Raw genomic sequence first — 70,929 nt, forward strand, 5'->3', positions numbered from 1 at the left:
TTTTCAAATATTCCCTAAATATTTAGGTCCCTAAATCCTGGCCAGCTCCCATACCAAGAGATTAATCTTCTAAGAGTGTTATTCTGCTTCATGTCTTCGAGAACTTCTGCAATTAAACCTCAGGCTTTTCGTCCCAGACTGACAAATTACCTGCTAGCTTCAAAACTCAGTTTTCAATTCTTGTGAGCAACTTGTGACTGGAAACATTGACAGAGGCGGTACAAAGTCCCCCCTCTAATTAGCAGCCCGCCCTGCAGCAAGGATCAAATTCCACCGCTGCATGTGGTGCGTTTTGCCCTGACCTTGGGATCTTTCTGCTTCACGTGCCTGGAAGGCAGAGTCTATACTAATAATAATGATATTCCTGCCTTTACAGTCTGTCTTTCATCCAAGGACCTTAATGTGCTTTAGAAATACGGAAAAGCTCTGGCCAAGTTAAACATCACAACTCTCCCTGAATTGTTTTTATTCACTATTGTTTCAAGCACCACGTTTGCATTCCCTAAACATCGCTGATTGCTTAGAAAACTGGAAATGTTCCACACTGGTTGACTTTGCATCCTGCGTGTGACTCATCGTGCTTCCCCATGATTTTGGTGTGATTCCTTGCAGAGCTGCAGGAGGGCACAGGTTGGATGCTCGTGTAGGCAGGACTGAAAAGGCAATTTTGCCCCGACTCAGCTTTCAACTTGGGGTGAAGGACTCTTGGAAATGTGAGTCGAAGTCACATCCTTCAGAATCTCTTCTTACTTTTATGGTTCTTCCACACATCAACTCAGAAGTGATGGGGACCTGGGGAAAATAAATAAATAGATAGATAAATAAATAAGAGAGAATGAGAAAAAGAGGGGAAAAAATGGAAATTGCTAAAGCACAAATAACAGCACAGAATGAAAAACACGTGTAAGAGGTGAACCTGTGGTGGATGAGAATGGATTGCATGTGCTCCTTTGCCCCTTTTCTCCCACAAAGGGTATTTTATCTATTTTTAAATCATTGTTTGAAAATACTTATCTCCATGGGTCTGAACATAGCCACATCTCCGAGAAGGCAGTCAGATGCTGCAGTCTGACTAATTAAAAGTCTGAGAATAAAAGAGAAGCAACTTCGATGTGGAGAAACATCCTCAGGAAAGCACCCATGGGTAGAAACCACATGACAGGCACTCAGCTCAGACCTGCAGACCACATCAGCAGAACTTGATTTTTTGACTTTTCATGTAGAAAAACTCAGTTGTCAGTCAACTTAGAGTCTATGTGTAACTTTAAAAATCTCTTTTATTATGTGTTTGGAATAGGGCAGATTTGCCCCAGCATTTTCTACCAGAGGTGTGGATTCCTTTTGCTCATGTTGGTTGTTGCAAACCAAACAAAAACTTGATGCCACAGGCCCCTCCAGAGCTCTGTGTGGATGCCAAGACCACAAACTGAAGCCACGGGGAGGAAAATGATAAGCACTTTTGCATTCCCTGGCACTCAGGGCTTATCTAGTGAGGAATTCATCCTCTCTCCAGACAGCTCAGTAATGTTTGCATGTTTTACATGTGGGTAATGTGAGCCACTGAGATGCTCAAGTGTCCTGGCCAAGGTCTTGGAGATGTCATGGTCATGGATTCAAGAGCAGAGCTCGGGTGTCTCGTCTCTAAATCCTGCTGACTGAGCCCTATAAAAGTTTCTTGTCCCATCACCTCAGGTAGATTCCTTTGTGTTAAATCACTGGTAGTAAAAAGGCTACAACAATTAGAATAATTAACTCCCACATAACCAAGTCATGGTGCAGTTTGCAGAGATCTCCAAGAATTCCTTAGCATTGTTTTCATTGTTTTTTAATCTGGGTCCGCTGAAGCACTAGAAAGTGAAATCAGTCAACCCCAGACCTGTCCTTTTGAGGCACAGGTGTGTCTGAGGTCAGAGAACCCCCATCATAAACTCCCAAATCCCAGCTGTCTGCATCCTAGGGTGCAGGGCTGCCAAAAAGAGTTGCAATGTTTGGCAATCGCAGGAGACCAAAAAGGGGTGAGAAGATGTGTTAACCTTACTACATGCCTGCAAGCCATGCCAGGAGGGTTGGCTGCAACACATCTTCCCTCGAGTATGCAGCAGATTATCAAGGTCCTATTCTGCATGTTAAATTTTCCAGCTGGAGACCTGGGCGATCCCACTAGGAATTTGGGTGCGTTTGCGTGAATGTACTTTTCTCTTTGCATTCAGCAGAGACAACACAATAATAATAGCTAGAGAGGATGCTGAATGTGGCAAAATTCATGTGTGTTTCTTTTATTGTTGTTGTTTGTTTGTTTTTGTTTTTCAGGTGGCTCTCTTCGGGTGGAAGAAGTCCCCATTACTCATTACCCCTTTGCAGGAGTGGTCATTGGGACTGTTATTCAGCAGAGAAGGCCAGTGTTTCAACTGGAGTTTTGTTTCTGCAGAAACCACTCTGCATTTTTTTGTTGTTTATTTTTTTTGGAAGGGGAAAGCCTTCAGGTTGCTATACAGAGGACTCCAGATTAATCCAATCATCTGCAGCAAAAATCTGGTGACTAATCAGCACCAGTTAGAGCCTAGCAGAAGCATTTAGGTTGCAATTATGCTAGGCTATGTTCTGAACCTTCGTTAATAGAAACCTCTTAATTCTTTCTAATATCTGCTGCTTTCCTTACAGTGCTGAATCATGCTGACCATATCCTCACCAGAAGACCATGCAAGAAGTCCTGAGGTGGTATTTAACTCATAGCCTAGATGTGGTCCTAGATGCCTGATGGTAGCACAATGCAAACTTTTTAATGAGCTCAGTCTCCAATTTTCAATTTCTCTTCCAAAATCTCATTGCTTTGGGGTTACAAATTCCTCAAAAACTCATTTATTTTCCAGGTCATAGAGTGTCTGACAAAGTATCAGACCTTGGGGGAGGTAAAGTGGTATGGGAATGTGCTGAGATCTCTTCCCAAATCTCTCAATCAAGAAGTCCAGGCCACCTGTAGGATTCCCTGAACTGTTCAAGGATCACAGGAGAGGTAATTAAAGTTGAATGTACACAATATATGAAAATTGTGACTTGGAGCCATCCCACAGCCCTCTCATTAGCTCAAAATGATCTCAGTTCCTAACAATGATTTCACTAGCCAGTAAAATTAAATGCAAACAAATGTATCTTAGCTTCTTGGCCATCAGCTAACACGAGCAAAAAATGTGCTCCCTAAACAGAAGCATATTCTTCTAAAAGAAGGTTGAGGACAGGGATTTTTCTGGAGCCCCAGACACCTCCACTTGCATCAGTAGACCAGGAGATATCCAAGTCCTGCTCATTATGTTGAAAACCTTTCATTGCCCTGCGATAGATTTACAGATGGTGCAAAATGCTTCCACATCATGGTGCTCATTCCCCCTTGCCTACAGCATGGAGTACTGAGACTAGAAAATGCTGAAGCTTCTGCATGGCCCTTTGGGTTCATCTACAGAAGATTCAAAGCTGAATGGACTTGGTATTGGGTCTGTACTTTGGAAAGTTATTTACCAGGTTCTTGCAGGGAGAAAAGAGGAGCAAGTGCATCTCCTACCATTACTACCACTGGAGAATGAAGGGGAGGAGCTTGGCTCACAAAATGCTTTAACATGACACCAGCTCCCAAATGGCTAAAGAGATGGTTTCTGCACCTGGTCATCAAAGCTGTTATCATATCGATGAAATCCTGAGGCACATTACAGATGATTTACTATCCTGATCCACAGATTAGATCTTTCATAGTCCTGGCAGAGCTGTTGAACTTCTATGTTCTTCTCCCCAGAAAGAACGCGCTGAACCAAGTTCTGAGCTAATTACAAGTGCTGTAAATTCAACGTGACTTCACAGATTCCAGACAACTTGCTTCAAGGTGATTGAGATTAGAACATGACGTAGAGACGTATATTGCTTCAGCCACACCTATCCCATCACGTGTTCGTCTAACGCTACTTCGCTGCTTAATGCAAGGAATGTTTCAGACCTGATGTCAGACGAGCCAATAAACCTAAAGTGATAACCACTCTGCTTCCCTCTGACCTCCACCGAAAGGTCTACTCAACCTTCACTTTATAAGCTTATGCTGACAGCAGAGAACATGATAGTGGAGAACATCCTAGAGCCAGAAACAGACCAGAGGGAACAGCACCATAGCAGTTTTTTTCCCAGCTTTTGCTCAATGCCAGATGAAACTCCTCAAGTATTTGCTTTTTCTTGCCTTTTATATGAACCACGTTTTGTTTCCATACATCAATACATTTTAAAATTTGCACTCAGCCCATAGGATCTGCAGGGCAATGGTCGTTACTATCCCTATCCTGTGCGTCTAAAAGTCTCCCCTAAACCCGTTCCTGCAGGGATGACAAGGGAGCCAAGGCTTAGCGTGGCAGTAGATGGCGCTGAAGACCTTGGAGCAAACCAAGGACCCTCAGACGACCCACAGCCACCTTGCAGGGCTTCCCGAGAAGCTTTCTCCCCCTCCGTTCGTTTCCAACAGAGAAAGCACCACAGACTGACACGGGAAAACGCAGCCACTGCAACTTGGGTCACTTTGGGATCGTGCAGAGCAGGAGCTGGCTTATGCTGAGCTCAGAGAAACTCTTCTCAGAAGGGGGGTTGCACACTGCAGGTGACAGTTACTGGGTCTAGCAGGGAGTATAAAAACGGCAGCAAGCGACAGACCATAGAAGGACCCCATTTCTGGACATCAGCCATGTGCAATGCCTTCTCCATCACTTTGCCACCAGTCTATTCGGAGGGTTCTGCACGGTGGCGGAGCAGTGGATGTCTTTCTTTTCCCTGATGTCAGTAATCTCCTGAGATGCAATTAGGTTTATAGCTTCACAGGTGTGTCTCCAATTACCAAAGTGCTGCAAGTCAGCTCCAAGCCACTGTCTGCCACTGTTACCACGAGGCTGCTGGGAACTTGTGACAGCCTGTACCGTGAGATTTCAGGTCAGGAACCATCATACCTTCTCTTATCTGATAGAACATGTTGTATCTTCTATGGAACTCAATGTATCTGATTGAAATGAATAAAATAAAATAAAATAAAATTGACCTTGACCTCCCGGACTTCTCTGCCTGTTCTTCCTGGTTTCAGGGCAAAAGGAGAAGAAAGTACTCGCTTGGTGTGTTACACAGCAGGGGATGTACATGTGTTATGGCACAGTGCCATACCCTGTGTTGCCTTGGCTTTGGGATTACATGGGTTTCCTAGGTGGAAAGTGCAAATTTGTGTCATTCCAGTGCCAGCTAGGTGCATCTGTGGCAGAAAAGCACACTTAGAGGCGCCCACGTCTATGAGCGGTGGAGGGATGACTGCAGGTGCATCATGTGTCATAGTGAACCACTTTCTGGCATGACTAACACAGGTCTTGCCTTCTATCCATCCTAAAAACACAGAGGGCAGAGCAGATCTGATGCTCTCCAGAGCTGCCTGAGCTCCCCATCCAGTCAGTGGTATCGATGGTACAAGGACTTTTTTATTGCCTGTGCCTAAAGAGAGCATCACACCCACTGCTTGCACTGTGAGCCAGGCATCGCCCACCTTTGTCTCGAACTTAAACTGCAATGTGGGTGCTGAAACATGTTGCAGGTGCTGCAGCGGAGCATCTCCATGCAGGTTTGTGTCCTTTTAGAAAATTGCTGCCATAAAGACTATAAAAGCAGATTGTCACTGATAAGGATAAAACACCTCCTTAATTACCTGTGGGTTTAAGGGGCAGACAGAGCTGGGTCAGAACAAAATCTCCAAGCTGTCCTTAACACGTCTCTGAGTTCAAATTCACTCCCTGAGACTCACCAGGGCAACAGAGAATCACCCTAAGGATCACTTCTGAAAAAAAAAAAAAAAAATCCTGGCTCAATAAAACACTCAGGTTGGATGAGGGCTCCCCTCCCTTTAATATCCTCGAAGACATTCCAAAAAAACCTTTCCCTGGGGCCCATTCCCTGACCTCTTGCAGCCCATCAGCTATTCATCACATCGCAGGTCATCATGACCATTTTAGGCAGGAAATTAAGCTTCTCGCTAAACACCCTTATCTTATCACCACAGTCAACATTTCGAACTCACTTGCCCCACAGACATTTCCCTTAATATCCATAAAGCTGGGACAGATCAAAGGGTAGTTATTACATGTCATGTGTGCTCACCATTAAGGAAAGCTTTTCTCCCAGGTGCCACACCTTCACATTTTCCCCGTGGCTTAATTCAACCTACCAGTGGATGAAGTGCATTAGTGGCCATGGGAGTCAATCAGGAACTTTTCCTCTTGAGTCATACAAGGACATTTAATTCTTTTCTTGGTAGCTACATCAGAACGATCAGATCATTGAGGCACACTTAGATTCATATTGATTCAACCAAATAAAATTGGTATACAGTTTTAACTAAATGGTTCTACTGTTGTTTGCTCTGGTGGAGATATCAAGGATTTTATGTTTATTCAACCCCATTCTCATAAAAGAGCATACTGGTGTTAAGTGCATCTCTATATTGACATGTTTGTAACGAAGCAGACTGAGAAAAGATGTGCATGCAAAAATAAAAATGGCATCATGTGCCACGTATTCATTTCTGCAGACATCAGATGTATGCAATATTAATGCCAATGCATCCAGACTATCACTTCCAGCAACGGATTCATACCTGGGTGAATGTGGGTGGATATATTTATATATGTATATATGTATATATGTAAATGCATATGCACACATACACACAAATATATGTAAAAATTTGTGCATGCATGAGGATAAATGGATGGATGGATGAGTGATCCAGAAGAGCATTTGAGTGGAGGTCCAGATATCCAAAAAAAAACATTCTTGTGCATGTGGACATCAAATTGCTAGATATTCTAGCATATTTATAAAAACCTTGCAGGCAGGATATCCTTCCTGCCCTGCCTCTGCAGACAGAAGTGAGCCCAGGTTCTTTGGGAAGGAAGGTGTCTGGCATGCAGCGTCGATGTGAGTGTGTCCATGAGACAAAGAGAAACAAATATTTGTATGCTGAGTGGTGATGAACAAATACTTGCCAGTGTTTATCCCACACCCCAGGGTGGGGCTGGCACTCAGGCTGATCAAGTGAGCCTTTTTTGTATTTGTTCTGGCACTCTCTGGGGTTTTTCCCCAGACCTTTCCCAGCCCTCTGGAGGGGTTTGGTTTGGGAGGTAGGGGCGTGCTGGACAAAGCTGCTCTGTAACTATCAAGGGTGCAGGGATGGGATGGGGACTGGCTGATTGGGGAAGATTAATGAGCAGTGTGGGGAAAGGGGAGGCATCTCTCTAAATACAGAATGAGTCAAACTCACCTCTGGGGAAGGGAGAAGACAACCTGAAGCAGAGAAGAGGCGTTGACGAGGTACCATATGTGCACTCAGTCACATCCACTGCTGTTTACTCAAGCTGGAGGGATGTGAGCAGAAGCAGAACCTGATTTAGGTCACATAAGCCTTTCTCTTTGCTCAGTGCTGGAGTCAAAACATCCCTTGAGCAAGAGAAGGAGGAGACAACGAGCTGGTGCATTGTGTGGGTGATCAGATAGGACGTGATGCACAGTCCTGGATGATGCCATTTCTCCCAGCTGAGTGCTCCAAGCAGAAGGCGGTTTTGCAGATCTCTAAATCCTTTTTTTTTTTTTTTTTTTTGGTGTGGACCTTATAACAGGCTATTTTGGTTTTATCTGACACTTTATTTTCATAACCATGCGGCTTTGCATAAGTAATGAACACTGCTCTCAACACGTTCTGTAAAGCAAACACTAGCTGGCAAGGAGCTCGCCGTATTTATGCACCTAAAGGATGGGCATGGTTTGGTTCCCCATCTCCCTTCCCTCCCACGCTGCCTTCTCAGTGCACAGCCTCTGGGCTCTGCATGAAACCTTCTGGATTGTTAATTCTGGGCTCTGTACAAAACCTTCTGGATTGTTAATTCAGCACAGCGAGGACCTATGTACAGCTCCATGTCCATGCACGGCTCCGTGCCACAACAGTTGCATCTTGGTCAGCCTCTAGGCACTGCCCTCAGGACTTAATTGGACTCACCTGCAATTTTCTGACTTGAGGACCTGAGTTTCCAAAGTCCTTAGAGGTTTTGGTGAAGTCATGGTGTTCAGCATCTCTGAAACAAAGACAGAAGGTGCCATGCCAGGAGCACCATGGCAGCTAACCCAAAGCACCTGGACCACTTCTCTCAATTTTTTTTCAAGTGTAACAGTGGTAGAGCTAAACGTAGGTCCAGGGGCAAGACATCAATTCTGCCAGGCTGGCAATTCAAGGGAATTAACTGGCAGAAACCCTTTCACCAGGAGATTACATGTAGAGAAGCATCATAAAATCAGCGTTGATGGATGGTTGTCTCTGCCAGGGCAACAACAACAACAAAAAGGAAACAAATAAAAAAATAAAAAAAAAAAAGGAGACTTTAAGACCTGTGACCAAGCAATAGGAGAGCTACCCAAAATCTGCCTAGCCATAAATTAGACATGGGTTTTGCCTAAGCCATGCAGAGCACACCAATTACTGGAAATGAGTCTCTGCAACACATGGTCACGTCCTTCCCCTCCTCCCCTTCCTCCCCCCTGCTCGCGGCCGCAGCTCTGCCCTTTCGTTTTGAGCAGCTGTGCTGCTTCCAGCAACCAGGCGAAGATGTAAATCTCAGTCACTTCTTCCACTCACCGCATGTGAGAGGACTGCATTTACTGGTGGAGAGCCATCACTACCCACGGCTTTAAGTGCTGCTGTATGCAAAGCCTCCAGACTTTCTTATTCAGGGGAGACGTCAACCCCACATGTTTTCTACAGGCTTCATTATAAATGGATAGGCAAATCCCATTTGAAGTCAACCAGCCTTGTTGCTTAGCAGGGCTGCTGCAAACTTTTCTCCATCCGGGTGGAGAATTAGGCAGTGCAATAATTAAACAATGGTTGCCAGCTGCAAGAGAAGCTGCAAATTTTTGCCAGGGGCAGCATGTGCCAGGCAAGGCACAGGTTGTAAATCAAAGCATCAGCACTACTAAACACAACATCAAGAAGTTAAGGATGGAGTAAACATCCAATTTCCCTTGTGTTTTGTGGCTCCACCAGCCCACCATCTGCTAGATCTGTGACTCTTGCTAGAGGCTACACCAGGAATTTATATGCAAAGAAAGACCGATCCCTCCAGGGATCAGTGAAGCCTGCCTGGGAATCCTGGCAATAAGGAAGGTGACGATCTGCCACTCCTTCTCCCAGATGTTTCCTGGACAAAAAGAAACCACAAAAAGGCTTTGGGCTCCTGGAGAGCTATTACTGAATCCACTGTGCCACCTGCATCTCTCTCTGACCTCCTGAGGTCGTGAGCATGTGACACTCCCAGGCATAGTAATAGTGATAGTAGTAGTGATAGTAATAGTGATAGTAAGTCATAGTAATAGTAATAGCAATAGCAATATTAATAGTAGTAACACAATAATAGCAACTATAATAATAACTACAATAGTATCAGTAATAATAGCAATAGTAAAAATAATCATAATTATACAACTTTTCCATCGATCAGGAGACCAACCCATTTTGGGATGATTTGCACACATAGAGCCCAGCACAATGGGGGACCTTCAGCAGCCCAACACCTCCTGCCATGCCTTGCAGCTGCAAGGAGGTGGTCACAGAGGTAGGGACAGAAGAGATGTTTATCTGCACCCCACTGCACCATTTTGGACCTCAAGCAAGAGCAAGCTGCTGCTCAAGATGTGCTTTCTGGGGCACAAGGAGCAGCAGCTGCACATCTCACCTGGCTGTCCCCATAGAGGAGGAAGGAGGGCACTGTGGGTGAGGAGCAGGGTGGAACCCAGGTGGTGACCACATTGAGCATCTCGCTGAAATCCCTCCCAGGGCATGTCCCCGTCACTGCTTTGGGAGGAAACCTGAGCAGGATGCGACCATCTCCTTCCATATCTGCTCCATAGGGTGATGCCCTCCATCAGAGGGGTGCACCATGGAGATGTCCCAAAAGGCAAGTGAGGAGCAGTGCCACTCACCTGTCCTCCTGGCAAACCAGAGACAATGTGCTCCAAAACCATCTTCTGCCCCTCAAAAGCCCACTCCTCCTGCCTTCCACATGCAAACATTTGGGACGCATTGGGACTGAGTTTTGCTCTGAGCTCTGGGATTTGCCCACTTGTGGCATGACCACGGTGTGCATCACGCCCTGGTCTGCTCCTTGCCCAGCAGTGCCCAGGCTTCTCCAGTGCAGCTGTCACAGAGTTTGAGCAGCCCTTGCCCTGACCCTGATTGTTTTGCCAATATAAACACGGCCTGGCATGTTCCTGCAGAAAGCTTCAATTTTTGACTAACCAGCCTTTTCTGATGGAAAGAAGCTCGCCCAGAAGAATCCTGTCTGGCTTTGCCTGCACTCCCAGCCCTGTTTAAAAGGAGCTGACTTCTCCCACAGCCTCTGCTCTGCTCCATTCCTGCTCAGGCGAGCTCCTGCAGACAGCGCAGCTATAAATAATCCTAGCCAGCATAAGAAACAGGCTCCTTGACAGTTTTATTTTCTGCAGGCATGACCAATCTCAATGATTTCATTTGCTCTTTGTGCATATTTGCTTTGGTTCCTTGCTTAATTACTTGAAAGCAGATGCTACTGGATTTCCACCCTGGAATATATCTGTTTTGCAACGAAAGCCTCAGTACTGTGCATTGTCTCATCTGCTACAAGCAGAGGTGATGATAACCAAGAGCAGCTGGGGAGCAGTTAATGAGATGCAAAATGTATCCAATTCAATGGAGGAGACAAATCCTGATTCTGCAATATCTCTTAGGCCTATTTCTTTCGGCACATTTATTCCTAAGCCCTCGCAGCAAATGTTTATTCACACAGAGGTGTCTTGACCTCTGGCATTTGTGCACTATTTGCTTGAGACTTCCCACGCGGCCTGGCTTTGAGCACCCTCCCACAAAACTGGACTCAGAGCACTTGCAACAATGGGTCCCGCAGGTGTTTATCTCGAATCACCCATTCAAAACAATGGAGGGATGTAACAGCTGCTCGGTATTTCATCTGACATTTGCACCAGGGGCAAACACAACCCCTTTTGAAGTAGGTGGCCAATTTGCTTGTGCTCATTAGCACTTTAAATATCGACTTCCAGGGCAGAATGTCATTATTAGATATTGCTTGTGCTTCTTTTTACACTGATGTTGATCCATAACCTGCAAGGGATGCACAGACAAGAGAGCTCCTATTATCACGCAGTCAAGGAATGGCCTGGGCATTACGCCTGTGTGGGGTCCTGCCTGCTCCTAGCAAACATCACACTTTGCAAAAACCCCTGCAGTGCCACGGAGGACAAGCCAGGAAGCCCAATCCTCCTTCCCAGAACAGCAGATAAACCCACTGGCACAACCAGATAGGGAAACATTGTGCAACGCACTGCTTGCACTGCCACTGGGAAATACCGGAGAGTTGTATTCCCTTGTTGCATCTATGCAGAAAACAAAAATAAAGCCTCCCAAAGAAGCTGAAAAACTCACTTTGTGGGCTCAGACACATGCCAGTGGCAGCCCACCAGCTAAATCCCAGCGGCCGAGCACGCGTGTGCTCTCGCCCCGTGGCAGGCGTGCGATCACCTGCCTTCTCCTAACCCTCACGTCGCTGCTGAGTCAGCCTCCTCGTGGACAAATCAGCTTCGTAAAGAGCCTTCCCGGGCTGCCTGACATCCTCACAGCCCTTAATCGCCCTGTGCTGTCCTTGCTGGTCCTCAGAGCAGCCGTGCAGGCAGCGGCGGCTTTGCAAGGAGAAAGCGGCCGGCCGCAGACATGCTCAGATCAGCTTAGCAGATAGGAATGTAATTAATACCTGCACTAAGCCCACCGCAGACACACGGGTGGGCTTTCTGTTTGAGCTCACTCCTCCCAACCCTTTCAGCCTGTCTGGTGGCCATCCGTCTCACGTGGTTTCCAAGAGCATTTCAAGAGGAGATAGCAAGACGCTGGAGACACGGGGCTGAATCCTATCTGCATTCCTCAGCCCGGAGCTGCTTTCTGCTGGCTCTCCCAGGAGGGGCCTGCAGGTGACCTGTTGTGTGGGTAAGGCGTGTGACCAGCCCCACCTGAGATAAGAGCAATGAAACCCTCGTTTCCTCTTCCAGGAGCAACAAAGAGTGGTCCCCCACTCTATAACTATTGCTTCTTTATCCCCCAGCATTAACATAAATTTATCCAGCACGGTATTTCCAAACAAAGCAATGTTTTGACAAAAATAGGCCACTAGTTTGTTCCAAATGTCTTCAGCTCAATGGATGGAGGACCACAAGAAGAGTTTTGCCCATTTTCCAGATCGTCTCTGCAGAGCGAGGGTTGTTGGAGGCTGCTCCAATGCACAGGGATCCACTTGGGACCTCTCCCCTTGCCATTGCTGTCAGGGGACAAGGATATCTTTTTTTCAATAAGTGGAAAGGAGCTTTGGAAATTTTAAAACTATTGGTTTCCATCCCATTTGGACAGGCAGATATTTTTATTTTTATTTACATTTTTAAGACAAAATCTCAAACTGAAAGGTTGGTTTTCACCCAAGTTTAGGAGTCCTGAAGCCCTTTTATTGCAATCCTGCTGACTTAATTCAATCTTATTTCCAGTGTTTGCTGATTCTTACAAATGACTTTATGATATATGCAGACCTACATTTCTCACCTTTGTTCAACAGAGCTAGTCAGGGGAAAACATGCCAGAAGAAGAGGCTCAAAATTAGCTCCTGTACCATGTCTGAGCTCAGGAATACTCACTACAGGCCTGCGCTCTGGTTTAGCAAGCATGGAAAGGCATCCTAGTCATTCTTAAAAATTAATTATGGTGAATATTAGTGCATTATTACTTTATTATCCCTTATTTATAGAGCAGCTTGTCCCTGCTGGGTAATTTATAGACAAATAAGAAAACAACTTCCATCCTCCAAGTAGCTTGTAAATGGAGGGATGGAGTCCGACCAGCTCATTCACACGGATGGGGGCTGTGACAGTGCAAAAATTTCGATGAGAATGCACCCAAAGAGATGGTTCCCTCCCAGGAAAAGCTGTGAGAAAATATTAAAAACATAAATCCAGGTGCTGGCTGGAAATGGGTTGGGATTTTGTGGCGATGATTCTGATGGGTACATCAGCTGGGTGCATCTCAGATGGAAAAGGCAACCTCCTGCTCCTGGAACCTGCCCTGGGGACAGCCCCAAGGTTCCTTTTCTCTCCTTTTCTCCAGGAGGTTAAAGCCACCAGTGCAGCCACAAAAACCTGATGTCTCACCCTGGTACCCGCACGGCAGAAGCTGGGCAGGGGGAGCTGCTGCTGGTTGAGCAATTATGGGATGTGTTAATTAAAGAGATACCTGTAGTCTGTCAAAGGATAAAAGGGATGCTGTTCAAGGAAGACAAGCTCGGGGGATGCCTACACTGCACCAAAAATACAGAGTGAGAAGGGGCAAATGCCTGGCACATGGAGGGAGCAGGGCAGTCAGAAGGAGCAAGGTGGATGCATGGCAGGAGAGCACGTCTGCCACTTGTCACAGATGAATCAAGACTGGGCAGAAGGACGAGCGGGTGAGTCAGGGTGCCTGCGAGGGTGGCGGCACCCGTTGGAGTGAGTGACATTAATCCTGGCCGGAAGGTGAAGAAGCAGCCCTGGAACAGCCAGAGTAAGCCACAGTCCCTGCAGCATCACCAGTGGGAGAGACAGGAAGGAAATAAGCTATTAACACTTGTACCACCACCCCAAAAACTAGGTCAATGGTGTGATTTGCCTGTAGGGTCCCTCCAAGGATGGTGTGCTTGCAGTGCAGAGTGAACGGGGTGACCAGGGAGCTGTATGAGACATTTTTCCCCTCCCTTCTTCCCCTCCTAAACTGATGCCTGGAGTAACGGGTGGCTAGAGATGGACCAAGATCCAGAGAAATGCACAGTGACACTTGCTTCTCCATGCTGCCATATCATGGGACTCCTGCTTTCCTGGGAGGACATCAGTATTTTTAGGTACCCCTAGCTTTCCCTAAACCAACACATCCTCTGCTATCCAAAAAGCCTTCTCCTGCCTTCAAGAAAAGGCAGCTCTGCCCACAGGTTGGCATCCAGCTTTGGTGAAAGCATCCAATGCAGTGCAACGCTCTCCAGTCTGGTTTGGATGACATTTATCAAAATGCTGGGTTTTCTTTTTGTTGATGCTGAGTCAGTTGTTTTGGTGGATAAAGGCAGCAGAAGGCAAGAGCCAGCTCTGGAAATACCTCCTCATAATGACCAAAATCACGGCTTAATTGTGGGGTTTGAGCTGCAGCTAGAAATATCTGGATTTGGGGCTGTGCTCCTTCTCGAGCCGCCCTCCGCAATGGTAATTAGTTGTTAGGTCTTAATTACTGCTTCTCTTCATAGCTCCCATTCAGCCGTGCTTTTTGGTCACAGCCTCAGCTGCCATCCACTTCCACATCAGGCCACCCACCCGTTGGTACAAATCTTTGCCAGCGAGGATGTGAGTGCAAAGAGCACCGAGATACCTGTAGAGGCAATAAAAGCCAAGTAACGTCTGCCGTGTCTGACATGAGTTGACATGGGTGCAATCCAAGAGCCTGCACCTTGTACTGGAGAGAAGCATTTCACAAAGCCTGGGTGGTTTCAGACCTTGTCTCATCACAATCCCTTCAGATCATGCTCGCTCCGTAGCTGAGGAACACCTCCAAGTCTTCTTAGACCAGCAGGGAACGATCGTTCCTCTTTGCCAACTGGTTGGGTGACCAGATGCATCAGCTGGGTTTTTGTCAGCCTTGCCATGAGGCTCACCAGACTCAATCACCCTCTTGTCACGTTCTTATCATGCTGCTGATTAGTTTTTCCTTAGGATCATGGAAGATAACACTGGAGGAGACCTCTTGAGGCATTTAGCGCATCGTTGGTTGGCTTGGAGCTGCTGGCTCCTCAAGGGATTGTGTTGGATCATGAGGGGAGAGCCTGCCAGGAGATTTGAGGCTTGGCAGCACTCAGTATGACAGAAACTGTTTTTCTTTTGTGTTATGTGTGTAGACACCATTGGTTCTGGGTAGGAATAGGTTCCCCGTGCACCACTTGGGACCACCTAGCACGGAAAAGCCCTAAGTCCAACCCCCGGTGTTGAGGAGCAACCAGATATCAGCAGAAGTTTGTGTTGTGTTGACTCTTTCTAACAGGGAGTTCATCCACATTTGTAGTTAGTGAAATTCAGATGTAGCCAAAAAATGCCTCCTTCAATCCATCAGATGGGGTTTTAGGTCCACACAGGGCACCACTGTAGCCCCAAGACAAACCTATCCCGTTTTTGAATACAAAACACTCAAAACATTATTCCCTTTTTTGGTGGGGGCAGTTTTGGTTCCTGTTTCTCAGGAAAAAATAAAATGGAGAGCTGGTTCTGACCCCATCACAGTGATGTTTCACCAAAGTGGGTGTTCCTATGTCAGGAGAAGCCTAAGGTGTTGTTCTGCAGAGAGAGGTGGACTGAGCCCTAAAGAGTTTCAGGTTCCTTCCAATAAGGATGCTTGGGGCAGCTGCTCTGTAACTACTCGCCCATGAAAATAAATAAATAAATAAATAAAATAAATAAAAAAAAGGGTCAGTTTGGACAGAGACACAGCAGGGCACTTAATGGGTGGACACAAAACAGAAGCCAAATTTGTGAACACAGGCACTGAGCAAGAATTTCAGGGCAATGCCAACCATTTCAGCATTGCTCTCACTGCTGTTTCCCCATCCACGCGATGCAATTTCTTCTAGCATTGCTGACAATTAGATTTGGTTTCAATTCTCTTTTTCTACCCATCTCCTTCCCAGAAATACTCCCAGCAGGACCCAAGGGACCAAACCTTTAAGGTGTCCCCCGGGTCCTGCTGTGGCTGTGTAGAATGGAGGCTGGATCATCCATGGCCAACAGGTCAGACCCCAAGAGGAAGAGATTAGAAAGGAAAAGAACATGGCTAGGGAAATGACACAATCTGGTTTCTCCTTTTGACCCCATCACCTGAAAAAAAAAAAAAAAAAAAACTATGTATTTGTTCAGGAAGCTGCAAGGGGTTGTCACAAAGCATCTGTCACTGGAAGGCCAGAAAGGTTTCCGAGCACCTCTGATGGCTGCTCCCATGGGGTGAGACATGGACCAGGAGGGCACCATGCAATAGGAGTTTTTTTCTCTTTCACTTTTATCCTTTTTTATTTGACCTTTAAATTCAGAGAGGTTTTCAAAAAACACTCAGTGTCTGTAGGATTTGTGGATAGAGCAGGTAGGTTCTCCAATTTATTACCAGTAGGACAGTGGCTGGTGCAAAGCCAAGGCAAGGATAGTCTGGAGACCCCCTGATGGGCATGGGTGAGCATCACTACAGATAAACCCTTCTTCACTGCTGTGCCTCCATCCACCTGGCCTTCTCCTGCCCCAGCTGGGTTTACCACCAGGCATTGCCAATCCCATTCCTGCAGATACAGGAGGGGTTGGTTTTCTTCCAGGTTTTTGGGCTTCCAATTTATTTTCATGTCTTGGAAGGGAGAAGGAGGTGGGAGGAAAAGAGCTTGGGGTCACCAGTGGGAGCCATGAGCAAAGGGTTTTATTGGGGTGCCAGGAATGAGCTCGCACTCCCTGGACCCACACTGAGCCCAGTTGCACATGGGATGGGCTGCATCACACCCAAAGATTGGGGAGATTGAGAAGACAAGCCCAGAGCTGCCCCCATCCCATTCCACCCCATTGTATCCCATTGTATCCCATCCCATCCCATCATAGAAAACACGCACACCTGCAGTTAGCTCCCTGGAACTGTTGCAAAGCTAAACAATCCCTATTAAAACCCTCAATCAGCAAACAGCTTCCTTGCAAAGCAAGGAAAAAAATCCTTTTTATTTTTTTTTCTTGCAGTGGAAAATAAAAACGACCCCCCCCAGATCCCATGACGCGGCGGCAGGCACTCCCCAGCCGCAGGCAGGCGAGCGGGGTGCCGGCTGCGTTGCATACAGCATGCTGCATTGTGTAGGTTTGCCCACAGTTTATTTAATCCCTCGCACGTATCAGACGCATTCCTGAGCCATCAATCAGAGCTGAGTCAGCCAGCGTGACTGCTCTTCTTCTTCTTTTTTTTTTTTTTTTTTTAATGGCAATCACAAGTTCTCCAGGCTTGCTTGCTGGCAGCGAGCTTGGGGTTTATTTATTTAATTTAATGAAAACAGAACCCGGCGAAATGACAAGGACGCGGCTGCGAGCAGGGCAATGTTCCCGCTGTCAGGAGTGACCTTTAAATCCGCCCTGCCTCAAGGAACGTCTGCCATGGTGCAAAATGTGTCGTGCAAAAAAATAAATAAATAAAACAAAAGGATGCTGCGGGGATGGCTCTGAACGGTGTCCCCTTGCCCCGGCACAGATGGTGTGACACAATCCCCATCCTGCCCCTGCATGTTGAATAAGGAGCAAAGGTTTTTTGTGGGGCACGTTTTCTTGCAGGAGAGCCTTAGAAATGCTGCCCAGGAGGCAAAAGCTTTCTCTCCCTGCAAGGACAAGGTTATTGTGGCTTCCAAAAACCCCTGCCTGCCCAGGGATGCGGGGAGCAGCGCTGCTGTTGTGTCTACATGCAACCTCAGCCTGCTGCAGCCTTCGGTCTGTGCATATGGTGGGTGCAAGGCCACGCTCCCTGCCCTGAAATAAAGCACAAACATTTTGTCCTTGCTTGGCTGGGGAGGCCAGGAGGTTGCTGGAGATGCAAAATAAAAAGGGCTGTGTGGTTTCTGGCTTTCCTGGCGAGCACGGGTGCACCGCGCCACTTGGCTGTTTGCAAGGATGAGCATCAGCACTTCCCCTATCTGCACTTATACCTAGGAAAAAGTTTTGCAGCTGTCTTAATCAAGCTTAAAATCCTACAGAACAATGGGGCCAAGGGCAGAAGGCAGACAGTCCCTGCATGTCACAGCAAGGCTTGGTCCAAAAAGGCTCCTCCTACTCCAAAACCCCAGGGAAGATGAGATCAGGGGTTGCAGTTGGTTACCTATCACTAGCCAGCTACCCCGTGGCCTGCACATACAGGTGGTTTTTCTGCTCTTTCATCCCCAGACAGGCCATCAGAAGCACAGCTGCTTGAGGACATCGAGCTTTTGACCACACAGGAAAGATCAACCCAAATGCGCTCCAGAGCATCAGATCCAAATTACACCACTCCCTGAGACTCCTGTGCCACTTCTGCTTTGAAGCCAGGAAAAAAAATAAATAAAACATACACGCACACACAAAAATTCTCTTTACATGGAATTTGACAGGTTCACTGCCAGGTGACATCTAATGCTCTCCTGCCTTGGGGACAAAGGCAGCCATGACCTCACAGGGCAGCTCCAAATCATTTTGAGCAGGTATTTGGTTTCAAGAATCGCACCAGGTTTGAATAAATGGCTAAGCTAAGGCAAAGACTCAGGCAGAGTATAGCTCTGCACATAACCTTGGACTCCCTCTTATAGAAATGAGGGATGCAGTGGATAGGGCTTGAGGCACATGCACTTGCCCTAAATAGTGTTGGCACTTGGCTGGATGAAACATTATTACAGGTGGAATTTAGGGTCTCTTCATTAACCATAACAGGAGACACAAAATTGCGGGGATGGGGCTAGAATAAAAGGGCCAGGCCCTGGGATCCAAATGGTTTCTCTCCATTGACCCTTATAAAACCTGCTGAGGGGCTGAGAGGTTTATAGGACACAGGGCCAAAGCAGTCCCCATATGTGCAAGGCAGGATGGCAATGCACGTGGTCACCCTCAGGGCCCCCACGCTGCAGGGGAGGTGCCCGAGGGCATAATTCCAAAGCAAGGGAAGAGCCAGTCATCCATTTTTCAACAAGATATTTTATTGGTCCAGCAACTGCAAAATATACAAATTTCTGAAAGGCATACCCTGTTTTTAAGCTGGCACAGCTTTGTATCAGGCAATTATTCCAGATGTATATACAGAACAGTTAACATAGTACACACACAAAAAAAAAATCCCAAGTAACTACCCTTCTCTCCAAGCTCTGCAGTATACATTAAATAAATAAAATGCGTTTCGCTATCAAAAAAATAATAAAAAAAATAAATTCAAGTATCACAAAGGAAAACAAAACAAAAAAAAAAAGGGGCGGGGGGAAAACTATTGGTGTGGTTCGACAAGTCCCCTCTGGCCACCCTCCTTGGCTGCAGTATCCCTGCCTGGCCCTGGCTCTGTTAGCCAAAACTCAATGGGACAGGGGTGACACTGTCCTGCCACCTACCCCCAAGCAAGAGAGGACCACTCTGCTGCTCCCTCTTGATGGGGGTAAAAAAAAAAAAAAAAAAAAGACGTCAAAAAAAAAATAACCAGACCAGGTTTTATCTTTTTGTGGGACTAAGACTTTTAGTATTTCCAGAAGAAGAAATAGTTTAAGGGTGTTCTTTTTCTCCAGATTTTATATATAAATTTATATACGTACACGCACACAAATACATGCCAGAACATCTGCAGAATTACACGCTTACAGGATTGATCAGGGGCAGCCAGACGTCATGTTTGCGTTTGCCAGCTTATCTTTTGGTAGCAGGAGGAGAAAGATAACTCCCCAGGAAACAGGCTACAAGGGCCAGCGAGACACCCTCCTCAGGCACTCGTCTCTCAAAGTCAGGGAAACCAAAAGGGCAGGCGTCAACCCAACGTGCGTACAGGACTCTGCTTTAATGCAGTTTAAAAAAAAAAAAGGGGGGGGGGGAAGTGTTTTTGTTTCATCTGTACAGGAATATACATGTATGGACACACACACGCAGGCAGGGCACCGCCAGGACGGGCTCCTGGGGTCAGATAGGGACCGAGCACGGTCCCAGCCCCATCCCACTGTTGAGCCCATGCAACACGTTTTTTGCTGCATGAGACTGAAGTGCTAGGCACAGCGGTTTGCCTTTTCCCAAAGGGCAAACAGACCACCCCCCACCTCAAAAAAATATATATATTATCAAAAAGTAAAAAAGAAAATCACTTTCCCCTACACCTCTCAGCTCCTGTCTGCAGGGATGTTTTTTCCTACCCAGGGGAGAGGAGGAAGCCAAAGGAGCGGTAAAACCAAAGGGCTGCCCATCTCCAGTCCCCCCCAAAAAAGGGGATGAAGGACAACTTGACCACCTTCACCTCATGCCTCCAGCTCACTCGTGCAGGGGAAAAAGCACAAGACAGGGATGAAGAAAATGCAATACGTAGGACGGGGCAGGGAACCACAGATATTTGCACAAAGCAGTAGTGGTTAAATCGTCCTTTCTAACTGCTGGCTCGCAGCCTAGGCTGGGCTGCCAAGAAGGGTTCTTGTATCTCAAACCACCAGGAAGGTGGTTTGAAGGGCTGAAGGAACCCAAGCCAGGACTTTGCCCCATTTTCCCCTGCACACATGCACACACGCACACCTCAGAAGCCATAACTACTGCTTTTATGTAGTCCCAGCTTCCCAGCACGCAAAAGGATGAAAAAAAAAAAAAAAAGTTGCCTGTATTCAGGCTTCCCCCATTTAGAGGCACAGCTTAAAAAAAAATAATAAAAGAAATAAAATAGTTAGCTCCTGCCACAAATAAAGTGCAAAAACCAAGCGGTTTCTATATATACACATATACCCACACACACACGTGTGCATGTATATAGATTAAATTAAAAAAAAAAAAAAAAAAGAGTCTCTTCTCGTGGCTTTTTGCAGACACACAGGGACTCCTGGGAGCTGGCCAGACCTCCAACCACCTCCATCCAAGAGACCTGCAGGCCTGCAAAACACGTCCAGCTCAGCCCAGCCACCTACCTCCTGCAGCACTGCAGGGATTATCACCCCCTACGTCTCCTTCCTTCGAGCCAGAGGAAAGAGGAGGCCAATTACCAGCACATCACCTCAACTGGCACTCAGTCCCCTTGCCAAAAAAATCAAAACACACCAGAACTCGGAGCAGCCCTAAGGGCTGGGGTCTGCCCAAGCCAGCATCAGTGTGGTTCCCCCTCTATGCTACAAGCAGCTCACGGCCAGTTTCAGCAGCAGATTTATATTCTCTGCAAACCCCTTCAAGGTATATCTGTTGACATGTGGGGTTTTCTATATATTTTTTTTGTTATTATTATTTTTTTGGTTAAAACCAGCAGCTCTTGTGCACCTCAACGAGGTATGTGGCGGGCTGTAGCTAGTGCGGGTCAAGGACCTCAGCACAGCGCGTTAGGGGCTTCCTTGCCAAATAATTAGTAATAATAATAATAAAAACAAAATCCCCCCACCCCTCTTCCCCCCATTTCTCTGCTAACCCCGCACCATTCACATATATACACTCCACCCCAAGATGGATGGGTACCAATCAGCTATACAAAAGGAGATCAAAACTGCTTACAAAGGAAAATTAAACTCTAGCCTGCGCGCTAGAAGCACTTTACAGCTTGCTATGCTCTAGCAGGACGCCGGAGAGGAGAGCAATGCTGCAAGCCTGGAGACCTGGTGAACCCGGGAGCTTGTCTCCCTCCTCTCCTTCGCTCTCCCGCCTCTCTCCCCCCTTCGGCAGAGCAGTTTGCAGATGAACGGGCGTGGATAGAAACAGCCGAGGGTCGACCTCACCGCAAACGGAGGAGACCGGTTTAATAAGCAAGCTTCAAGAAATGACGATGGGATGGGAGCTGGCGTCGCTGGTGGCCTTGCGACAGCGCTGACGGAGTCACGAGGGCTTCTGTGAGTTGTTCATGTTCTGCAACAAGAGGGGAAGGAGCACGGTTGGGGTGACGCTGGGACCAGACCTCACCCCAGCCAGCGTCTTCTATGTGCACATCGAGAAGGGGACAGAGGCAGTAACAAAGCCACAACACAGGGCACTACAAGAGCATCCACCACGAAAGGAAAGGACACCATCCACCCAAGGAGAAGGGTGGGGAAGAGGTGCACCAACTCACTACCTGCATCCCTCAGCTTTATTATCTGCAGGGTGAGAAGCCGGCAAAGATACCCCTAAAAACCAAGCTACACCTGGAGCCACTCTTTGGTCCATGCAAGACACGGAGACAGGACACAACAACCCTTCCAGGAGCCCTCTTAGGCATTTCTCCAGCTTCCCTTGGGGCTGGGCAGCATCCCCCCAACCTGCTGGGCGGAGGCCACTGTTTGCTCATCCTCAGCACTGCCCCAAAAAGGCAGCTCAGGACAGAGCAGCGACAGTGCCAAGGAGTTGACGTGGCCACCAGCCACCACCAGTAGTGGAAAGGCTGGAGCAACGCTCACCCATGACATCCTGCAGGCACCAGAGCTGCTTCGAGCACAGCCCTGCTGCCACCACTGTGTCAGGAACATACACCACAAACCCAGAGACACCCAGCAAAACATCAGCCCCCAGAGGAGAGCATCCACCAGGAGACACCCAAAGAGTTGACCACCACCACAAAGACATTTCCCAATTCACAGAACTACACAAAAAGGTCAGAGGGAAAGGGACTAGAAAACAGCTAGAAAGGTTTCTCAGCATTTTTAATCTCTTACTACCTAAGCTGCCTCTTACAAGCACCAACAACTGTGGCCAGGCTACGAGAGGTAGAGTGGGACAAGCTGGTCTGCATTATCTAAGGAGACAGGGTGAGGGTTAGGAAAAGCCACATGCACCCAACAGCCATTTACCTTGGAAATATTAGTAAAGAGAAAACTTTGAGAAAGTGACAAACGGGTCGTCTTTAAGCATGAAAAGTGAAGGGAAGAAGAAGGGAGGGGATAGGAGAGACTTTTAATCGGGTTGTCGTTACAAAGTGCACTTTGGATCACAAACCAAGCAAAAGGAGAAGAAATCATCACAGCAGTTAGTCCTGCAAACCCAAACCAGCTCAACCCCACAGTCAGGAGGCATGCAGCTGTATTCCTGGTCTCTCCAGTTGTCCCCTTGTTCTTCTGGATGGGGACAAGCCCCCACTGGTGATGGTCAATGCAACAAAGCACCCACTGCCAAGTGCCTCCAAGCAGCACAAACTGGGAAAGGAGGTAACCTCCACCTCCCCTGACCCCATACAGGCTGTAGGGGGACATGGTGGGGGACAGGATACCCATACGAGGTGACAGAAGTGAGGGTGCCACCAAACCTTTGGTCTATGGAGTCTTCCAGGCTCCCTCAAACACAATCCCTGAGCCCCACACGTAGGTGAAGGAAGGCTCCCAGCAGCTGGAGTTGTTCACCTTGCTGCTCCCAACCCACCTAGGATGAGTAAACCATCACCTGCTCCAGCTGAGCTCAGGTCCTAGCACAACCCCATACAGCTGTCCCCAAACTCATGCTTTTCATGTCCCAGCTGGCACCAAGGCATGCAGTGCTTTTACTATTGCAACATGGATGGGGAAAGAGAAGTGGATGGAGGGATGTACAAAAACAAAACCACTTTGCAAGCAACCCAAGAGGACCAGGCACTTCATCCAGGGCTTCTGTGCCTAAGAGCAGCAAGGAGCATGGGCATGCAGGCCATGCTGAGCAACCCAACCTCTACATTCACCCAGGAGCATCAGCATGCTCTTCCCCAGTAAACCCATCAGCAAAGCCAAGTCTGACTTTTCTAACATCATTTTTTTGGGGAATAGGGAAGAAACACGAGGTTCACCAGTTACACACAAGCAGCACCAGTTCATAGCAAATTCCTTCACCTTCAGCCCACAAAATTAACCAGGATAAGGATGCACATAGGCTGATCTAAACCACAGATGACAAAGAGACCCCTGGGCACAACGCCAGCCTCAGCATCTCCCTGGTCTTTAGGAAGACATTTGAGCACATTTTCTAGTGGCTGATTCTTTCTTAACTCAGTGATGTATCATGAAATCAGTCCAAAAGCTTCTGGATATGTCCAAAGCAATCTTGTCCCTAGCACACAGGGATCTAACAGCACTGAGTTTAAGTGTCAAAGCCTCAATTAATCCTAATCCTAATTAGAGCATTACATGTCGAAGGCATCTTGCCTTCTTAATAGAGCTAGATGAGGAGCACATCCTTGTGTCTACTCTGCCCAAGTTGTCTGGGCTGCTGAGCTGGCTGCTCCCAAAATCCAGGTTGGCAGAACTACAGATGCCAGGACCCAGGATCAGCCCAACTCTCCAAAAACACATTCCTGCTCCCACACAGGTGATAAAAGCCTGCTGGGAGCTGAGGTCAGAGCCTTCCCCAGGAATCTCTCTGGTGCCATCGCTCACAGACACAACTCAGCCCCCAGGAAGGACAGACCACTGGGGTCTATCACCTACGTTACAAAGCGCTGCCACAGAGAACTCCAGGAAAACCCAACGGCATCTCCCATCCAGTGACTACTCAGGGAGGAGGCAGGAATTTAGGCAGCATCTGCAAGTGATAGTTCGCTGTGTTTCCCCAACGAAATTGGGGCATTTAGTCAAGGTAGGATACTCATGGTTTGGACAAAACATCACCCGCAGTCCCCTCTTTATCACTCCCAAGACACACCCAAATCCCACACTTAGAAATATCATCTCCAAGAAAACCATGCTCCAGCTGGGTTTCACAGCAACTACAAAATAACCAATGGCAAGAAAACACGGGAAGAGGGTAGGAGGGGAATAAGACGCAAGAAGATACTTACAGGCATGCCTTTCCTAGTAAAGGCTGTAGAGAGACAGAGAGAACGGAAAGAGAGGTGTCAGTAACGCCGCAGGAGACAGGACACAGGACAGTGGGCGGCAGCAAGGGGCACCCGAGCACTTCTAAACCCCAAAGCAAAGAAGGGCTTTTGGCAAGACTTGGCCAGCCCAAGCAGAGCTCCAAGAGATGAAGGAGCCAGCTGGGGTGGCAAGGTTTGTGCAAAGCAGAGCAGTGGTTGGCGCACGGCACCCTTCCTAATCCCACTTGGGGCGAGCAGACACCAGGTAACACGAAAAGCAGGCAGCAAGAGCCAACAAGCAGCCAGGGGGGACAGGCAGCACAGCAAAGGGGTTCATGAGCGTCTCTGATAGCACCCCAACTCCATGACCAAAGGTTTTTGCTCCTGGAGAAGCATGTGCCAAGGAAAGTCTTTTTCTTCATGCTTTCCCAGTGGGTGAGAGAGGACACAAAAGCAAGAGGGCAGCAAAAAAAAAAATTTTCACCCAGGGCTGCACAAGGCAACTGGGTTCACCGCGCCTCATGCATCAAAGAGGCTTCTACTTGGTTTTGGTCTGTTTTGCCTATTGCTCTGGGAGGGAAGAGAGACCTGCAGGCAAAGAAGGGTCCTCATAGCATCTTCAAGGAAGCCCAAGAACCCTGGCCTTATCGCAATGCCCAGGTCTACAGTGGAGCAGAGCACATCCCGGAGGAAGGCACAAGACATTCAGTCTAGAGAAGTGGCTCCCATCTGGACATGGACCTGGGCAACCCGCTGTATTTTGTCCAGCCTGAGCAGGACCTGGACCAGATGACCCCCAGAGGTCCTCCTCCAGCCTCAACCATTATCCTGTGACACGGCGATGTCAAATGGGGGACACGGAGGCAATTCCTAAATTAATGCAGTTGCTCAGTTCAGCCCAGAGCTTTGGGGTTTTCTGAGGCCCTCAAAAACCACGAGAGGGCCGACAGCCACCCTTCACTGGGTGCTCCTGAAACCAACACGATGCAGGAGGACAGCAGCCACGGGAGAAGCGGGGAGAGAGCATCTCAGAGACAGCAGCACAGGATGCGGCAAGTGCAAGCCGTTCCCCAGCTTCAGGAGCGACAGGAGGAGGACAACAAACAATAAACAACGAGAACAACAACAAAACAAAACAAAAAAAAGAGTTCAACTAACTTGTCCCGGCAGCTGCGTGGGCACTTCCTGAGGAACACAGCCTGGCAGGGCGGAAGAAACAGCCACATGCTCCTCAAAGCTGTTGATGCGAGGTTTTTTGGTGGGCTCTGGGCTTGCTAGAGGGGTAACGCTATTACGTCTCATGAGCGGGTTAGGTCCCTTCTTTGCTTCCTAAATTAGAGTGAGAAAAAGAAAAAAAAAGTAAATAAAAATAAAATAAAAAAAGGGAAGAAGGCGACAGTTATAAAGAAAAAAAGAAGCAGATTGTTTGTTGTTTTTTTTTTTTCCTTAAAGCAGCCTCTGCTTTTCCCCCACAATTGCTGTCGACGTGCAAAGGATTAGTTGGATGCATTGAAAGGTTCTGGACACCGAAAAAAAGGAAACTGATGCAAAACGTTCAAGAGCACTGTGTGATTTCCCAAGGATGGGAGGAAATGGGAGGCCCTGCACTCAGAAATGAGACAGAATTTCTCCTCATTTGAGCCTTTGATCACAAAAAAAGGTAAATAGGTATTACAAAGCGCAGTAGTAATCAACAGCCACGATTTCACACGCCAGAGACGTGCCCATTGGTCTATTCCTCAGAGGTAGCCCCTCTGCCCCAGGGCATGAAAGCAAGAAGAAGAAAGAAGAGCGAGCCCAGGCTGATAAGAAAGACTGGGGAAGTTGCACAGAGCAGCCAGCGAGGGTCAGCACCAAGCTCCAACTCAAGCCAGGTGGGATGGAGGGGCAGCTCCTGCACAGCCGAGCAGAGGAACCCAAGCACTTTGCACGTGCCTCACTCCGTGCCCACCGTTCCACGCAGCCCCCTAGCCACCCCCAGCCATGGCAGTGGACGAGGGCATCAATGGCCCTGACACACCACGAGGAAGGATTGGATTCACCCCTGAAGATGTGGCCCAAAAGGGGATGGATCTGACCATCCAACAAGCGGCTGGGACCCACCACCGCTACATGCAAGTTGGGAAGTTGGACATGGGGTCCCCTTCCTCTTCAGCCCCAACACCAGGCTGGCATCCCCTTGATCTGGCCTCTGAGCTCCTCATGGAGCACCCAGACCAGACCTTATGGGGTTTTTCCTCTGTGCAAGGGGTCTTTTCCCCCCAGCACCCTACAGAACAGCATTCTGGTAGCCACATGGAGCCGTGGGCATGCCAGGAAAAAACAGAGGATGGAGATGTTGGATGAGCCACTGAGCTTGGGCTCTGCCAACCAGCTAGGACACCTGGGAGAAGCCACCTTCTCCATCCAGTAGTCCATTCCCTCTTTGGGCAAGCAGATGATTGCAAAGGCGAAAGTCAGAGCCCAGGAAAGACCCGTCCCTGGGTGAACTTTCATCTGAGCAAGCACACTGGGAAGCAGGCACATGCAAGAGTAATTTTCCCTTGGAAAACCCTTGATTGGCCACATCTCTGCAGAGCAAGAACCCCTGTGATGCTCCAGGGGCACTTCCAAGCAATTGACTGTGCAATAATCTCCCCATGCCCACCCTGGGCATCCTCACTGCCTGGTGACCATAGGGGAAAGAAAGGAGACACCAGGGAATGGCTGAGGAAGAGCAGCACTCACCTCTGGCCTCTCCCTGTGAGTGTTAACGGCTTCGATGTTCAGAGAGATGGATTCCACCCGGCAGCCTGCAGAAGGGAGCACAGGGAGATGGAGAGGCTGTCAGAAAAGCCAAGAGGTGCAGGATGCTCAACCCCAGAGCCCTGCCCATCTCCCAGAGGAGGCACAAGTCTAACACCCAGGCACATCAAGGTGAAATGCCACACTTACCATAGGCCACTGGGGTCAGCTTCAACACTGTGTGAAGAGGACACTTCAGGTAGGGCATTTCATCTACAGAGAAAGCAAAGCAGGAAGGTTACCCCATCCCCTCTCCAAAAGCAGATTCGGACATCTTCCTCAACACCTAAAGCTATCCCATACCAAAGGAATATATTTTCCAGTCCCTGCATGGACAGGAACCCCTATTTCATCTCTTCAGAGCTCCATCTGTCATCCCTTCTCCAGCAGGATCAACCCCCCCACACCCAGGGTTGTGGAGCTCACCTGCACTTTTGTCCAAGAAGTAAGCAAGGAGACAGCGCATGACCGCCTGGTGACAGATCACAAGGACGTTCTCTTGTCTCTCCAGCTCCATGATGACCGGCTCCAGGCGCTGCACCAGATCTTGGTAGGACTGGGACAGAAGAAGGGCAGGGAGATAAGCACAGAGCCAGGAAAACAAGGACCTTACGAAGAACAATAGGCATTGTCTTGGTCCATCTATTATTTTCATGCTTCTGACTAAACTAAACCAACAACAAGGGATTTGAAGGGTTTCAAAAAGCACCACAACAGGCACCCAGAAGGAACCCCATACACTTAGAGTCGGTGCTGGCCATTCCCTGACATTCTTTTGTTAGGCGTGCTGGCATTGGTATGTCTCCAAACATTTACATTTCCCAAATGTCAATGTGCAGGACTTTTAATTTGGTGCTAAAAAGCCCAGTTCACTACCTAAAGCATCACCCAAGACTGACGTCAGTTCCCACCTCAGTGTGTCACACCTTGAAATCAGGTCGTGTTCCCCATGCCAGAAGCAAACAGAGATATCAACATCAGCCCACAGCAAATGACGCAGAGAGCAGGGGCTGAAATTACTAATTTGGAAGTGGAAGAAAGGGAAAAACCTCAGCACCACAAGACCGAGTGTGGACCTAATGACGGAGGCTAGACTAGGAGGCCTTTGGACTTTCCCAGATAATTGACTATGAAGTCATTTGGCCTGTTTGCTAAGTGCGCTTTTTAATGTGATCTTCATACACCATATTACAAGAGCTAAAAGCAAAAGTTAACAGGAGCCCTGACCCTTTCTTAGTTCTTGCTTCTTGGAGCATCTGCTTTCTCCTCTACTCTCCTGTCCTCTATGCCCAAGTAGCATGAAAACAAATCGGTCATGTTCAAATAACAGCCATGTCTCTGGAGGCCTACCTCTCCAGAAGGATAGCGGTAGTAATATTTATCCTGATCGCGTAAAACAAATTCCTCTGGATGCTGTTCCCTGATTTCTTCATAGGTCATTTCTTCACACACACCCTGCAAGAACAGGACATCCAAGAGGTTATGGGCCTAGCTGAAATCAAAAGTAATCAGCACCCCTAATATGCAAACCCTTCTCCAAGGCATTTGTCTTTAATCCTTAGAAAGATCAGATACAGGGCAGGTCCAAGCAAATGTCATCTTATCCTACTTATTCCAGCCAACATCCTGGAGGTTCTGCATAAGGTACATTTCCAATGCCAAGTTGTGATTACTAGAGCAGGAAAAGTACTATTCCCCCTCAGAAGGAAAATCTCCCCATAAAAGATGAGATCTAGGCACGAGTAAGGGGCCAGAGCTATCACCCCCTCTGCCAACCCACGACCACCACAATCCAGCCTTCCCTACTGCAACCAACGGTACTTACAGCATCGATTTCATTGAGAGCCTTCCACTGCTCATAGGGCAGCTGGAGTGCTTCTGCTGTTTGGATTGTTCTCTTCAGTTGGCTGGTCCAGACTTTGAGGTCTTTTAGGTTCTGCTCCTCGACAAATTTGTTCAGTGCCAGCGCAAACTGTAGGACACAAAGAAGAGGTTGACTTCTGATCCACAGCCTCCCAATGGGCCTTCCTCCCTGTGTCCTAGCAAGTCTTCCCCAGGACCTCTTTTGCCTTTTGTAGGCAGATGTATTGGCCTTCTGCTCTAAGGTGAAGAGCAGCCTCACACACCATTTTTTCCCCAAAAGCTACAAGGGACATGCAGACAGAAAGAATAGCAAGAACTGCAGCCTAATATGATTGAGTAGTATCCGAGAAGCCCCATCACAATCTGGCCTCTCCTATGATGATGTGAAAGATCCTAGACCATCCTTAACCACAGCTACCACAGCTTTTTTTTTTTTTTTGTCAAAGAGCTAACTGGATGTATTCTGTAGTTCTTGATTATAGTAACACCTTAGTTGACTTGATTTGGACTTCAGAATGGTGATAAAAAGCCAAAATAGATATTAACCCTTCCTGGAGCAACTCCCTTGACTACGTCCATGAAGCAAAGTGAAGGCACCCTTGGAGATGACTAGCTCACCCAAAGGGTGGCAGCAGTCCTCCCACATCCCACTCTACCTGTGTTAGGGCTGAACCCACCCAAACAATGAAAATATTTTCTCCTAAAGAGGTCTGCAGACCAGCCTCTATCAACTCCTAACTGCACAGCAGTGGCTGCAGTCTTGTTTTGAGGCCATGCTCAACCCCAAATTTAACCAGCCCCATGGACAGATCCTCTAAGTACCCAAGGTGACATCAAATATACACTTAGGCCAACATACAGCATCTCCTACAGCCACATCACTTACAGAGCCACAGGGGAATATTCCTTCCCCTTACCTTCTTGCCCCTGTTGGAGAGGCCCGAGTCACCGCCAATCTTCCCTTTGAGATTGAACTCACTCTCGCCGTGCCGACACAGGTAAATGGTGCGGGGCTGGACATGGATGTTCATCAGGTAGTAAACGATCCTGCTCTGGATGTGATCCTGGACCCTGTTGACCAGGAACCGCCGGCCAACATCGATGACTTTGATGAGAGAAAGCTCCCTAGGGAAAGCACCACAAGGATGAGGGGGATGCCAGTGGGGAAAGCAGAAAACCACACACGACCCCCACAAAACAGCCTGGTGAGGTATCTCAGTCAATATAATCACCCAGCTAAAAGGATTTCCTGCAGGCTATTTTCAACAAGAAGCCGATAGGCAACGGCAATTCACAGAGAGCTAAGTAACACCAGTGTAATCGCCCTTCCTCCCTGCAGCAGTAAGAGGATTAAACCTAGCAGGGAGCACGTTCCACCCCAGGACAGCGCTCAGCTGGCCCAGGATTATCTGCGCAGGACACACAGATGCATTTGTGAGCAGTGGAGAGGCTGGGAGGCAACACGTTGCAGCCTACATGATCATGCAGGACAGCAAAGGTGAAAACCACAGGGCCTGCTCAGCCTTGAGTCTATCTAAGCATTCCCTTCAATTGGGACGGTGACAAAAACACCCCAGAAACCAACACAAGTGGATCCACAAGAGCTTGTGAAGGTTTTAGTGCCTGGCTTCCTGTCAGAGGGTTGGAGAAAACTGTATTGAATATTCAAGGAAGAGGCCCGAATTTACAGCAAGGCTTGGCCATATGTTACTCCAGCACGGTCACGTACTTGAACACAAAGTGAAATACAACCCCATACTTCATTACCCCTCTCCAGGCAAACAAAAGGCATTCAAGGCCAGCCCAATCCGAGATCAGGAAAGTTTCTTACCGGTCATAGTCATCAGGGTCAAGTGGCTGGTAGCTGGCCTGGTAACAATTGATTCTCTTCATAAAGTCCTCCATGGCATCGGTCGAATTACAGTCCCGATAATCAGGGCTGGACAGTTTTACTTCCTGCAGCAGGGGAGAAAACACACCAAAAGGAGTGGTTAGGAAGCTTTCCAGGCAGGTAGGGAAGGCTGCTGCCCCATCTGAGGCTATGGGCACAGCAGGGATTCAACAGTCAGACCATGCTAATCTCAAAGCCCTGCCAAGATCCAGCTGTTGGCTGAGCCATTTTACAGCCATCGCTTATTATAAGAAAGAAAAGAAGCGAACAAGACCCAAAGTGGGCCATAGAAATATCCAGAACTCATACAGAGTTCTGCCTGAACTACTCTAACAGGTGGTCCTGAAGATTTGGTTTTGAGCAGCAGCATTACACATCAGTAACCTCCCGAACAGCACTGAAACCATTAGGATAACCAACAGGATAACAGCCAAGCAATGTAAGCAGCAGCACCCCAGGTTCACAGCTATTTTCTGCACTGATCCCAGCACGAAAAACACTATTCATCCACAAGCACCCCATGGAGCAAAGATCTACACTGAGATAGTAGTTTTTGTTTTTTTCCTGCCCTTCAAGAACTACTTTCCATCAAAGAGAGGGATTAAATACTGCAAAAATCCAGCTTCAGGGTGTTGCAAAGGAATCATAATAACAGTAAAAAAAAAAAAAAAAAAAGAACTAAACTGAGCATTTTAGTAGGGTCAAGAAAAAGGCAGCATGCAACCACCCTACCAGCCACAGGGCAGAAGCTCCCAGCAGGAGCAGATGCCATGTGCTGACCCCTACCCTGGTGCCCATTGTGGAGCCAGTCCTGGGGGCAGAACAAAACCCAAGGAAAAGCCTCTTGTAGACATTTGATATTGCATGACACATTCCCAGATGCTGTAAAACAACTGGCAAAGTGCAGACCTACAGCTGGAGATACGGCTGGAGCACAGCCCAAGGGAGGAAAGGACACTTGCATTGACATTAATCATACCTAGGTAAGCCAAGTAGCATCCATGTGCCCTAGCCAAGCCCAAATGGCAAAGAAGCATTTCTGCTGGTGGGAAACCAGAGATCCAGAAGCTTCCAAAGGAGCCAGTAAGCAATGTTTTATGCTGCTCCCCCAGCCAAAATCTCAACTAGCGGCAAGAAGCCTCCAAGCTGAGCTTCTATTCTTCTCAAATCAGACCTCAATAGACTCTGTAAAGCTGCATGTGGCTGAAGACACCAAGTCTGACTGCTCTCTGATGGGATTTAAACACTTAACCACACCCATCACTTCCAAAAACAAGGGACATTGGGGTCACTGAAGCAGCCTAAATACACATCCCTCCTTGATATCAACTTAAACATTAACAGCCATGCAGACAGAGTGGAAGGGAGCTGGGGACAGGCCACCACAACTTTTATTTTCACTACCTCCAGTCAGCCCTGGAAAAGCTCCTTTATCATCCCAGGACAAATATGTCATAAAAAAAGATTAAAAAGAAACTCCTAACCCTCAACTGAGTCTGGCAAGACATCAGTTGTCTTCTGATAAGAAACCAATTGGGCACAGGTGGAAAATCCTACACGAGGGAAAACAAAACAAGCTGCTTCCATGCTTACCATAACATTGGTGGCAACTACCGTGGGATCATTGCAGACAGACTCAATGAAGAACACCTGCAAGGCAAAGCAAAGCTCAGCTGAAGACCAGCAATAATGTTTAGGACATCCAACCAGCTCTTGTTCAACCCAGCCTCCTTCCCAGCTTCACTCCCTCCACCCTGCTGCTGTCCTTTCTCCAGGGCTCAGGATCAGGAATGGTTCACGTACTGCTGATCAATCCAGCACTGAAATCCCCCTTACACTGGAGCTTCTTCAGGACAACACCATAATGTATTCTTGATCTTTATTTTTTGCACTATTGTGGACTATGAAACATGGGCAGCAGCCTGATGGTACCAACCTTGAACCCATTTTCTTTGGCAAAGTTTAGGATCATCCCTCTTCTCTCCCGTGTGGTATTGGTGGCATCAAAAACCTTTAAAGAAAAATGTTTGTTATCAACACAGCTGTCTGGTTTCTCACCAAGCCCTTCCTCAACTTAAAACTAGGGGAAGTAGTGGAGATTTCAGAAAAGCTCACACAAGCCACACGCTTTTTTCTCTCACGGAGGGCATTTTGTAACATCCTTCCACACCTCCCAGCTGCCTAATTTCAGGAAACTTTACAAAAATAAAGGGAGAAACAATCAACTCACTAAAATAGCCTGAGAGATTGAGGGAAGACCCCAGAGCATTTACTGATGAAGTGCTGGGGTTTGGGACCACAAAATAGGATGTATGAGAAAGTGTTTTTTTTTTTTTTTTTTTTTTTTTTTAAACTGCTTTCTCAGCTTACGTAAGAGTCACAGCTTCCTCATCACATTTTAAATGCAAAATACAACAGCTGCCAGTGGGGAGGATGCAGATTGCCCAGAGGATCTCAAAAGTGGGATTAGCAAGCAGAGGAAGCACAACCACAGAGCAGGACAGGATTGTTCATCCCCAGCACTGATTTTGCAAAGTCAGAATTTCCCCATTTCTGTGCAAGATCAGGGCCAATGATGCAGCATGGGGACATCAGCACCAGACAAACACTGGGGTGAGCAAGTGGCCCCTTTTCCCACATGTGATTTGCCCTGAGCTGCACTGGAGAAAGCACCTTTAGGACCAGGACTAGTGCCAGCCACCACAGAGGGCATCTCTTACCGCGATCTGGCCAGCCTCCTCCGTCAGGTACTGCTTGACGTCCCTCAGGGCAGCCAGGGCACACTGCCTGCAAGAGAGATGAGAGCCCTGTGGTCCTGATGTCCTCACAATAAGTGGCACACAGACCCCCCCAAAGGTGGTGAGTGACCCCAAACCTGGCCACATTGCTCCCTCCCAGGGACATCTGACACTGATACTACAGAAAAACCAAGTGCCACGCTGCTCTGCAGGGCAGATAAAGAAGTAAAGGCCAAACATCACTGCAGACCTCATGGTGAGCCTGAGCATGGGGTACCCGTGATGGAGGATGCCTTGTGGACCCTGAACCACCAAACCCCAACTGCTCCAAGTTTTCAGCTCTTGGCACCTCTAAATCACCTAAAGACGATCCTTGCACGTGCAAGGAGATCTCCAGCTCCAGCCCAGCCCTTCTGGCATCCCACAACAAGCAGGGTAACCCTGATGCTAACCACGAGCTCCACCACCCTGTTTGGGATACAGGTCCCACGCTTACCTCCGGACTTTCATGGCCTCCTCGTTGTCGGGGCGGAAGAAGTCGTAGGAGCTGTAATGCTTCACCGCCTCGCGGCGATACTCGCCCACGTTGAAAACTGCACGGGAAAGGCAAAGACCATCAAAACCAGGAGCGTGCACCAGCACAGCTCAGCTGCACAGCACCCAAAGATGACATTTTCTACAAACGAAGGAGAAAAATCCTTAGGGATGCTCACCTTTTGTTGGGACGCCGATCCAGTTGAGGTAGCGAGTCAGCTTCTTGGAGATGTAGGTCTTCCCTCGGGCTGGGAGGCCAACCATCACTATCACAGTGGGGGAATTGGCGAGCTGCGGCCCACAGGCTACAAGGGGGAAGAGGAGAAAGCAAAACATCAGCAGCTGTTAATGCACCAGCTCATCTCGTATCAACCCTGCACAGCGCTTGCTTTTGAGCCAGCCTCTTCCAGGTCCTTTGGAAGCTGGAGAAAACCCAAACCCTCTGCTCCCCATGCACCATCATCTCATCATCTCTGCAGCATCTCCTCTGCATCCCACTCTGCTGAGGGTGGACAATCAAGACCCCGAGCAGGGGAACCCACCAACTTATTTTCATGATGAGATCTGCTGAGTACATGCCGGAGCAGGGACAGATGGCTCCGTGAGTCAGCAAGACAAGTGCCCCAGCTCAGCCACCCTGACCCAAATTCAGCCCTGACAGCCAGAGGAGAGCATCCTGATGGCTGCAAAGCAAGAAACCTCTTGCTGTCCCAGGCTCCTCCATGCCTCAGTTTCCCCATTTGCAAGAATCAATGCAAACACAAGCCCTCATCCCTGTGGCTTGGTTGATTCTAAGAAAACCTAAATGATGGCCACAAGCAGCCTGGGCACGTGCCAGGGTATGGGAGACGGCACCACCCAAGGGAAGAAATGCAGCCTTCGGTCAGCTTTTCCACCACCAGCTCAGCAACTCCTGCCCATCTGTCTGCACTCACAGTGTCTCAGACAGTAAGCACCAGTTCCAAATAAAAAAAAAAAAAGAAATCAAAGACTGCTTTCAGAGGCGGCCGCTGCACTGAAACACCAGGTCTGCACTCAGGTCTCCACCCACCAGGAGCAACTTTTCAAAAAAAAACTTTGGTGAGCTTTTAAGCTGATACACATGCAAATGCAAATATTTTTTTTTTTTTTATCCCTGAAGGCAAGCAGGACCCTAACATTAGCCAGCTGCAGAACCATCAACATTTAAAAGAAGATATACAGGAGTGACTTATCCCTTTCTCCCAGGAACCTAAGGCTGGTTACATTTTGTCCTCAAGAGGGTCCTGTGTCAAACAGCTGGAATTAAATCCAGAGCGATGACTTGGCCAGCTAAAGGAAACTCCTCTGATTCCTCTGATTCAACGGAATTGCACAAAATGCAGACAGATCAGCTGCCCAGGTGAGTCGCTTTTCCCCAGAAAATCCTTTAGAAAGTAAACTCCAGGGCGCTGGTTCAACTGGGAGGAAATTGCGCACCGGCAGCATCCTCCTGCCCTGCCTCCCCACATCACCTCCACGCTGACATTCACGTGGCGCTACACATCCCAAAGGCCAAGGCACCGAGCCAAGTGCTTTACATGCAGGAAAGGAAGATCTTAAGGATGCCTAATGGAATTTGGATTAACCACCCACCTCTTATCCCGCCTGGCTTCACGTGCGGGGAGCCTTCCTGGCAAAGGCAGCCAGGAGCAAGCCCCTCCGGGGGATTTCTCATCTCCCCTTCAAGCCGCCGGAGCCTGGAGACCTCATGGGAAAGGAATGCAGGGAGTGAATGGCTGATGGCAGCGCCGTAAAAATGTGGTTTAATTATGGGCTGTCCGACAGCGCGCCCGCCCCAGCTCCCCTGCCTGCCTGCCGTGGGGCAGGTGGGACCAGCGGTGGCAGCAGGATTCAGGGACACGAGAGGCTGCTGGGGGGATTTTTTTCTCAGGGGCAGGCAGACAGATCGAGAGGTATGAAGAGAGAGCACGTGAAGCACGTGGGATCAAGAAAAAAAAAAAAAAAAAAAACTCCATCAGCTAAAGAAACCAAATTAAGGCCATGAGTTACAGTGCCAGAACAGCAAAGAGCCTCTCGTCATCTGCCTGAGTGTCTTGCCAAAGCAGACTCAGCAGACAAGAGATGAGAAAACTCTCCAAAAGGGATTTCTTTCTTCTTAAATATTCTGCATTCCTGAGGCCGGAGCTGCCCTTGCACTCGCTGCTCCCTTTGTGTGACCTGGCTCCCCGGTGCCGCGTTTCAAAAGCCCAGGGCAGCTCCCACCGGCTTCAGTGGCAGGCACTGATTTTGCACGCTGGGGTGCCCGGGGGGACTTTGAGGTGTACCAGAGGAAAACATTTTTCCCCTCTGACCATTTAGAATGGACAGCAACAGCCCCATGTGCCCAACAAACTCCAGGGCTTTTTTCCACACACAAAAAAATAAATTAAAAATGGAAAGAAAAAAAAAAAAAAAAGAAATTGTACCTGAATAGACAACAACTCCTTTCTCTATCTGCCAGCAGACAATGGATCTCAAAGATCAGAGCCAAGAGGATTTGGGGCCATTAAAATACAAGTACTTGACACAGGGACAATGCTGGGTACTGTTTCGTGCCCCTTTACCTCCAGGCAGATAAAAATCAAGCTTCCAGAGCTCACGCTGTGTGCACACAGGCAGCAAAAAACACCTGTATTTGAGGGTATTTGAGGAATTTCTCCCAATTCAGTTTGCTATCAAAGGAACGATGCAGGTCCCCCTCACAACATGAAAAATTACGCATAATATGGACCCAGGGAGCACTCCCCAAAATGCCAGGTCAGCGCTGGGCACGGCGTGTGCGCCTTCTCACCAGGAGCCCGAGCCCAACCCCGGCCAAATCACAAAAGCCCGCCCCGAGCTCCAGGAAACTTTGCAGCAGGGATGAAACCGAGCCCCGTGTTTTGCTCCGGGCGCTTCACAAAGACCTAATTCATCATTTCTTTTCACCACCCTGGAAAGCTATCAGGGATTTCAATGCATATTCATCACTCATTATCGACATCTACCCAGGTAAGTCAAGGTCAGGGATGACTTGTGAAAGGCTGGAGCTGTATATTTAGAAGCGGCTCATCTCGTGCCTCACAGCAGCTGAGAGCCAGCGTGGGTGCGCTCCCGTGCTTCGCTGGAGGGGGCGGAAGGAAGGGGGGAAAAAAAAATAAAAATGGAAATTTGCATCTATAAAAGGTTAAATAAAATAGCTGCCTCCCTACTCCGGGCATTTTTACTGTCTCCACGTAGGCAGCATTCCCACATGCCTCCTGCGTGAGCCCTGGGCTCCTCTTTTCCACCTTTTTCCCCCACTGCATTTTGCAGACAGCTGCATCTCCTGTCCATACATTGCGTGCAGGCTGCGGGGAGCCTACGTAACCCCTGGGATGTGCAGCCCAGGTTTCGCATGCCCACGGCCGCTGCCTCCTCTCTCCTCCAGCATCCCCCAGCCCGGCCCCCTCCCTGCACCGCCTCGACTTCCCAGCCCCTACGTGAGAGACGTGCAGCTCGGCAGAAATTGAATGGATCGCCGTCAAAGGGCCAGATGAAGGCATCACTTGGAGCTGCCACGACCAGGAGGAAGGAGGACAATCGGGCTAATTATTTCCCGCACCGAGCAGCCCGATGATGCTGCTGCTGCTGCTGCCCTGGGGACCGTGCCGGTCTCGAGGGAGGCCGGGGCTCGCCATTGTGCCTCCCGGCCCCACGCCTTTGTGCCCGTGCTCTTTGTTGCTGCCGAGGAATTAGTATCGCCTATGGGAAGCCACGGGTTTCAAAAACCGAAAAATGCCCAGCCGGGCTCTTCCCATAGATCGCAGCGAATGATGCCGAGCGTGGCTCGTTCCCACCCCGAGAAAAAAATAATAATCATATTATTGTGATTATATTCGTATATTAAAAGACGTTAGCTTTCTCCTCTGCAAGAGGGAGCTCTCCCGTCAGAAACCACGTGAATAAATTAGTGAATTAAAAAAAAAAAAAAAAAAAAGAACAGTGAGGCACCACGTGCTCGGGAGATTTCTTTCAAAAGTGTCAGTCCTTGAGAAAAAATAAAGAAACCCAAAGCACTCAGACCCAGCTGCAACGCATTACACCCATCCCACCCCAGCCCAGCCATTTCTGCCCCACGGCCAGCCAGATGTTCAGCCTGTTGCTGCTGAAAGCCATTTCCTCGGTGCCTTCCCCTGCACATGTGCCCAGACACAAGGCTCAGCATCCCTCGTGGCACGCCGGGACCCACAGCTATGGGGCAGCAGCCGTGATTCAACGGGGAGATTAACGGCATCATTCGTTTCATCCCGAATATATATTTTTTTTCCTTAAAAGTGGGTAAACTGGCCAAGAGAAACACGAACTTAAAAATAAATAAATAAATAAAAGCAGCAGCTGCCTGCTCGAGAAAAGCAGCGGGAGGACTGATTCACCTCCGAGCCACTTCCATCCCTCTCCGGGCTGCAAAACGCTGCCTCCAACCTCGCTCTCCGCAGCCTCTGCGGGTTCCTGCGATGTTTATTTGGCAGCTCTGGTGGTTTGGGAGCTCCGCGGGGTGGCACAGCTGCCGGGTGAGTTAAAAGAGCCGGCTCCCAAATCAGCCGTGATTCACGCCGCGTTTGATAGTAGCGCCGGGGCGACCCAAGCGTTGGCTGGTATTTATTTTTTTAAGCGTGGGGTTTGGTTTTGAGCACCCCCACGCTTTCTTTTCCTGCAGGACGCTGAGCAGGCAATTTGTTTGCCCTCTCCCCTCCACCTGCCTCCTTTCTCCCCCAGGCGCAGGGGCTGGTGGCAAGGTGCAGACAGCTGGTGGTTATTTGGGTTTATGAAATCCACAATCTTACCCACCCCCCACCCCAGTAAAAGAAAATCAAGCCAAAAATCAAGGCAAGGTGCTGAGTGCCCTGAAAAATCCCAGCTGAGCTAGCCTAAGAGCAACCTGCCCTATCCGCTGTTAATCCTATAAGTATTATGGGGTGGAAAGCGAGGGGGAGGGAATGTCAGGACATGCGTGGGGCCGGATGCAGGCGGGCTGCACCTTCCTGGGCTGGAAGCATGCACAGGGATGCTACGGGGAGGGGGGCACACTCAGGCTGCGGGGATAATATGGAAAAATAGAGTGTGTGGGGGGGGTCTACCCTCGGAGAGGGCATCACAAGGGGGTGCACGGGAGGAGGAAAAGGGGGGGGGGGGTGCATCCCACCCCCGCCGCCCTCCTGCCGGGGGGATGCTGAACCTCCCCCCAGGTTTCCCCCCCGCATTTTTCCCATCTTTCGTACTCACAGCGGCGGGGCAGCGCCGGCCGGTTGTCATTGGGGAGCCAAATCTTCTGGATGCGGCTTTGCGTCAGCTCCATGGGCATTTTTAAAGCCAAGGTCTTTTGGCGCTCCGCGTCCACCTTGGGGCGTTCGCAAAACGGGGGTGGAAGGAGAAAAAAAAAAAAAAAAAAAGGGAAAAAGGGAGGGGGGCAAAAAATATAAAAGACGATAAAATAAGGCTTGCCGCTCGGTGAGGGTTTAGAGGGGGAAGGAGGGACGGGGCACAAAGCGGGGAGGTGGGTGAGTCCCGCTGCTAGTTTTAATTTAAAAAAAAAAATGCAAAAAAAAAAATATGTTTCGCTTTGTTTTTTTTTTTTCTCCTCTTTCTTCCTTTTTAAAGATAAAAAGAAGGCTGAAGGCGAGGGCTGGCAAAAAGAAGCGGCCGCGCTGCTGCTGCCGCCGTTCCCACGCTGCGCTCGCACTGGAGGAGACAGCGGCTGCGGCTCCTATTTGGAGCCGGGAGGCCGAGGGGGGGGGCCCGAGGGTCCCCGCCCTCCGGGGCGGGGTCCGGGGGGGGGCTCCGGGGGGGGCGGGAACCGAGGAGGAGGGCGGAGGAGCCGGGGGGGGGCGCGGCGCGGCGCTGCCGCCTGCTGCCGGCCCCCCCGCACTGCAGCGGGACAAAGGCTTTGTTTGGAGGATGGGGGGGATTCGTGGGGGGGTTAAATGGAAAGGTTGGGGGGGGTGGAAGGGGAGAAAGAAGGGAGTGGGGGTGTGGGGGGTGATGGGGAGAGAGGGTGGGATGGGGAAAGGGGGATGGGGTGTTGGAGATGGAATGGAAAATATGGAGATGAAAGGAAGGGAGGAGAAAAGAACAAAGGAGAAGAGAAGAAAAAAGGAGAAAAAGAAAAAAGGGAAAGGAGAAAAGAGGAGAAAAAAAAAGAAAGAAAAGAGAAAAGAAAAAAAGAAAGAATGGAGAAAAAAGAAAAGAGAAAGGAGAAGGGAGAAGAGAAAGGAGAAAAAAAATGAAAGGAAAAAAGAGAAAAGAAAAAATAAAGAAAAGAGAAGAGAGAAGGGAGAAAGGAAGAGAAAAGAAAGAAAGGAGAGAAAAGAAAATAAAGGAGAAAATAGAAGAGAGACAATAAAAAAAAAAAAAGAAGAAAGGAGAAAAGAAGAGAAAAAAAAAAAAGAAAAAGAGTAAAGAGCGAAAAGAAGAAAAAAGAAGAAGAAAAAAATAGCAAATAATAAAAAAAAAAATAAAAATAATTCTAAAACCAAAGCAATTCTGCAACCAAACTCATTCTAAAACCACAATTATATTTTTTTAAAAAAAGAAATCCTTTCTAAACCCAAGGGCTCCCCCGAGCAGCCTTCCCCCCCCCCCTTCTTTCCGCACCCCCTTCCCCTCCCCGGCCCGCGGCGGGTGGGAGGCGGAGGCCGGGGGCTGCGGAGGCTCCGCACGTCGCTCACGTCGCACAGGCAGGGCTGGGGCCCGGCCTCCTTCACCCCCCCACCTCCGCCGGGGGGTGCCCGGGCTCTGCTCCGCCTCCGCCTCGCTCCGCAGCCGCGCAAAAAGGCTGGGGCGGAGGCTCCGGGGGAGGCTCGCAGCCTCCCCCCACCTCCCGGCCTCCGCCCCGGGTCGGGGATGGAGGAGAGGAGGCTGCGGAGCCTCCCCTGCGCTGCCTCCGCTAGGCGCAATTAATGAATATAGGTGTATTTTATTAGGGTGCGTATTGGGTGTTTTTATCCCAAACGTAGCCACGCTTGGGGATTTTTAACCCATTAGTTAGATTCCCGCAGGTGACCTCGCCGCCTTCAACTCAGCGGTGAAAAGCACTAATTCCAACCCAAACGTGGCAAGGGCAATAAATAAAGGTGTGGGGAAATCCAGCTTTCCCCTCCAAAATAATAATAAAATTAAAATTAACATCACGATTTGGGGATGCTCACATCCCAAGCGATGCGGTGCGCCCAGGCAGCAGTGGGATGCTGGGTGGTCGGTGGGGAAAGTTCAATATTTCATGGCTGGGAAGTGCTCCACTGGGTTTATTCTAGTTTGATTTGCCAAATAAAGCAAATTTTGCACGGAAATAAAGATGCTGGCAAGTTAGCATCTCAGCTACATACTGAATAGCCTCCGGTATTATTTTAGGGCATCTTCCTCTAGGAAAAACAGGCATGTGTTTTTATGACAAAGAATATCTTTTTGGCTGTCTCCTTACATGGAGTCGAGATGGATGGAGTAAAAAAAAAAAAAAAAAAGAAAAAAAAAAAAAGTGCACAATCCCTCAGTGTGCTACGCAGGAAAAATATATTCATAGACAGAAAAAAAAAAGGTACTGTGTGGGAGCTGCAAAGGATGCAGAGATTTGGGATGTGGGAAGGAAGAGGGTGAAAGCATCAGCTGGAGAGGTGGGGGTGAATCAGCGAGACAGAGATGTGCTCCCCCAAGACAATGCACAAAATACATCCTCGGGGAGGGCAGAAGACTATTTTGATAGATTTTGGCTATTTTATTTTCCCCCTTTCTCCAAAAATCCATTTCAGCAATGGGTTTTATGCCACCCTGGGTGGAGGCAGGTTGATCGGATGCTGTTGCCGCTGCTGCTAAATTAATCTTTCCCCACAGAGGGCAGGAAAAATTCGGTAACCAGCTAAAATGCAACTCAGAAGAGGGAAGAAAATTCACATGCTGATGCAGGACAAGGATTTGGGGCATTCCCCTTCCTTCTGCAGCTCCGTGCTCCTCTCCATGTCTTTCCCAGAAGCTTCAGCCGCTTCCAAAATCACCACCGCAAGAGCATCGAAAAGAGCAGGAAAGCGAACCTCCGCCTGAATTAAAATCACAGTCGCTTCAAATTAGATCCACCTAGTAACTCTTGGCTAAAAATGCCTAAATAACTGGAGCGGAAAGCTAGACCATACTTAAACTCCTAAATAAGTGGCCTGGTTTCCAAAGGCACGAACACGCAGCTGCTCCAAGCGAGGTCAGCTGGAAGGAGCATCATTACTATTTATAAGGCACTCTTGGTTGTGAGGGTGGTGGCAGCACAAGGTGCATTGGGAGGTATAAAAATGTAAAGCCAGGGATTGAAATCTGCAGATGAAATCACTTTGAGTGGGAATCCAGTGGGAACGGGGGAAAAATCCCAAATCTGTGAGAGCAATCTCTTATGGGGATTGTAGCCTGGTGACTTCTCTGAAATACCAAAATCCAAATACCTACTTTCCCTTATTTTGTGTCCCTGCTGTTAAAACACTGAAATGACCTAGCAGCCCATCCCAAACGGTGGGAAAAGGCTCTGTATAGGGCCCAAAATCCAAACCCTGGGCTCAAGTCCCCATCCCCTGGGGAAGAACCTACCTGGGTACCAATCCAGGGGATGGCAGCCAGCCCTGGCACCGTTCCTATGCCATCAAAATGCAGGGAACGGCAGCCCCAACTCTGACTAAGCTGTGATTCATCACCTTTTTTTCTTTCTTTTTCCTTTTTTTCCTTTAAAGGAAGCTTGCAAGGAAAGCACGAGTCCCATTCATGCCTACGTTCAGTGCAGCACTGGGGCCATCGTGGCGTCAAAGATGAGAGGGTGCAATTTACGGGGAACCCGAGCGCCTCTTCGCATGGATAAATTTGGAGATGGTGCCTCAGGGCTTGTATCACCATGAAGATACAGCTATAGGTGAGCTCAGCTAACAGCAGGGCAGCAATTTCCAACACAGCCTCGGTTTACCAGGCTGCGACATGGGCACAATCCTCCCTTCGGAGGCAGGTTGCAAAATTTAAGCCAGCAGCTGCCCAACTTCTTGCTAGCGCGCTGAAGGCATCGTTTTGCAACAGAGCAAATTACTCATCCGGGAGAGAGCAGGGGTATTTATAAACAAATTTGAAAAAAAAAAAAAATTTTGCTTCCGAAAAAAGAATCAGGGGGGCCATGGGGAAGCCAGGAAAGCTGCCTGCAGCACACCGGGGGAGGCAGGGGCTTTCAGAAGGGTCAAGGAGGAACCAAGTGGTTGCGTCCTCCTCTTGACTGCTGGACAGGGAACTGCTGTCGCTGCTGGGGTGGCTTTTTGGGGGAGTCCTGGAGGAGTTTGCAAAACTTCTGGGCCTTTTGCTCATGGCCCTTTGTGCCTGCACATTTAAATTGCTCTGCTTGTGGTGGTGACAGATTCGCTCTCCTGAATGTGGCAGGGAGAGCCCAATTCGGTCTCTGATCCCCCCCTTCAACTCTGCAACGGGGAGAGCAGGATCGGGGCAGAGCAGAGAACATCTTGTGCCCCAAGCCCTCCTCCCTTTACCCAAACACCCAAGAAATCAACCCGTTCCCCCAGCTGGGGACAGGCTGTCCCCTTTGTACACTATTGCACTCTGCAATTGGACCTGCCGTGTTAACGAAACGGCTTCCTTCCCCAGCCGTAAGCAACTCGGCTTGGGGTGAGCAGCCGAGCACCAAAATACCCCACAGAGCAGGCACTCAGGGCCACCCAGCATCTGCCAGTCGGCACAAGCAGCACTTTGCTTAAAATAGCTGCAAGTGGAGAAGGGGAAAAATTCAAATGGGTTTGAGGAACGAGGGCTGATAGCAAAAGGGGGAAATCCCCGGGGAGGAACGAGGCGTTGCTCAACCCCACTCCATCGGCCCCAGTCAAATGCCCTGCCGGGAGCTGAGCTCGCCTTTTCTTGGCAGCCAAGAGGCAGGAAAAGCCACGAGGGATCTGCACAAATGCATGTGGAGGCTTTCGGCAACGCTTGAGCAACAAGTGCCAAAATCAGCTCGCGTGCACGTGAGCCGGCTTGCAGCAACGGTGCTAGCCAGGAAGGAAAAAAAAAAAAAAAATCCAACCAAAAAAGCTCACATCACTGTCTACCAGCAAAATGAGGCTCCCTTAAGGTTTCTCTAAATGCCTTCTTGGCCATATCCACCCCTCAGACCTGGTCGCTCTTGCTCGGTCCCTCTGCTCTGAGCACCCCTGCGTGCTGTCGCTGTCGTGCTCGGTGCTACACAGAAAGTATTTGGGGGGCAGTAAATTCTGCCTGAAGTCAACCCTCTTTCCTGCTATGCCATCAGCCTTGCTAAAAGCATTTTTTTCTCTCTTTCTTTTCATTCATGAGCCCTTCAAGCAGAAGGATGAGGGTTCAAGTCTAGTTAGCACCTGATTTACTGCAAGGAGCTTTGCAAAGGGAGGATGGCAGTGCTGCGGTTTAGGAATTTGCACTGATGCTGATACGAGGCAAGAGACACCCAAAAAGTGGGTGATTTCTGTGCTGTTAGGAAAAGGGAACACAGCCCGGGAGGACGAAAAGTGCAGGTGATGAGAAGCGTCAATTGGCAGCACGGGAGAAAGTGATTGTGGCTCAAAAGAGGTGCCAAAAGTAACAGGAAATATTTCAAGCTGTCGGATTTGTGCCCAAACTAGAGACTTTTGGTTATAACTGGGTGAGTTAAAGGCAAACAGCAAAGGAAATGGGAGAGGTACAAATGAATTGCCTGCTCATGATGAATATGTGGAAGAAGGAAGGATGAGAGCCTGGATTTCAAGTGCATTCCCCAAGCTAGGAGTAGAATCCCCAAGGATCCTTCTGTCATTGTGCTGAGATCTCGGAGAGGGCTGGCAGGTTCCTGGAAAGTCCCAGTAAGACTCAAGGGCTTAGGCAGGTATCCAGGAGCCAGGACTGATGAGCCCAAAGGAGCCTTTTAGATTGATGTTCCTATTTAAAATCCTGTGGAAGGGGTTTTATCTCTGATTCATGGACCAGTTTTGCCTAAACCAGAAAATATGATGCAGATGCATCTCTTCTTCCAAGTTACCCCAATACACTGTCCCACAGAAAGCACCAGGATGAGGTCCCTGTGGCCTGTCCATGAGAGGCCTCTCAGGGGACACTAGCCGAGGAGATAAAATTTATGGTCTGAAAATCTCCTGTAATTTTCAAGAAAGAAAAATAAGTTGGAAATAACATTCTGAACCTGCAACGTCCATTGGAGCAGGAACATTTCTCAATGCCGGCTGAAAGCCTGCTCAGAAACGTGTCCAAGCAGCTTGAGCAACGTCCTGTGCAAGTTCCCAACCTCAGAAGGCAAGTGCAAAACAAATCTCCCCCCGCAAGCAGCTAAATCAGACAGACAACCGGCTCCCTAGGCTGCGGAGACAAACACGGAGCTTTAAAATTGTTAGAGGGTAATTACACAGCCAGGAGCCGGGGATATTCCGGTCTCAGGAATCTGATACTGTTTTCCCTTGAAATGAAATCTGGCTGAAAGATTCCAGGCTTGGTCCCAACAGAGAGGGTCAAAGGCTGCAGAGCTGTCAGGGAGCCAAAAAATCCAGATTTTGACGCTGCCGGTGACTCCAGACGCCAATATTCACCTTATCGTGCCTCCTCCTGATGGGTATTTTCAGTTATATCAAAAAAACAATTCACACTTTGTCCTGGGCTTTTATATCGGGTGTGAAATCCCCCGCTGGAGCCCTGGGATTGAATCAGGGTGTAATGCCACGAGATGCTAAACTCAACCGGAGGTTACCCAGCTCCGGGGTAAGACACCACAACCACAAGGCACCGACCCAGCCCCAAATCCTGCTGGGTGGAAATAAAAGGGCAATTGTAGGGCTTCTGTGTCCCAGATGAGGCTGTGTCAGCTCAGATTGCCCCTGTCCAGCTGCCAGCACATCCCGTAAAGTGCCAAGGTGCTTTGCCCAGATACATAAGCAGAAATAGGGCCACATGCCCATGCCTGATCCAGACCTAATTCGTACTGCAAAGCCATGCAGCAGGTCCAAGATTTGCCCTGCTCTGAGCACAGATTGCTACAGGGGTCATTTAAATGGCCTATTTTTGGGGTGGTCTTGTAGGAGGTTGGGTTAATTAGGAGCTTAATTCCCCAGCCCCGTGGTGCATGTGGGATGCAGCCCTCCACCTCCATCGGAAACACCCTAGGGACCAGCCTATTTAAGGTGGAGGCTGGTCACCCTCCGGAAATCACAGCCTCTCATTATCATTATCATTAGAGGACTCTGCTGTTGAATTATTGCCCAACGCCTTATTTGCACCTGCCTTTCATTAAGGGCCGGGATCGTTATCTCATCATCATCGCAGCTTATTAAATCAAACAATGGCAAAGGCTGTGGCCTCTCATTCGGGGACTGACTCACCTTGTGATGTAACAGGGACAACCTCAGCGGTGCCATGGTGACCGGCAGGCTCCCCAGGAGCACTGATGTCACCGAGCCAGCTGCTGGGGATGCAGGGGAATCTCCTGGAAGAAGCCAAGGAGCACCAACACAACGCTCTTAGCTCACTGTGAAAGTTTCACGTTAGCCTGAGGGCGGCCGGGGTTAGGGAGGAAGCAAACCTTGTGGTTTGTGCTCGTAGGCAGCAAAATGTGGCAGATTAATCACAGCCTGGGAAAAAGGATGTTTTATTTATCTCTGCCATCACCCCCTGCTAATATCAGTGCAGGTCCTGGTATGTTTTTTTTTTTTTTCCTATCAGGGGTGATAAAACACCACCTTACAGGGCAGCATCCTGGGAGGATCTGCTGTTGGGAGCATCCGCAAGAAGGCTGTGGGTAGTATTTGGGAAGGATTTGTGTCAGTTTGGGTGTCTGCAAGGAGCTGGTTGCTTCTGACCATCTGCAGAGAGAAATGGGCACTCCCAAAGTGATTCACCTGCCCTGCCACGGACACTGAAACCAGGCTAAGTTGTGTTCTGGAGGTGTCCGTGGCCTGTGAGCATTGGTCTACAGCTAAAGCCATCTGATGCAAATCCTGGTGGGCTTCAGGATGAGGTGATCCAAAATGCAATTGCTTGTTCCTCAAGACTCAAACCTTGCTCCTCGAGACACAAACCCACGCTGGGAGCTAGGATGAAGCTTTGATGAGGAGCTGCATTTCGAAACTGCGTACGTGCTGAGGATCTCTCCACACCCTTGTGAGCACGTCTGCTGTATCGACAACCCGCTCGTCCCTGCTTCCTTGCAGGGCTGGGACCATGCAGGCAGTGGCAGGTGATGGTTGCCCAACAGCATCCCACACCTTGATCCCAGCTGAGAAGAACCATGATTGGGACCAACACCACTCCTTGGTTCCCTGTTCCCTCCCCAAGGGCTCACCTCTCCATCCAGCTGATGGAAACCACAAGCCACCAAGAAGTGAGGTTTAAGTGTCCCAGGCTGTTGTCATATGCTCTTAAACCTGAGACCTGCAAGGATTTTAGGATGTCTGTGGAAAAACAACCAAGCATGTATGGTCAATATGTTGAAATTCAGAATGGGAAGGTCCATGACTACGCTGAAAGATGTCCAAGGACCAGCCAACTGAAAGGCCATCATGAGATGGCAAGGATTTCTGAGTTCTCGGAACCAGGAATGAAAATGATCAAGAGATGAAAGACATCTTGATGAAAGATGAGGATCTGCTCTTGAGGGACATCTCAAGGAGGTCTGTCCTCAGCTGTGGGAGCCAGGCTGAGTCTCCGTATCTCTTGCTGGAGCTCTCCACAGCCCCAGGTAACCTTTCAGACCTCCTAATGACTTAGCCAATTCCTGGAGCTGAATAGCTAGAAGCAGTGCACACAGGTTGCTGGAATGCAGAGGTTAAATAACCAGACTTTCTTATCAGGCTTTTCTCAAATTTTGTTCTGCATGGAAGGCAAATATTTCAATTTATCTAATTCCTACCAGAAGTTTTCAATTTGTGTATTTTGTTTAATCATTGCCATACCATGAAGACCTAGCCAGAAAAAAAGAAAAGTCAAAACCGGTCCAAAAATATCTACAGAATTTCGTTTCTTCTTTCACTGATATTTTCCAATCAGACATGAAAAATATTAACGGGAAATTTCTCTGAGATATTGGGTCAAACTGAAATATGGGGAGCTTGTTGCCAACATATTTTCTCAAATGTATTTACATTTTCCAAGCCACAATGACAAGCAGTTAACAGCTTCTCGGAGAGAGGGTAGGGGGGGAAAGAAAGGAAAAGGAAAGAAAACTCAGCTGAATGTTTAGATTTCTGCCCTGGGCTTTAGCAGATAGCAGCCAACTGGCATTTGGGGACATGGTAGTTTGGTAGGGAACATGAGGGCCGCCACCATGCTTTGTAACGCTGGGAATGACCCAGTTTTGTCCCCAACCAGCTGCTGTCACTTGAGCTGAGAAGCAGAGCCAAGAGATCTGGGACACACACGTTCCTATCCCGTTGACCATGAGCTGTCCCCACTGAGTGTGATGGAGAAGGGGGAAAACAACTCTTACTGCACCTGCTTCGGTATTTATGGCACCACCGCTCACTGGGGAATCAGAGCACAAACTCCTTGCCCTAAGGAGGCTGCAATTTCCCCTTCCTACTCCTCAAACCCCAAACAAACAGCTGTGGGGGGATGTGGGCTCATCCCACATGTTCCTCTGCACCGTGTCCTCGTGCTCAGCGCCGTGCTGGGGGCTCGGCACGTCCCTGCTTGCAGCGCCCTGGCGCTGACGGCGAGGTCGGGGTGAGGGTTTCGCATTTCCCTGCCCGGCTGTTTACCCTGGGCTCAGGCTACATCCAAACAACTGCTACAGTACGTCCTGAGTCACCACAGGCTCTGGCAGACGGGTGGTTTCACCTGACAGCTTCCCAGTACAGAAAGCGAGCTGGGCTCAGGATGAAGGCACAACCTGCCTTTGCTTTGTGCCATGCGTTTATCACCAGGGCTTGGGTGGTTTGGGGCACCTGAGGGATGGGCGCATCGTTCCTGTTGCTGGGCAAAGCATCATGATGATGTGGTTGGAGAGGTTCTGGGGTTGGAGAGGTTCTGGGGTCACCCATCCCACACGCTGAGCCAGCAGGAGCCCCAGTCTGCACCCCTATGGGTGCTGGCACACATGGAGGTGTGCATGGAGCCCAGAGCATCTCCCAGACCTTCCAGCTCTGTAAGAGCAAGGTCTTCCTGCAGCCCCAGCCCACAGGCATCCCACCAGCGTGGGCTTGGGGTGAAGGCAAGGGTCATGGTAGCTGCACTCCCCCTCATTTTCAGCACGTGCTGTGAGCACAGATGTGCTGTGGGTCCCCTCCCCATCTCACCTTAAACAGATGCTTGTTCCAGAGGTGGCCAGCCCCAAAAACCCACCCCACACAGCCCACTGAGCCTGGTCAAGCACAGCAACTTTGGGCCATGGGACACGTGCAGGATCACACGCGATCACCTCCATCCCTGCTGCTGTCTGAAGCTACTTAAAAATCTGGTCATTTTGCATTCAGACAGAGTCAAGTCATCGATGAAACGAGGTGACTAAGCCCTGGTGCTGGCACACATCAGCCACATCCCTCGCTGCTTTGTCTCGTCTCATTCGTAGCTGGGCCGTTAGCCACCGCGGCCACGTTAGCCAACTCAACCCCATGGCTGCAAGCACGTCCCGGTAGCAAAACCAGACCCAAAAACAGAAAAGGTATCCATAGATTCTCCAAAATTTGGCTCTCAGGCTGTAAATTTATCTCTAGAAAAGCCCTCTTTCCACCCTCGTGTCCTTCACCAAGTTACTCAAATCGCTGCCATTGCAACAACAATTTGTTGGGCGTTCTTTGATGGTTTGTTAAATTGCTCTCAGATTCATGGTGTTTGGCTTGGGTTAGTTTCTGAGCAGCTCAGCTGCATGCAAAAATTAAAAAAAAATAAATAAATAAAAAAGAGGGGAAGAGAGATTGAGGAAGAGGAAACCCAGCAGCAACCAGAGGCAATTTCACATTTAAGAAGACCAAAGGGTTTGCAGACCGTGCTCCCCCACACACGTGTTGTTCCCAGCTGCTGAGGTGGAAACCCACTGCCTGCCTTTGGCAAAGAAACCTCGGAGAAACAAGCAAACGTATCACTGCTGACAGGTGCCTCTTCTGCCTCGACTCATCCCACTCAGGGCATGGTTCAAAACACAGTGATTTTGGTAGCAAAGCTGCTTCAGAGTCCCTCATCCCACCCTGGAGCCCTGTCCTCAGCTGTCAGCAGGACCTGTTTCTCTCTTTTTTTGTATATTTTTTTTTATTATTTTTGCAAAGGTAGCATTGTTTCACAGCATGAGTCCATCCCCAGGGCAGTGGTGTTGCCACAAAGCTGGGCAGCATCCCACGGTGCTGGGATGAAGGAGCTTCCTCGGGCTGCCAAAACCCAAATCCCAGCCCCGGCCACATCCCGCTGCTCCTGTTAGAAACCCCACATTAATCAGAAGGGTTTCTAAGAAAATCATTGAGCAGGATTAAAACCAGGTCAAAAGCTCCAATCTCTGCCCTGGGCATGTTACAGTCTCCTATTGGCATCAAGGCTGGATGCTTGCCCAGGTCACACCCTGGGGTGAAGGGACCAGTTTTCTCCAAAATTATATCCCTGGCTACAATGCATTTATTCTGCACTCGTACAGGATAAACTGGCAGTGCCCATCTGTATTTTTAGGGGCAGAATAACTCAGTTTCCCTGAAATCAGCACTGTGGCTCTGCGGAGGGCATTTAGTCCCTGCCTTGAAGCCCACGAGCAAGGCACCAGAAGTGCAGAAGCAGCCAGAGCACCCCAGGGACTGAAATTTGTGCACGGGCAGGGGGGGCTCCATCCCCCTTGGGGGCTTGAAAATAGACGTGAGTGCAGGAAGCAGGATGCCCGATTTCACCCTGGAGCCACTTGCAATAAATCCCGGCGAGTTTAACAAATCCTGCTGTTTACCAAGCCGAGCTGTTCCCAAGCTTTCCTAGAAATCTTGGTGGAGGAGACCCAGGCACCAGCTCCCGCTGCTCGCATCCCTGCTGGTGGCTGGGGAAGTGGAGGCAGTGAGGACGTCCTCCCCGTGCACGCGTGAGCGGGGCGTGCGCAGCCCGTGCACGCTCTGCAAGCTTGCATGTGCTCGGAAGCCCCACGGCCCCACCATCCGCCGCGTGCCGGCCAGAAAAGGAGCCGTAAACAAGTTTACCCTACAAAAGGGCTCTCCCCGGGTCAGCTCGGGCAAGCCGGCTGCCAAGAGGAGTGCTCGGGGAGGGAAATAAATCATCTTGTCTGGAAGGGGTTTTGGGTTGCAGCTGGTTTAACTCCAGCCCTGCCGCGTCCTGGCCTAAAAACCTTCTGCCGGTTCTACCAGGCGAGCCGAAACCGGGGCTGAGGCTGCTCGGGGATGCAGCAGCACCTCCTTTTTTTCTAGTAAATTTAATGTTTCCCATTCCCCAGCCCCAAAACAGCATCATTTCTACCCAGGTTGTTTCACGGGGAGATATTTGTACACCCCAGCCTGAGCTCTGTTCCCAGAACAAGTACAATTTTCCTCAGTTTCCAACCCAAAACTCTCTGGATGGGGTTTTAACACCCTGTTCCTCTACACGGGCTGATGTTCAAGCCGTGTGTCACACTACCCTGAGGTGCAGAGCAGCGATGCACACCGGGATGTCCCTGCCCTGGGATAGGGGACACAGCACCGCATGTTTCAGCAGGGACAGGTTTGATGCAGAGAGAGCTGGAGCTGCAGATAAGGAGTTTGGATCCCTGCCACGCTGCTGCCGGAAAGGAACCAGCAGCAGGACCGCAAGCACCCTGCAGAATTTTGTGTGTGGCTCCAAATCACTGAGGATGCACTGGACTCCAGCAGGGATTTAATTTTTGCATGTGGCAGGGAGGAGATGGCACCCGGAGGGATGCTCTGCCCGGGATGGGATGCAGCCAGACCCATGGATGGCAGCGTGACCCACAAGTCCCAGGGCAGAGCCACCAGCAGGTGCCCAGAGGTTGTTTCTCCAAATCCCCTGTGAAGTCCCAGGGCACGGGGAGGTTGGGGACAGCCCGTTTGGGTACAGTAGCAGTGTCATGGCCACACGCAGCCAGGTACAGTGCGTCGGACTCGGTGTCCCGTGGTATCAAATCACTGCCTTTGCTAGAAATAGCATGGGCTCTGCTCAGGTCCTGAATGTCTCCAAAAAGCCACAGCCACCAGCATAGCAATGTGCTCTCCCCTGCCACAAGTGATAAGTCTGGTAACCCTCAGACTGGGATTAAAGGACTGGGGAGAGGGGCTAAGAAACTCAGCAGCCAAACACGAACCAACAGCACGATGCCCTTGGGGTAAAAAAACAAATACATAAAAATCCCTGATCCCTGTTTATTCAGCCTTTCTGCTGTGAAAATGTGTCTGCGTTTCAAAAACTCCTGGGTGCCCTGCAGAGACCGAAGGCAGCACCCGAGTGCGTGCGTGCACGCACGCAGCAGGTGAAGGGCGATCACGCCTTGCCGGCTGCTGGTTTTGAAATCCTCCCACGTCCCTCGGCGAAGAGCCCGCGGTCATCTGATTTTAGGCGAACACCTCCAGAGCTCGCCTTCGCCAGGCAGGATGGCTCCTGCCGCACGCAAGGATGCAGGGATGAAGCTGCTGTCATCGCAGCAGGGAGGCGAGGTGAAGGGAGGCAGGGTTGTGTTATGGTGAGATGAATTTCTCCGTAGTTGAGGGTGTGTTAGGAAGGGGTGAGGCATGCCCAGGTGGGGTTTTTTTGACATGAGGTGGTCACTGAGCAGGGCGTTCAGCTGGTGGCATGCGTGAAATGCAGTTGGGTTGTGCCAATGCTTGTTCATCATGTAAATATGGCATAGGAGAGCCCTCCATCCATGCAGGAGGGAGGCTGGAGACCAAGGGGAGGGTTTTTTGAGGGTTCCTCCAGCAGCCCGAGCTGCCTGCTGGGTGTCTGGCCCTGGGAAGGCAGGTTGGAGGCGCGTCTGCCTGCTCCCGGCTTAGGAAATGCTATCAGGAATCGCATCTTTACATGGTTTCAATTCCCAGATTCAGGAAGTCTGAGAGGCTCTGATGACCCGCTTAACGCACCGTCTGGTTTCTGGGTCCCCAAAATCCCCACTGGACATCACAGCTCCCCCGAAACAACTCTAAGCCTCCTGCCCCCATTTAAAGCTGGGCAGTGGGTCCAGCTACAGCACAACCCCTGGACATGGTAACTTCTTAAACCCATTAAAAGCTCTTAATTAATGTTATAAAAGCTAAAGAAAGTGTAATGTCACAAAGACGGTGGAGAAGTCATACTCATCGAGTGCTTTATTGCAGCTGAGGAGAGCAGGGATGTGCTCGAATGGATGGGATGTGGGCACAGACACCTGTGAGTTTGGGTCATTTGCTCATGTTTTTGCTCCAGAAGCCAGCCAGGCGAAAGGAGCTCAGATTAAACCAGGAGCCACAAGGAAATCACCCCAGCAAGAAGCACAGTCTGGGGGGAAAGCGGGACACGAGGGAGGTTCAAGGCTTCCAGGAAAAGGTGATGGCTGAAAACAAGGCAATGGTTTAAGGAAAGCACAAGCCGGTGAGTCAGGGAAACCAGAGACAGCTCCACGGCACATTTCCTGCCTGCCCTTTGAGCAGACGGCTGTTGAGCAGACGGCTGCGAGCAGACGCCCACACGGGCACGGACACCAGGACGGACACCACAAGAGGGTCGGGAAACTCAGACCACCCCCAGCAGCTCCCTCCTGCTTCACTTGAGCCGCGTCACCCGGAGGAGCAATTCACTGATGCTCGGAAATCCCTCTTTGAACCGAAACGCCGAGGAGTGCCAGGAAAGCAGAGAGGAGAGGAGCGAGAGCTGACGTGAGCAGCAAACCCAGCAGTGTGCGGAGCTGTGAGGCATTCCCAGCAAGCCAGAAAGCAGCAGAAAGGGGGGAGAAAACACTCGCTTAAGGACCAGGAACCTGCATAAAAGCACATCTCCGCCCTGAGCTGGAATCGCCCTGGAAATGCCTGCAGCAGGGTGTGTTACCACCTGAACACACACACACACGGGTTGTGATTTAAGGGAAGAGTGCAATAAAGGGATGCAGAGCAAAAATAGCAGCAGGATGTGGCACTGGACTGACCGTTCCCTTCGTACTCGTGTGCCAAAAGCTCCTCTGCTCCCTCCGACCACTCAAAGAGCTTCCGTGACCTCAATGAGCAGAAATAGGGCCAGAAGACATCCGTGTCCCCCCAGAGGGGACACTGCAAACCAGGGCTCCAGCACCTGTTTGGAGGTGCTGTGGGACACCCAGCACACCTGTAGCAGTGTCAGTAGGTGCAGCACACTGTGGGTCTCTGCCCTACACGTGGCCCCAGGGCTGAATCTGGGGGTTTTGTCACAGTCCCCAAGATCTCCAGACAGCTCGGGTGATGGGGAATGGATCGGTCCAGGAGGTTGGTGTGATGTAGGGAGGAAGGAGCCAGGTCAGGGCTCTGGTTGGATCCATCTCAGCCACGTGCTGCCAGCGTGAAGCCAAGCACCTGGCTGTCCTTGTGGCCACTGGAGATGGAGAGGTCCCCTTAAGGATGTCGACCCCATCCACCATCAGCACCCCTCCTCTGGTCTCATTGCCTCCTGGGGGGACCTGGATGCCTGGCCCATGATGAAGACCTTACTCCAGGGGGTTAAGCAAGGTGAGACCTATCTGGCCCCATGTGATATGTGCAAGGACGCCCTCCAGACCACTCTCAGCCCAGGGAAGAGATGTTTAACCCAACTCATGTGCGCAGCAATCACAGGGCACTGCTTCCCTTCCTGCTGCCAGCCCTGCTGATAAGGGACAGTGCTCAGGTTTCGGCCACAGACCCCACAGGAGCCCCCAGACCCACCCATCTGTGCATTTTCCAGCATCTCTCCTTCCTCTTCTCCTCCCTCCTCCCCTTCTCCCTTCTTCCCTCCTTCCTCTCCTGCCCCAGACACCGTGTGGTAACAAACCACTCCGTGCGTGCCACAGGGCACGCTCCCCAGGGGATTTCCCCAAAACACACCCAGCAGCCCTGTCTGGAGACAGGGTGTCCTCCAACCCTGGTCAGCAGATCCATCACACCCATGGCTCTGCTAATCTCCACCTTGCTATCAGCTCTTCCTGCACAGACAACATGCTCAGCACCACCAGCTCTCTCCCCGTGGCCCCTAATCCAGCACTAACGTGCCCTGAGGACCAGCAATCCCAGCAGGTCTCCCTGTCCAACTCATTTGTCCTTTGACAGATGACAAACGCCCTGTTCTCTGCCAAGATCCTCTCTGCTCATCACCTGCACTCTCCCACTCTTCCCCACATCAGTAATTAAATTGTGTTTTTCAGGCCAGGGGCAGGGCTTTTTAGCTGGGAGCTCCCGTGGCTGCGGTTTGCCAGCACCCAAGAAGGGGACTTTCTCCAGCACGTTGTAGCTGGATGCTGTAAGAAATCAGCTCCTGCCCCGAGCCCGTCCCTTCTAATTGTCCTCGAGCATCCCTGCCAGAAACGCTTTCCCCCGCCAGAAACACTTTCCCCATTACCTGAAGCTGCCAAAAGAGCCTTGAGGTTGGCTGAACGGCGGCTGCTGCGGGCAGGAACCGCAGACCCTGGGGCGATGCCACTGCCTGCAGTGCCTGCAGTGCAAGGAGGCAGAGCAGAGCCAGGTGTAGTGGGTTTACGTGGCAAGGTTTTGGTAGCAGGGAGCCATAGGGGTGGTTTCTGTGAGAAAGATCTAGAAGCTGCCCCATGTTTGGGAAGGGCCCCATTGTTTTCCAGATCCGAGCCAATAAGCGATGTTGTTTTTCGCCTCTGTGAGAGCATATTTAAGACAGGGAAAAAACGCTGCGCCACACAGCAGCCGGGAGAGTGAGAGGAGCGAGGAACAGCCTTGCGCCAAGGTCAGTGTAGAAGGAGGGGGAGAGGTGCTCCAGGCGCCGGAGCAGAAGTCCCCTGCGGCCTGTGGTGAGGACCATGGTGAAGCAGGATGTCCCCCTGCAGCCCATGGAGTACCACGGTGGAGCAGGGTTCCACGCTGCAGCCCGTGGAGGAGACCACGGTGGAGCAGGTGGCCCTGCACCGATGGAGGCTGCCGCCTGTGGAAGACCCCTGCCGGAGCAGATTCTGGGCCGGACCTGTAGCCCGTGGAGAGGAGCCCACGCAGGAGCAGGTGATCTGGCAGGAGCTGCTGCCCGTAGGGGAGCCAGGTTGGAGCAGTTTTCTCCTGAGGGATGGACCCCGTGGTACGGACCCATATCTGGAGCAGTTCTGGAAGAGCTGCTGCCTGTGGGAAGCCCACGCCGGATCTGTTCATCAAGGACTGCATCCCGTGGGTGGGACCCCACAGCACAGGGGACGAGAGTGACCGAGAAGGAGCGGCAGAGAAGAAGTGCTGTAGACTGACCATAACCCCCATTCCCTGTTCCCCTGCGCCGCTCGGGGGGAGGAGGTGGAAGAGGGCGGATGGGGGGGGGAAGGTGCTTTTGTTTTTTTTTTTCCTTTGTTTTCTCACTTCTCTCGCTTGTTAGTTGTAGGCAATAAATCTTACTATCTCCTTATGCCGAGTCTGTTTTGCCCGTTACAATAATTATTGCGTGATTTTCTCGTCCTTATCTTAATCCTTGAGCCCTTTTCACATATTTTCTCCCCATTCCTCTTTGAGGAGGGGGAGTGAGAGAGCGGCTGTGGTGGAGCTCGGCTGCCCACTCGAGCGGAACCACGACACCAGGACACCCAGGAATTCAGCACAGATTTGTCAGGGAGACCCAGCAAAGCGATGCCAAACCACAAGAAGCAAAAAGGCAGCAGAGCTAGGGGGGAGTTTGCATTTTAGGCCCACAGGATGCTCTGTTTCTACACGCAGAGGATGCAAGGATGGCTCAGAGCCTCCCCAGGAAAAGCCCTGAAGGCTCCAAGTGCCTCAGGCTACCTGGGATTTGCAGAGCAGCAGCCTCCAGGCACAGCCTCCTCTTTGCAGATGCTCGGAGAGAGCCCTGGGGTGAGGTGCTGCCCCAAAAAGGCTCCCAAAGGAATCGCTCAGCCTCCTGGCCAAGCTGGCTGGAGTCCCCATTTCCCCCTGCTCTCATCCAAACTCCCACAGGTCAAAATGGTCTCAGCGAGCCGTGCAGCCTCCATCTGCAAGAAGAAGAGGTCCTTGGGAGGCTCTTCAGCACGAGCTCATCATCTTGGCTCAAGGAGCTGGACCAACCCCATCCACACCAGCCTCTGAGCTGTGCTGGACCTGCCCGAGGTCCTCCTGGAGGAGCTGCAAGCTGCTGGCAGCTGCTCTGGCGTTTCAAGGTTGACCTCTAGAGGAGGTTTGTAGAGGAGCTGTGGCTGGGACAGAGACCACGAGGTAGGTACAGGACCGAACTGCTCGCAGCAGGGTGACGAGGACTTGCAGTGCCCCCAGGACCTAGCGGTGACAGCGAGCGCGGCGTGGTGCCGTGCCACGATAAATTGGTCCTCCCCAATTCAGGCGTGCAGGGAAGGACCACGAGGAAATAAAGCCTCATTCCTGCAGCCCCACCACGTGTCCACAAGGGCTGGAGACCTGTGTGGGGTTTCTGTTATTGGGAACAAGGCTGAGGACACGGCAGGACACAGCAGGACACAGCTGCCCTTCAATACGGGAGGCTCCCCTTCGCTCTCCATGCTTTTAAAGCCTGACGTGCTTGGCTTTCCTCCTACTGCCCACCACCCACTCTCTCCCTCCTCTCTAAAGGAAACCATTTATCACCTAAAATTAAATCAGGACCCGAAACCTGCTGTGCTGTCAGGATGCGAGGGTGTGAACCACATCATTTTTCACTGAGCCTTACATCTGACATAAATCTCCGCACCGGGGACCAGGCACGCAGCGAACACGGCTGCGGGCAAACCACCACACACCCAAACCATCCTCCCCACAAGAGGGAGAAGGGAGAAAAACCCAGCCCAGCTGCCTCTTCCAAAGCCCCATTTCCTCCCCTGATGCCCTTGCATGCCCCACTAACCTCAGGGTTTAGGATCCCCGTGGTGGTACTCTCTGCCCCAGCACAGCACCAGCTGCACCCCAGTTTGGAGACATCTACTCCAGCAAAGTGTCTGGGTGAGAGGTTGAGGAGCATCTTCTCCCCACATCCTTGCACGTTTCGACCTCCCCCTGCCCTTGTGCCTGCTGGAGAAGACTTCTCTCCCCTGAGTTTCTCCTCCCCGTAGAGCTCCTGGGACTAAGAGCCACCCTGAGCATCCCCACCTCGATCCCCCGACGAGACATGCCGTGATGAGGAGGAGGAGGTGATGTGAAGGCCTCCGCTTTGCAGCAGCCCTGGGGAGGATGGGAAGCTCATCCACCCATCCTTGGGGCAGCAAACGTGGCCACCCGGGCTTTGGGGACCCGAGGCTGGGTCCTCCTTGCCCCACGCTGCCAAGCTGGGGAAGGGCAAGACTGCTCTGCTTGCTGGGATGGGGTTTCATGGAAAAAAAAAAAAAAAAAAAGAGGTGATGTGGGCATTGGGGAGCAGCACGGTGTGACAGTGGGCTGCCCAGGTGGGATGACCCTCCTGAAAGCCTTTCTTCTCCCAGTTGCCCACTAGCACGGCTCCTCGGGCTGAGCATCTCCCCCAAGGACCCACACAATGCGGTCAAGTTGCCCTCAGCCTGCATCCCCTGAAACACAGCACGGAAACCTTCCTCCTCCCCTCTCCTCCCTTCCACCACCCAGAGCTGACTTATTCCAATGAGCAATGAGAAAGAAAAACCCCACAACCAAGAGGACACAGCCTGCCTTTCTCCCACCCCATCACAGCATCCCTGCGCCCCATCACAACACGAAAACAGGAGACGCAGCAAAACCCGGCGCCCCCTTTTCTCACCACTGCAAGGAGGCCCCGGGGACACCCCAGTGCCCTCCCTGCTCCCCTCCCCGGGCCGGGGGGGAGCACCCTAGGGTGCTGCCACCCCCTGCCCCCCATCACCCAGCCCCTACCTTTGCGGAACGGCATGGGCGGGAGGAGGCAGGGCTGCGCTGGGGCGCGATGTCCGGCTCCGTTTCTCGTTTTATTGCCCTTCTTCCTCTGCTTTCTCCTTCTTCAGAAGGAAACGGACATGTTTGGGCAGAAAGCGGCGTCATTTGGGGGCAGGCGCTGCGGAAAGGAGGAAGTTCGTGGGGTTTGGCAGCTTTAACCCTTGGCACCCCGGAGACTGCAGGGCTGGGAGGGAAGATTCTCTTCTTCTCTTCTCTTCTCTTCTCTTCTCTTCTCTTCTCTTCTCTTCTCTTCTCTTCTCTTCTCTTCTCTTCTCTTCTCTTCTCTTCTCTTCTCTTCTCTTCTCTTCTCTTCTCTTCTCTTCTCTTCTCTTCCCTTCCCTTCCCTTCCCTTCCCTTCCCTTCCCTTCCCTTCCCTTCCCTTCCCTTCCCTTCCCTTCCCTTCCCTTCCCTTCCCTTCCCTTCCCTTCCCTTCCCTTCCCTTCCCTTCCCTTCCCTTCCCTTCCCTTCCCTTCCCTTCCCTTCCCTTCCCTTCCCTTCCCTTCCCTTCCCTTCCCTTCCCTTCCCTTCCCTTCCCTTCCCTTCCCTTCCCTTCCCTTCCCTTCCCTTCCCTTCCCTTCCCTTCCCTTCCCTTCCCTTCCCTTCCCTTCCCTTCCCTTCCCTTCCCTTCCCTTCCCTTCCCTTCCCTTCCCTTCCCTTCCCTTCCCTTCCCTTCCCTTCCCTTCCCTTCCCTTCCCTTCCCTTCCCTTCCCTTCCCCTCTCTTCCTTTTCTTTATCAATTTTCTTTCCCTTTCCCTCCCCCTTTCATTTTTCTTTTTCTTCCTGGCAGGACCTGTACAGAACTAGGTGGAATAAGGTAGATGCAGATGGGATAATGGGGTTTTGGCCTCCCAAATTATCCCCACATCATCTCTGCCCATCCAAGACCAACAGATCACCGATCCCATCACCTGTGTAGTGATGCTGGGCTAAACCGGGAGCTGCTCCCGACACCAAAAGCTCAGATACCCCTCTCAGCATCCCCTGGCACAAACAAGTCCAAGCCCAAGACTCTGGGTATGGCTGCTGCACATGGAGATGTCCCTGAGCATCAGCACAACAGGGGGGACAAAAACAGGGAAGATTTGGTGGCACAGGCTGCTGGGTTTCCTTCCCCCCAGCAACTGGAACCAGTTGGGACAGCTGGCTTCTGCCCCAGCCCCAGCAAACACAGCAGGACATGTGGGGCTGGAGCTCAATATTGGGTGGGCAAACATTTTTTTTGGGGGGGGGGAATAATCCCAAAAATGGAATTTCTTAGGGCAGTTAGCAACTGCAAAGGATCACAGGCTGGGAAAATTCCACGCAGCCTGTGGAGCCTCTCTCATGTCTTTCAGGCTCCTTCCACTCCTTGCTTTACCCAGAAGGAGGCTGCTGGATGAAGACTGTTCTTGCACCGCAAAGCCCTGGCTATTCCTTGCAGCCGACTTGCTGTCATCTTGACGGTAAAACCTTTATTTATTTATTTATTTCCTTCCATTTGTTGGCTTCGTTTCCTCTGTGTGCTGTGGAGCAGCTCTGCTGCTCCATCCCCAGCAGGACCAGGAGCCTGACTCACCGTACTGCACTCCTCCAGCTCCCTGGCTACACCCTCCACCAAATCTGGTCCCTAGGAAACAATTTGAAAATGAAGAAAACACCTGGATGCTAACTGGGATTTGCTCACCTTGCTCTGTGCATCAGGCTAGAAGGCTCTCAGACAGGACCATTCTTGGTCTCCTGCTTCTCCATGAACAATCTCTAGAAAGCAGCCTACAAGCTCCAGCTGAAGCCATCGTAGGAGTAGGAGCATCTCGTTGCCTCATCCTCTATATGAGATCCCATTGTTGTTTTCCCACAGAAAGCACCTCAGGCATCTAAGTGGTTCCAAGCAATTTAAATATACAGGAAAGCCTTCAAAAATAGTCTGAGGATTTCTGATACACTGGGATTCTCCATCCCTTACCCACTGTTCAACAGCATTTCTGTCGGGGGTCTAAGATGAATGGCATAAAATGTCATGAATGACATAAAATGTCATGAATAACAATAATAATAGTAATAATAATAATAAATACATATGGAAAGTGGTACCAAGAATGGGTTTAGATGAGTCTGAGCAGCACGTGGTTCAGGCTGGGGAGGTGAGGACGACTTCTCTCGGTGGAGCACAAACACCAGGCTGCACGGGCAGAGAAGGCAGCTTGGCATCGCTCAGGCTTTTAGGAACAGGTTGGGTGAACCCTCTGGGAGCAGTCCTAGCCAGCCCGGATCCTGCCTCGGGCCGAGGGATGGTTTAGATGCCTTCTGAGATCTTCCCAAGGTTCCCGTGTTGGGAGGAGCATTGGCGAGTGCCAGCGTCTTTCCCAGATGTGGTCTGTAGGAAAACAGACCTCTACAGGAAACAACAGCAGGGTTTAATGACAATCGATATTTCAGTGGGGTTGTTCAGTTAAAGGTAACCCAGAAAGGAGTCCTTTCACCTTTATACCAGGTTTTAAGCCTGTGTTTGGTTGGGATGCTGACTGCATGCAGGTCTGCAGGCAGGTGGGCAGCGCATGCAGACAAAATGGGGTGAGGATCCAGCCCAGGCTCCAGACAAACTCCTGCTAAAACCCCAAACTGCTCTTTTTCATCAATATTGCATGCTTCAAGGGGCATGAGAAACGGGATGCGCTGCCAGGCCATGCTGCTCAGCATTTCTGCACGTACCTAAGGGAATCGGAGACAACTCATACAGGGAGGAAGGGATATTTCCACCGCTGATTGCCCGGCCAGGAAACCCAAATTGAGCTGACCTCCCTTTCCCATCAGCGGCACGGTGAGATGATGTGCAGCAGCCGTCTGCATGCCAGGGATGTGGGTGCTTGTCTTGGGCTGGAGCCACGAGGTTGTTTCATGCTGCAAATCAGAGGAAGGGATCTCCTCTGCTGTGAGGTTTGTACGCTACAAGCAAACGAGAACGCAAACAGCTCGTTTAAAATATTTATGTCTGAAAACTACTTGCGTGGCACGGGCCCAAGAAAAGCAAGGGTGCTCGTAATTGCTGGCGCTGGATGCACTGTAGGGCATGCTTACATGAGCAGCCCTGCTTGCATAATCCCATTTTGTCCTTTTATAAGATGCTGGAGTCCCTGGGCAGGATCTCAGCCCCTGGCCTCACCCCGTGGATGACACCTTGCTCGAAGGTGCTGCTCTCCCAGACCTTATCCCACTGCTCAGCTTTTTTCTGCTGCTGTTACCCTAAATAAATCTTTCCCAGCTCTCTTCAGTGACCAGTCACTGGCCAGCAGGGTGTTTTTAATAACCCCAAGCCCTTTATTTTCAGCCTGTGCCCACATTTCCAAGGTTTTTGCTAACTATCCCCTGCTCCAGCTCCACGGAGCAGTCAGAGAGATGGCACCGAGCCACTTTTTGCACACATGCTCTCCCCACATGCTGATAACAAACCCGATGCTTCAGCCTTGCAAATTTAGCAGAAGGGAAAGTTGCAGAGAGGCTTGTGGCTTCTCACTAGCAGTGACAATGCTGTTTCTGCTCGGACAGCAGGCAGCTCAGGCAGGTCATCAGGGCTTAAGGCGCAGCACGGACTGGAAACAAGCAGCTTTTGGAGACTTTCCAGCCAGGCCCCACGTGCTCTGCGGCCTGACCTAGACAGATTACTTTTGCTAGCCTAATATTAGAGCTGGCGTCTTCATATCGCAAAGACTAGGTGCTCTATAAAGGTGTCAAGGCAAGATTGGATTAGAGAGATGCAGGTCAGAGACTTAGGAAAAGGTGCTCTTGGTCTCTCGCACGGCTCTGGGTCCTGGTCTCCCCTTCTGCTCACAGCAATCAGCTTTGGGGTTTTGGAGAGAAAGGCCCTGGAGCGGCGTAAGGCAGTGGACAGCATTTCCCATGAGTGATCTGCATGCAGCAATTACTGCAGCAGCACCACCCGCTGTCAGACACATACCTCAGTGGCTTTCCTGCAGATGCCTGCTCCAGCAGGTTCCTAAATGCGATTGTGCTCTTCCCATGCAGTAAACCCAGCCTCGCCTCTCCAGGGACCTTCCCATTGATTTCCATGGCTTTGAACTGCTGCAACACACCTTCCTGGCACTGAAGGGAGTGCCACATTCAAAGAAAACATCTACATCCTTCCTCTGATGCATCTGGGGTGACAAATAATCAATTCCTTTGCACAATGTCCAGGGTTAGTGAGCCTGCAAGGTGAATCCATGCCATAAAGTTAAATATATATATATATATTTAGATCAGAAAAAAGTGTGTATTGGTATTTATCAGTGTCAACATCACAATTTTTATAATATGAAAATGATTTTATTCTCAGTCTTCCTGTGTTTTTCTTTGTTTGTTTGGTTTTGGTTGGTTGGTTGGTTTGGTTTTGTTGTTGTTCTTTGAGCTTTGCCTCCAAAAGCACTGCAGGAAAAACAAAGATCAGCAACCAGGCTTTGCCCATGAATAAGGCAAGCCACTGCATAGAAACAAAACTAAGCAAAACACTTTGAAATGATCAGGCAGAAAGCAAATGGAAGACAAAATATATAAATATAATTGTGATCATTGATCATGTTATCAGGACTTTTTTTTTTTTTTTTTTTTTTTATCTCTAAATTCCTAATTTCTTCCCAAAGTTGAGCCCTTGCAGCGGAACATGATACTTTTAGGACTGCATCTGCAGAAACAACTCCATTATATGAGAGGATGTGCAGAGCTTAAAATGGTTCAGTGCAGGGAGCACTCCTCTTAAATCTGTGCTTGAAGCAAACTCCTGAACCGTGGTTTAAGCAGACTTCTCAAACAACATGAAACCCATCCATTTTCTGTTTGTGTCTTTACATGAGGAGCAGGTGCTGGAGGAGCACTGTTTGTTTTGCTAGGGTATCATTTCAGTTTGGGTTCTTGGCTGCCATGCAAGTTTTACAAGTCTGAAGCAGCAATATCCAAAAAAAAGGTACCCAGCTTTCTGCCCACAGCAAAAGGTGGAGAAATTTTTGACGAGCTGAAGACTTTTGTCTTGGCAGGACCGCATGGATTCCTGAGCACTTCATTGCTGCGAGCTCTCAAACCAGAGATCACACCTTAGAGACTGGGAGAGTAAAAACACCTAAAGGGCTATGAAGTGGTAAAGAGCTGAAAAAACACCTTGGGAAAAATGCATTCTTCCTGCAGGAGGAATAAGAAGCAGAAAGGAGGCAAGAAAAGGGTTAGGCATCTTCCTGGGAAAGACCTTGTTTTCTGTACTGCTGAGGTTCTCTTGTGATTTATCAGCAAGCAAAGCATGTGCAGCTTAAAGCCTCCTTGCAAAATCCCTGGCACCTACTTCATCTGGCTTATTTTGTAAACCAAAGATATTATTGGAGATGCTACAAATGCCAGGAGATGAGCAGCCAAGCACCAGCCTTCACGCCTGCCAAAGCAGGGTGGTCCTGTGCAAGAAGCACAACGGGGTGGGAGCACAGCTCTGGTCCCATCCCCTGCTGCCCACATTTATAGGGCTAAGAGCTTGGGGTGTATTAATGCTGGATGGCGACCAGCAGCAAAGGGACCACAGCCAGGGCTGTCAGAAGCAGACCTAAGGCTCTGCTCTCACTTTCCTGCACTAACAGGAGAGGAATGCAGCACCGAACGCCGTGCTTTGGGATTTCCCAGTTTCCTGATGCTCAAAAAGGAAAGAAAGGGAATGCCAGAAAGCCACAATCATGAGCTCTGCAGGGAATGGAAACTGGAAAAAGCAGATATGAGAGGAAAAACCTGCACAAGTGTGCATGCTGTCCCTTCTGCAACTAACTGCTTTGTTTTCTTTGGGTCTCATCTGCTCTGATCTTCCACTTCAGCTTTTCCACCCCAGTGTTCATTTCCCACCCCATTCATGTAGGGCTTTGCTTTCTGATGTGGGAAGCTGTGGGTTTGCTCCTGGGTACCGAAAAACACGAGCAATGCCCAGTGCCACCTGACCCAGACAGACACCAAGATCACTAAAAGAGGACAACTCACTGCAGGATCACATTCGTATTTATTGTGAGCGACCGCATAATTTCGGGTAAGGTATCAAGCACAGGCATACAAACAGAGATGATGATCTTGAGGTGTCTTCCAACCTAGAAATACAAACAGAGACTTTGTCATGTTTCCGTCTCCTGAGGCACTTAGAAGTGGAAATGTTAGGTTTGCCCCCCTTTATCAGCAATTAAAAGCCCTACAGACTTTATTTCTCTCCTCCTTACCACTAACTTCATGAATTGCAACTTGAGTAACACCAGAAATTTCTTGCAATAAAGAGCAAGTGAATTCACCCTGCACATTGAAGGCAAGCAGCACATCTTACCTGCTGGCCTGCCTTTCTCTTTCTGTAATCTTACCAGCCTAAGCACTTGTTTAAAGAAAGTTTGAGTTTACAGATCCTTTGGTGAGGAGGAAAAAGGAGCAGGATTCAGTTACTGCTCCTGACAGAAGACATAAATATCTATGAGAAAGTCTAGAGCTGCCCAGCAGTGAAGGTCCGTAGGCTCTGGAGCTGGCTGACATTATAAGCAACTCACGTACTTGACAATTTTTGCATCCTTGAAAAATCCTGTCAGCTTCTACGATGCATAAAATGTCACTGTAGTTCTGTGAGGTAAAGGTTCATTTCCAAACTCACTCTGCAAACACGTAACAGGCACAGATAGCAGACTTCCCATGAGACCTGCCTCCTCTCTCACAGACCACTTACTCAACCAGCACCTCAAAATACCCACAAATGCATCTCATCCATTACCCCCAGCACCAGCACTCCCCTCCTCAGCTCAGTGTTTTCTCCAGCAAGCCAAGACTGAGGAAAAAAAAAGCAGTTGTAGTTGTCCACTAAACTGGTGAATTCCAAAAGTGCCTGGAATTAAGCTTTGGGCCACAAGAGAGATGTGGTTCATCTATTAAACACCCCGTCAAGCACCATGTGTCCTTCCAGGAGCTGCCTGAGCATCTCCCGCTGGGCTGTGCAGAAGTTTCCAGGACAGATTATCAGAAATCAGTGGTGTTGTGCAAACAACATACTGCAGAACCTTTTTTTTTTTTTTTTCCTCACAGTTATATAGCACTAGGCTGACCTGCAGCCTGTCCCTGGCACTACCATAATATGAATAAGCACAGGATAAAGTGTTTATGTTTTAATTCCAAAAGATCTGGATCTGGTGAGCAGGATTCAAGAGAAACAAGTGCTGGAGTCTCAGAGAGCAGAGTCCATTATTCACAGAGCAGATACAAGGATCAGTCTGTTGTTCTGCTGCGTTGTTGTCTCTTCTGTCCTCTGGAGGAACATGCTGTAAGGGGAAAGAATCACACTGATTTTGTACTGAGCCCGTTTTTATTTCAGTCTTTAGGAAAGTCACCGGTGGGTGACACAAAGCAGGCTGCTGGAGAGACCAGAGTTCAACAAAGGGAGAATTTCCAACGGGAGAAAAGCTCCCGGGAACAGTGAGAAGTGTTTGCTCCTGAGGTTGAGCACTCTGTGCTTGCTGCCATCCGTGCCTCCCTGTTGATGGTTTTAACCCACAAACTAATCTCAAAGCCTTCACATCTCTGAAGGCCCATGGAGGTTTTCAAAGGAGAGGGCAGCCTGTGAATCACACAGGGCAGGCCCTGAGGCAGTGAGAAAAAATACTGATCTTTCACATATAAGCCAAACTGATCAGGTGATAAAGGCTCTGAGATTGCTCTTTAGCTGCAACTAGAATAAAATCTTCAGCATCACAGGGCGAGGAAAGCCGTTTAATAGAAGTCTTGCCAATAGGACGCACCAAAAAAAATTCCCAAGCCCTGGAGCTATTCTCAAACCCATCTATGAAAAACCCAACTCCTCCGCAGCTCAGCACATCAGAAAGCCAAAGCTCCTGGCTGACAGACTCAGAATTTCACAAAAGCTCAATTCTTTCCTCTGGCACGGGGCAGAAGCCTGAACTTACATCCTGACTGCCACCGAGCAGGAGCTGGAGTTTGGCCAGTGGGTGGACCTAGAAGCGGTGGTGTGACAACCTGCCACGATGCCCGTCTCTCCTGAAGGGTCTCCTTCTGTATGGGAACACAAATAGAGGATTTAGGAAGCCAAAGAACCTGAAAAAAGCACAGGAGTTTTCAAAACAGCATGCAAACCTAGTTGCAAACAGGCTGTAGGTTCTCATTGCTCTGCTGATGGCAAATTAGCAGCCTGAGAGCACTGCTAACACAATCAGTCCTGATTCCTCTCCTAAGGACAAGTGCCTCATCAACCTGAAGGCATGCATTCCCCTAGGGAGCCCAGTCATTGCCACACAGCACTGCAATTCTTGGACCAGAGGGTGCTTGTAAGCAACATAATCATCTCTCTTCAGTCAGGAGCAGCTCTTGATTTGGGAAAGGAGCAAGGTTACAGCCCTGTACCTGGTCAGGATCGCTTCATCAGTGGTAGATGCATCTGCAGGCAGCCCTCAGCTGTATGGATGCTCTTGTAGTTTCAATTTTTTAGATTATTTACATTTATTTCTAAAATTCTGGAGCAGCTCATCCTGGAAACCATTTCCAGGAACATAAAGAAGAAAATTATCAGGAGCATGGATTCAGCAAGGGGGAGTCGGAATCCCAAACTGGTTTGGGTTGGAAGGGACCCCAGAGCAAACCCAGTGCCACCCCTGCCATGGGCAGGGACATCTCCCCCCAGCCCAGGCTGCCCCCAGCCCCATCCAGCCTGGCCTTGGGCACTGCCAGGGATGGGGCAGCCACAGCTCCTCTGGGCAGCCTGGGCTAGGGCCTCACCACCTTCAGAGGGAAGAATTTCCTCCTTATATCTAACTAAAATCTCCCCTCTTTTAGTTAAAGCTATTCCCCCTTGTCCTATCCCTACACCCCCTGACACAGTCCCTCCCCAGCTCTCCTGCAGCCCCTTCAGGCCCTGGCAGACTGCTGTGAGCTCTCCCCAGAGCCTTCTCTTCTCCAGGCTGAGCATCCCCAGCTCCCTCAGCCTGGCTCCAGCATCTCCGAGCATCTTCACAGCCCTCCTCTTGCAAAAAAGCAGCCTAGAGGAGGCACAGCTCAGAGGAGACCTCATCCACGTATATAAATACCTTAACAGAGGCACGAGGACAGTGGATGCAGACTGCTTCCAGCGCTGCTCTGACAGGACAAGAGGCAACAGACACAACCTGGAGCACAGGAAATTCCCTCTGGACATCAGGAGACACTTCCCTGCAGGTGCAGGGGTTTGGAACAGAAGGACCCAGAGGTCCCTTCCCACCTCAATCACTCTACAATTCCGTGAGATTACGGGGAATGAAAGACCTGTTTTGACAGACCATAAACATTCATGATTTTCCATGTGATCCAGAAGTCAAATATAAGCATTTCGTGGATTTTGGAGGTGCATCACTTTGCAGCCCACTCCAGCTGGCCATGCCTGCTTGTTGGTGTTCTCATACTGGGAAAAAAAAATAAATTTAAAAGAGCTATTTTAAGTGCTATACTCTTATTGCTGCATCTCCTGGCAGATGTGGAAGCAGCAATAACATTTTTTCCATCTTCTAAAAGATTTTCAATAATTCACAACTTGAGGTAAGCTGCAACTCACCCATTTCTCATGAGTAACATGCAGGCAGAACTACTTGCAGGAAGCATGGTTTCAAGATGAGTAAGCAGGACCTGGAATTTCAGCCTCCTGGTCCTGTGGCTGACATTCCTGCAGCAGCTGCCAAGATGCATGGCTTATCTCAACCTCCTCTATAAAATCAACAGCCATTTACTATTTTACTATTTTTATCACGGTTCTGTCTCACAGGAAATATGCTTCAGAAGTACAAAGGGTGTCATTTTCATGAGCTCTGGGTAATTAAAGGAATAGCTCATCATAAAGCCTAACTCCATTTTAACAAACTTTGGAAAAAAAAAAAACACAAAACAAAACAAAACAAAAAAACAGTATCTTTAATTTAACAAATTACTGCCTTAAATTTAACATAGGATGAATCCAAGTCTTCTTCAGGGCCTCTTTCTGCACTACGTGCTGTGAGGACAGAGCATCATTTGACTTTCTTCTTTAGCTGAACTTGCTTCAGCGTCTCAAGTTGAAGGCTAAGAACCCTCACCACCTCCTGCCCTCAAAATAAAAAGCAACTCCTCCACGAGGAATTTGGATTTGGTTGCACAGCTGCAAGTGCAGGGCAATAGGGTGTAACCTCAGCCCTGCAACCAACCTGCTGCACGACCTCGGGCAAGGTTTTTTTACCTGCCTCGCTCCCTCTTTGGATCACTCTTTACACAGCTCCTGGTTCTTTGAGGCAACAGTTCTCACCTTTCATGTAATATTAGCACGTCAGGCTTGGATTTTGACAATAGTAATTTAAAACTTTAAAATGTTCCCTGTGAGCGCATCGGGATTCTTCAGTCTGACAGCAAGTGGGCAAGTGATAAATTGACAGCTGAAATTCAACACAGGCTAAATACAGAACAGGGCGCATAAGAAAACGCAGTCATAACCCGTGTTCTTAATGATGTGCTCTGAAATAGCACTCGGGAATGAAACCTCGGGGTTATAAAGACTACAAAAGCACGAAGGCAGTGCTTCTGCTATTAAAACAGCAATTGCTGCTGGAATTTCGGAAAAGAAAAAGGCAGGGAATGGCTATGGCACTATGCAAATCCCTGCTCTTTAGACTTCAGGGTGGATAACGCACCAGGGGCATCTTGCGCAGCTCCCAGCTGACACGTCCCACACGTCCCTCCCAGCTTGCTGCTAGCATCAGGACACTGCCAAATCTCCCTTAAGTAGCATCTAATCTAGATTCCCCGGAAGTAATGAACTGCTCGTGTGCTTAGCCTGGGAGGAGATTCGGTTATTCAGCACATCAGAGAATGAGAGTATTTACAAGGGTATTTAGAACTGGGAATTAAAGCTTAACTTTAGGAAATCAGGCCTGAAAAATACCAAAGACATCACCTGAAGCAGTATAACCAATACTGTAGTGCCAGTAAGGCAAGCATCATTTTACAAGTCACCATTCTCTTCATTTTCTGTAATCATGGTCTTTTAAAGGCATCAGAAGAGAAATGAATATATTGGAGAAATAAAAGACAAAAAGAAATAAAAATGTTATTTCTTGAGACCACAGTTAGGAAGTTACGTTTACAATGTACCTTACAGAAAAAGGTGGACGCATAATTTCAAGAATGAAAAGTCAAAGAAACAACTGAAAGAACTTTGTGGGTGTAGCAAAGAGCTCTGAATTAAGTGCTGCTGAGTTTTTTGAGAGCGTGCTGATGAACCATGGAAGGAAAAAAATGGAAAAAAATAGAAACAGAAAATACAAATAGAAAAAAAAACTCACAACAGTTTCCAGAGGAGGCAGGAAATAGAGAAGCAAATTCAGACTTCAGATGCAAATTTTTAAAGGCATGAGAGATACAGCCTTATCTAGCAAAGCCTGAGATAGCACATCAACTAGTTAAGTGGAAGAATGTACATCCAAATAAAAAAAAAAGAAAGAAAAAGAAAGAAAAGAGAGAGAGAAAGAGAGAAAGAGAGAAAGAGAGAAAGAGAGAAAGAGAGAAAGAGAGAAAGAG

At 49.6% G+C, this 70,929-nt stretch overlaps 1 protein-coding gene across 4 annotated transcripts; it reads right to left on the bottom strand.

Annotated features, from left to right (window-relative positions):
- Window positions 1–21,297: 21,297 nt before the first annotated feature.
- Window positions 21,298–59,408, bottom strand: PFKFB3 (6-phosphofructo-2-kinase/fructose-2,6-biphosphatase 3). Of its 4 annotated transcripts, none has more exons than XM_084283268.1 (16): window positions 59,347–59,408; window positions 34,594–34,719; window positions 34,377–34,473; window positions 33,863–33,929; window positions 33,079–33,153; window positions 32,736–32,792; window positions 31,083–31,207; window positions 30,169–30,376; window positions 29,214–29,360; window positions 28,739–28,843; window positions 27,815–27,944; window positions 27,539–27,601; window positions 27,332–27,396; window positions 25,763–25,933; window positions 24,587–24,609; window positions 21,298–21,720 (listed from the first exon to the last, which is right to left on the bottom strand). In XM_084283268.1, the coding sequence occupies exons 1-16, from the start codon at window positions 59,360–59,362 to the stop codon at window positions 21,714–21,716; spliced, it is 1,482 nt and encodes a 493-aa protein (XP_084139394.1). In that variant the 5' UTR covers window positions 59,363–59,408; the 3' UTR covers window positions 21,298–21,713. The 4 variants fall into 4 exon arrangements, with proteins under 4 accessions (XP_084139394.1, XP_084139392.1, XP_084139395.1 ...); XM_084283266.1 differs by lacking the exon at window positions 59,347–59,408 and adding an exon at window positions 39,680–39,873; XM_084283269.1 differs by lacking the exon at window positions 59,347–59,408 and adding an exon at window positions 39,680–39,873 and having other exon boundaries at window positions 21,298–22,688.
- Between the last annotated feature and the right edge of the window lie 11,521 nt (window positions 59,409–70,929).

The sequence above is a fragment of the Netta rufina genome (assembly GCF_964035555.1).
Source record: "Netta rufina genome assembly, chromosome: 1".
Taxonomy (NCBI): Eukaryota; Metazoa; Chordata; class Aves; order Anseriformes; family Anatidae; genus Netta; species Netta rufina.

Excerpts from the sequence above, each read along its gene's own strand:
- PFKFB3 (XM_084283269.1), bottom strand. The coding sequence starts at position 39,758 with ATGCCCATGGAGCTGACGCAAAGCCGCATCCAGAAGATTTGGCTCCCC. Across the intron at positions 32,793-33,078 it reads CCAAAGAAAATGGGTTCAAG|GTGTTCTTCATTGAGTCTGT; the intron begins GTTGGTACCATC and ends TTTGCCTTGCAG. Across the intron at positions 31,208-32,735 it reads TAGTTGCCACCAATGTTATG|GAAGTAAAACTGTCCAGCCC; the intron begins GTAAGCATGGAA and ends CCCCTGCTGCAG.